Below are 72,089 nucleotides of genomic sequence, written 5' to 3'. Positions count from 1 at the left end.
CAAATATGGATTTCTAAATGCGGTCTATAAAGAGAGTGACAATTATAATTCTCTATCATCGCTTGTTGAATTTTTTTAGGTGTCTATTGAATTATTTTGTTTTGGCAGGAAAAGCATTGAATTTTATTTTTTCTGGGTTTGATTGTGTAACAGTTTTTTACCATCAAAGTTTCATATCACACTACATGATCAATCATCAGATGAAAAGAGAGTCAAGGAAAACAAATAACAAAATTTTGAATTAATGTATTTTCTATATGCATTTACTATCATTCTTTGCATAATGACAGTTTCTTCCAACTGTCACAAGTTATAGCAGCTATATTTACATGATATGAAGATTCAAAATTGGTATATCAAGTTTTTTTATCACAATTTACCAACACCCATTCTTATATGTGACTCGTATCGAGTCAAGTAAAGAATCCCACAATTGTCTTGCTTAATTACATATATCAACATAAATAGAAGACTCAAAATCTTGGTTCAAGTAAAGGTTTTTTGGTTCAACGCCAAGCAAAAATTTTGTACACAAGATCAAAATCTTGATAAAAGAAATGATTTAGTTTTTAGGTCAATACCAAGCAAGACAGTGATTTGATCTATGAGACCCTAATGAGGGATTATTTCTATGCATTTACCTTGCATATTTTTTGTGATGAGCAAACATTCCTTGCCCCTACCAATATTAAGTATGTGTTCCTCTATGGAGTGCTAAGAGTCAGCATTAAGCCCATTCAGGTTGTATCTACTACCTGATCCCTGATGCTCATTTGGGTATACTTATTAAATCATCTAAATATAATTTTTAATGATAGTGTTCAAGTTTGTAGCTTCAATAGAGATTTTTTTTTTAGATTTTATGAACTAGAAATATGTTTGTTATGACCGTTATCGTCATCTTCAACTGAAAGAGATATTTGTGATTATAATAACTTAATATTATGTAAAAAGATGTGTCATACATCATGTGAAGAGGCGTGCGAAGAGGAAATGAGAAGTGTTTAATATGTAGAAATATGAAGGGTGTAATTTTTGGGACTTAAAGACCTTCGTGTGTAAGATGAAGAGACTAATGCAATCTATTTATATGATTGCTTGGTATATTGTAAATCAATCAAGTGGAAAGCCTTGTACTTGAATATTTTTATTATCAATAAAGTGATCTTTTCTTGTGTGGTTGGGTTTTTCCCTTCATTTTAGAAGGGTTTTCGTACGATATTTGTGGTCCCTTGTATCTGTTTGGCTCCTTCTCGTTACTGTTATTCATTGATTTCTAGATTCAAAAGTTAACATGGTATTAGAGCCAGGTTGATAATAGTTTATAAGGAGATTATTTTATCTGTGTATTCAAGTGTTTTGAATACTTGTCTACATCAGTCATTTCTCATAATGGTTTTTGTGTGATTCTTCGTGTCGGCTTCTTTTTCTGAGATTCTAAATATTTCATGGAATTTTGTGGTTACAATTTTATGACTCGATCTGTTATGATGGGTTTAGGAAATGCGTCAATGATTCAAGTTAATGTTCATATTGTTTGATTTTAATACGTGCATTGAAACTTATTCAAAATCAAACTTTCGTATGCATTTGTCCACGGGATTTGGGATCAAGATATGCAATTGTTTTTGTTCTTCATGTTTGCAAAGCTTTTATGTCTCAACATCATGCGTATGTTTTTTGGCATGATGTTGGTCTTTTTCCTTTGTTCACATTTATGCCTCATATCGCTATTTTTTACTTTTCATGAAACAAAAATGGTGAGGTTTTTTGTGTTAGTTTCCAATGTTATTGGCATTGTAAGTTCTAGTGTTTTACCATTTTTTTTCTTAAAGAGGATCAAGCTGGAAGGTGTCGTGTCAATGCATTTGGACTAACATTTTATTACCTAAGAACTATGCATTCATGAATGGCGTCATTGCAAGTGTCAACTTGATCTACATTGCTAGTACTGAACTTCCAAGAGGACTTTCGATGGTTGGAGAGGGAGCTCTCATATATGTCAAGCTATCTACATGTTGCGGAAGACCTAAGTGTGATTAGTGCTCCTATTCAACTATGATTATCGAAAGTGAGCAATATATTAAGATGTAGAAGCCTTCACTGTTTTTGTTCTTCTAGCATTTCTCTCTATATCAGTTCCCTCCAGGAAAGATCTTTCACGAGAAATTTAATGCATTCATCTTGTAACCATCAAGAAGATGTTATGAATATAGTCATGTGTGGTAAGAGAGGTCATCATAATTATCATTGTGTGGCAGGTTCAGTGCATGTTTGAGATGCTATTCACATTTTGTATATGGCTTCATGTTCATCATGTCTCTCTCAGATTTTGATAGAAGCGTTGTGGATTTTGTTGAGTCATCTATTTGATAAGTTATGACTTATTATTGGCAACGTCGCATACAAAAGTTGTCACCATTTCTAGTATTTTCCACAAGATTTATGTTTCTTTTATAACGTCTCCTAGATGACACGATGTCGCTTCAAGAAGTGTTGGATTTGTCAGCTTATAAGTTTTCTCCAAGTCCATTTTGTTAGTAACAGTTGTCGTTTTGGTGTGAAGTGCAATCTTTGCAAGGGTGTGCAAATTATTTATATCTTATTACCAAAATTTATTTTTACTGTCGAGTTGCTTGCATTGTGCATCGTCGGACTAGGCAGCCTGTGTGTGACTCCTATGTAGACTCTATGTACTCCTCCTCCTTCATCTTCTAAGAGTGAACGACATGGCACCAATATGGTTACGGCGTGATTTCAAGCCATAATTTCCTAAGCTTCCTATCATTGTGACATTTATGAAGGGTAAAAGGTCTTTTACATTAGTTATCGACATACGTATGTGTTAATCGTGTTTGGAGATAACACTAGAAGTCCCTCTCAAAACATGGTTGGTGTTCATGGCTCAGCTCTTATTCAGAGATGTAAGAAATCATTCTATTATGTGGGGAGACATCATCAACTATCTTCTTTTGATATTCAAGAGGGAGTATTTATGGAAACCCTGCCAATGTTCATATATTACTAATATTTTAGTATGGCAGTTCTTTTGAGACTCTTAATGGGAACGAGTCTTAGTTGAGATTGCATTTCTTGCAAGTTATGAGTCATTAATATCTCCTCTCATGGTTGCAAGGTGCAAAAAAGAAGCATTGAGATTGAATATTGTCATGGTGATGCATATTCAAAGGGAGACTATTTGGCTTCAAAGGGAGATTACGTGACATAGGGAGATGTCCAAACCCTTTGCAAGTTTATGCAATAGTTAATCATCTTATTGTGGTGATTATAAGATATCCCTGCTGAGAGAGAGTCTCTAAGAAAAAACTTGGTTATGAATGCATTCTTCTCTGGGAGAAGTTCAAGGTTAAAACCCTTGTTCCACCCTCTGCAAGTAGGCATGGTGGAAATGCATTCTTCTCTAGGAGAAGTTTGAGGAGAGAGCCCTCATTCTGCCCTCATCGAGTAGTTACGATGGACCACCCTTTGCGAGTAGCATGGTAAAAGTCATGTGTGTGATTCTATTCTATGTGCTTATGAAGTAACTATTGTGGATTATATTATGTTGTGATAACATATGTGAATTTATCATCTTTGGTTGCAGCTATGTGTGCATGTCTAATTAAAGATCTCTCTCTTGCTAAGAGAGAGTGTTGAAGTTTGTAGTTGCGATAGAGATCTTTATCTCTGATTTAATGAGCTACAAATATGTTTGTAATGACCGTTATGGTCATCTTTAGCTGAAAGAGATATTTGTGATTACAATAACTTAATATTATGTAAAAGGACATGTGTCATACGTCATGTGAAGAGGCATGCGTATGGAAATATGAAGTGTTGAATATGTGGAAATATGAAGAGTCTAATTTTTGGGACTCAAAGACCACCTTGTGTAAGATGAAGAGACTAATGCAATCTATTTATATGATTGCTTGGTATATTGTAAATCAATCAAGTGGAGATGGATACATATTACAGAATAACCCATCAAACGATATTTTAATTCAGTTTTCATTCATGGAACAAGAGACTAGGCGATGGTTGGAGAAAGATGGAGGTGCCCTAGCTTGGTTGCAGGTTTGCATGGCAGGGTTCTGTGGAAGAGTTTCAGCAGCAAAGTAGTTTTTTGTTTATTGCAATGGCTTTTGTTTCTGTTTGGCATCTACGAGGACTGTTTCAGTTTGTTAGCAGTTGTTCTAGTTTTTGTTTGTTTTCCTGGCTTCAATCTTTGCATGGCAGAGATTTCTATGGCATCAATTGTGGATCTCTCTCGCATGCATGGACAAGGCTCATAATGGGTCCTCTTCTAGCATGCATGCACAGCAAGCAGATACATTTTATACGAGTGTTGGCCCTAATATGAAGGTGGCCAATGGATGTCTTCCTAGAACCCAAGATCGCCCTGTTTTGGTCATTCCTCCTGATTTGGTGGAAGAAGATGTCTCATATTGGAGTAGACATGCTCTAATCTATAAGTTTCTTGGTATTCATATTCCTTTGTCCACTCTTGAGGCTTGAATCTGGCATTCTTGGCAGATCGAAGGAGATATGGACATTATGCTTACGACAAATAGCTATTTTATGGTTATTTTCTCAAATATTGCAGATCGCAATAGAGTTTTTGAAGGTGGCTCATATTTTTATAATCAGGTTGGATTATTTATTAAACCATGGCATGCAGGTTTTACTTCAGTTGAAGAGATGCCTTCTTGAGTTCCTATTTGGGTTCGTCTACCTCATCTCCCCCTAGAGTTTTGGCGAGAAGACATTTTACATAAAATTGTTAGTCTCTTGGGAAAGCCTGCGACAGTTGCTACACAAACCCTTGATAAAAAGGTGATTTCTTTTGCCCGGATTTGTGTTGAGATAGATCTAAATAATCCCCTGCCCAATTCAATGAAAATTTGTTTGGGATATTCATCATGGATTCAACAATTAGATTATGAATCTCTACCTTTTCAATGTCGATTTTGTCATGAGTATGGCCATCTCCTACGACATGCCCTAAAGTTCGTAAGGAAGCTCATTCCCCCTCTTCAGCACCTCCTCTGGGTAAAAAGGACAAAGGGAAAGCTCCCATGATGGTTGAACCTCAGGGAAAGGACAAGGAAGGATTTGTACCTATTAAAACTAAGGCTAAAGGACGAGGTCGGAAGAGGCCATTCAAGGATAGACAGACAAATGGAAGCTTTAACAAGTTTGAGGTGCTGGAGAATTTAGCTTTGGAAGAAGGGGTCCCACATGTGGTCACTTCTAATAGTGTTGGGGTCAGTATGGAGGTTGTACCAACTCTTGAACTAGAACCAGTTCAAGCTATTAAGGGACAACAAGTGGCTCAGGTGACTTTAAATAATTCCATAGAGGATAACAATTATTTTGGCAGATTTAGCTAGAGAAGTTTTAGTTTCATCTCAAAATAAGGGTTCATCTCATAGATTCGGAGTGCAACAATGACCCCTTAAGAAAAGTCCTACTGATAGCTCCTTAAAAGGGTGGAAGAAAGACCTTGAAAAGATAAAAATGATTGGAGATCTATTGGTGGAATCTGGGTTTGTTAAACCTATTGATGCTCACTTTTCTCAAACCCCTCAATGATCATTCTCTCTTGGAATGTAAGGGGTTTGAATAGCACCTGTCGTCAAAAAGATATTCATGATTTGATTGCAATTCATTCTTTGAATGTCTTTTGTGTTCAAGAGACTAAGGTTTCTGTTGAGGTTATGCATCAAGATGCTCCACGCATTTGGTATGCTGGTCACTGTCAAATTATTGGTTCACAAGGGAGTTGTAGAGGTTTGGCTCTGTTTTGGGACCCTTGAAAGATTGCTCCCCTTTGGTGGATTTCTAGTCATTACTCAATCTCTATGGTGGCTATTGCCTTGGACTGGTCAGACTATTCTTGTGACAAATGTTTATACCCCTACTGACATTCATGGGAAGATTCATCTCTGGGATCACATTAGGCATGTGCATTTTTGTGCTCCTTATTTTCCTTGGATTTTAGGAGGCGATTTTAATTCTATTTTAAGTCTTGAGGAGAAAAGAGGAGGTTGGCCTAGGCTTGGCCCTACTTCTGATCTTTTTCAAGCCTAGGTGGATGTTCTTTCTGTTATTGATGTTAAGCCTTCAAATGGAGTTTTCACTTGGAAGAATAGACGGAGTGGTCAAGAAGCTATCTTAGAACGTTTGGATAGGTTTCTTGTTTCATGTTATTGGGTTGGCAATGGCCTAATTACGAGTTCTGAAATTCTTGATTGGAGAGGTTCTAATCATTGGTTGATTAAGTTCTCTTCTTCTCTTGTTGCACTCCCTAAGAACCCTTCTTTTAGATTCCAGCTTATGTGGCTCTGAGACTCGTCCCTTTATGATTTGGTGGCTAAGTGGTGGAGAGAGGGTGGCCCAGCTTATGGCACGGTTATGTTTGTCATTGAGCAAAAACTTAAATATGTCAAATATCATCTTAAGAGATGGAATACTTCTTTCTTGAGGAACCTTCAATCTAAAAAGAGGAATGCTCTAGATCATCTTGCAGTGGTTACTCGCCAAATTAGGGACCTTGGGCTTATAGAGGCTCTTGGCATGGCTGAATCCCAGGCTATGCAGGATGTGGAAGAATGGGAACTTCGGGAAGAGATTTATTGGAAACAAAAGGCTCACATTGATTGGCTACAGGAAGGGGATAGAAATACTTTTTTTTTTTCATCATTATGTCCAAGCTCGTCGTAATAAAGGGTATATTTCTTCTCTTGTTACTACTGAAGGACTTAAGATTTCTTCTCAATCTGCTATGACCAAGGAAGCCCTTCAATTTTATTCCAACCTTTTTATTGAGGATTCTCAACCTGTAGCTGAGGAGAACTTAATTCTTTCATGCATTCCTTCTCTTATCGCTAATGCTATGAATGTTTCTCTTCGTCCAATTTTGATATCTAAACTTGAAGAGGTTGTGTTTGGGATGAATAAAGGTAAAGCTCCACGCCCAGATGGCTTCCCTATGGAATTCTTTCAAGAATTTTGAGAAATTATTAATATGGATCTCTTGGAGACGGTTCAAGAATCACTGCAAAATAAGAAAATGCTTCGTGCATTGAACCATACTTTACTGACTCTTATCCCTAAGAAAGAAGGTGCTGACAATCTTTACTCCTTTCGTCCCATTGCTCTTTGTAATGTTGTGTACAAAATTATCACCAAATTGATTGCTGACAGACTCAAGATATGCCTTCCAGTTGTGATTTCAAAGGAACAAGGCAATTTTGTGGCTGGTAAGCAAATTCTTAATGGAATTGTTATTGCTTTTGAAGTTATTCATTCTATGCATACATCAAAAGAACAAGCTATGTTCATTAAGTTGGATATGGCTAAGGCTTATGACATAGTGAAATGGAGTTTTCTCCAAAAGATCCTTTTGGCCTTTGGTTTCTGCCAACAGTGGATGAACTGGATTATGAGTTGTGTTACTTCAACTTATTTTTTTGTTTTGGTGAATGGTGTTCCTTCAGAACCCTTTGGTGCCTCTAGAGGACTTCGCCAAAGGGATCCTATTTCACCTTATCTCTATCATTCTAGCTGAGGGTTTGGACCACTTTCTTAACCTTCATGCTCACCAGGGTTTGATTCATGGGTGGAAATGGGGTGTTGGCTTGCCTCGTATTTTGCATCTTCAATTTGTGGATGATACTTCATTTATGGGATTGGCCCATCTTCAAGGAGCTACTTCTTTTAAACATGCTTTGGATGTGTATCTTGCAACTTCGGGACAGAACGTTAATAAGAACAAATCCTCCATTTTTTTCTTCAATACTCCCTAGGCTATTCAGAGGCATATTGTTGCTATTTTGAAGTTTCAGATTGGGTCTCTTCCCTTTGTTTATTTGGGTATTCCTCTTACTATTGGTAGACATCATAGATCTTCCTAGCAAGTTTTGTTTGATAAACTACGGCAAAAGGTTAATCATTGGACTCATCGATGGCTATCAATTGTTGCTCACCTAACTATTAAAATCGATTATTCAAGCCCTTCCTATTTACAAGTGTTTTGTTCAGGCTACTCCTGTGTATTTTTTTCAAGAATTTGATGCTCTGTTCCGTCAATTCCTTTGTAGTGGGAACCTTTCAACTTCTAAATGGAGTCCGGTTAAATGGGAAACAAATTAGACCTCAAGAGGGTGGCCTTGGCTTACGATCAGCTATTTTAAATGGACAAGTTCTCGCTACAAAACTTTAGTGTTGGTGTACTAACCAACATCAACTTTGGGCTTGTATTCTCACCCATAAGTATTTTCCAAATATTGATGTGGTTGAAGTTCACCACTTTCCTCTAGAAGGGAGAGGACCATGATTTGGAATACGCTAAAGTTTGGAGCTCAATTGGTTAAAGATGGTCTCTTTTGGATTTGTCATTCGGGATCACAAGCTTTATTTTGGCTTCACTCTTGGGATGGACACCCTCCTATTCTTACCACTCATCCTCAACTACATGCCCTCTATCTAAATTTTAGTGCTGCTAGTTGGGACACTCTTGATTTTTATGAGATAGGGTGTGTTAGAGGTTTGGCTCCTTCCTTCCATTGGAAACACCCTTCTGAATGGCCTCCAGGAGGATCTGAGGAGGATAGGAAAGGGTTGTTTCAGATTTTGCAATCTCGTGAGTGTACTACTTTGGTGGGTAATGATGCTCTTGCTTGGGACAGTGAAGATTTGTCTGGAAAATTTTCAGTGTCTACAGGATATGTTGAGCTTCTTCGGCAGACATTGGGAGACATTTAGATGCCTTGGTGGAAGCAAGTCTAGTACAAGTTTTCTTGGCTCAAATGTAATTTTTTTATGTGGTTGGTGGTCCATAGCCGATGTCTTACGTGGGATAATTTATGCAAGCGTGGCTTCCAAGGACCCTCAATGTGTGTTCTATGCCGAAATAATGAAGAAAATATCTCTCATCTCTTTTTCCAATGCTCTTTCACTAGATATATTTGGCACTCTTAGTGGAATGTGTGGAACCAATCCTATTGACATGTTTCCTCACTGGCAAAATTCTTTGCTCGCTAAGGTAAGGCTCCTGTCAAGACTTCATTCCTTCAAGTTGTCTGGACTCTTGGACCCTCCTTTATTATTTGGCATATCTGGTTGGAAAGGAACCGTCGTATCTTTAAGGATGAGTTTTTAGATGTTCCTCACTTATTGTGGAAAATTATCCATTCTTTGGGGGAAATTGTTTCTGCAAAATGTGACACTTCTAATGCCATAGAACCAGGGGAGGATATTTTCAATAATCGTCTGAAATTCCCCCCACATGGAAAACTGCTAAGAAAGATGTGTAGACATCCCTTGTGAAAGATAAATAGGGTGGAGAAGTGGAGTGCCCCTCCGTAGTGTATTCTTAAAATCAACACGGATGGGTTTTCCAAGGGAAATCCAAGCCTTGCTGGCATTGGTGGTGTTGGTAGAAATAGTAAGGGGGATGTCTAGTTTGTGTTTTCTATTTATAAAGGTCATCACACTAACAACCTGATGGAGGCCATAGCTATTTTGTATGCTGTGAAGAATGCTTCCGACCTTGGTTGGAGAAGGCTTATCTGTGAATCTGACTCACAAGTAGTGATACGTCTTTTGAATCAGCAACATTCTGAAGTTGTTAGTTGGAAGTTAGCTTTGATTGCAGACCAGATTCATAATTTGTGTACTTCTTTGGAGTCTGTTACTTTCGCTCATATTCCTAGGAAATGGAATAGTGTTGATGATCGTTTGGCGAAGTGGACTTCTGACCATATGTGTAATTGGAACATTGTTGATAAGACTCAACTTCCGATGGGCTTGTCCCATCAACTTGATCACTTGGTTGATCTTGACAGGGCTGTCTGATGCCCTTTCTCTGTTTGTTCTTGTTTCTCTTTCAGCTTGAATAAATTTTTACCCCTCCTTTATTTCAAATCAATCAAGTAGAAAGCCCTGTACTCGAATATTTTTATTATCAATAAAGTGATCTTTTCTTGTATGGCTGGGTTTTTCCCTTCGTTTTAGAAGGGTTTTCTCAGGATATTTCTGTGTCTCTTGTATCTGTTTGGCTCCTCTTTACTGTTATTCATTGATTTCTGGATTCAAAACTTTACCGATAGTAAGTCACTTCGAAAGCTGTGATGTGCACAGTACATACACTAACAATCCAAATGCATGCCTTCAATATGGAAAGTAAATTTCAAAACAAGAAAAACAAGAAATGAATACTAACATAATGTATAGAACAGATTCCAATGTTTCAATGACATTCTATAAATAATATGGCCTGCCTGTCTAGCCCAGAGACAGGCACTATATTTCCTACACCCATTGGATTGAATGTGACCTTATGCAACTTCAGATGGGAAACTATAGTAAATAAAAACACCTGAAGACTATCTTGGCTCCGAACACTTATGCAATTGTAATTGGACTTCTGTGTTAACCATAAAGATATGCAACTCGACTACTGCATACACCATGAATAATTCAACAGGAGTTTTTCCATATAAAAATATCTGATGAGGTCAAAATTTCCAACAATATGATGGTAAATACATCTGCATTGCTGCACCATATGCATGTACAAGCATTTTAACAAAACAAAATTAATAGAGGACTCTAAATACGAACTGTCACAATTTTAATCTCAAGAAAAACTGAACAGTAAATCAGGTAATAAAACATTTACCATAAATGGTGAAGTTAGGTTTCTACCAACCAGGGCTTTTTCATGATAATGTTGTCTTTGTTTCTGACTAGAACAATTTCAAACCTGGCCAACTGTCTTTTTAAGTAGTAAATCACTGTGTATAACAGATCACTATTGAATTTCAGCCCATATTTAAAGATTATGTTCAATGCCTTTGAAATGTAACTGATATAAGATTTGGAACAAATACACATTTTAATCTGAAATTCTGCTACATTCTTATTACAGTGCATAGGCACACATCTGCACAGGGAGTCAAGGGTGAAGAACACCCATACAGCTTGTGCAAAAAAAAATAGCAATATTGCAGATAATTATATCAGTCAAGACTCAAAAACTTCTTAAAGGATTGCAATGTCGGCATCTCTGTTTACAAAATCTCTTAGATTAGCATTCAGAATGCCCAAACAACTTCTGATCAAGCCAATCACCCTCTTCATAGCATGTGCACTCCAAAGAAGCATGTCATTCAGTAGCTAAAATCATAGAAGAAAGATAGGAGTAACCAACTTAGTTGACCCTGAATATACACACTGCACAAAATATTCTACAACCAGAATAACCTAAAGATAATTCTGGAAAACAAAAAACAGAGTGAAAGCAACATCAGGAAAAAGTGCCAGCAACACTCCAATATTTCCAAAAACAACCTAGCAACAGGAAATGGGATTATAATTTATTTTCGCTGAACAGAAGAGGAAAAGTGGAAAGCTGACACCAGGCTATTGGAATATTATGTAGATTGAGCAAAAAAAAATTAAGCAAGCAATCTCCAAACATCACATAATGGAAAAAATAATCACCAAACACCATATAATGGAAAAAACAATAACCAACCTCTCAGTGTCATAAAAAAACTTGAAAGTACCTCTCAACAATGGCAAAAAAAGAGGTTCAAAAGACTCGGCTTGCAATTAATTTGCAAAGAAATAACCCACAACAACTACATCCAGTCAGAAACGACAGGAAAATGAACCTGAAACAGGCACTTACGCCATAAATTCTAATGTTTAGTTGCCAACCTCTGTAGATTATAATGTTTAGTTGCCAACCTTTGTAGATTATAATACAGAAAATATAATGATTTGCATTCTAGTGAGCTGTAAGTCTAGTTGAAGAGGTTGGTGTTTAACCAGTCCCTGCAGAAAACAAGCAGCAGCAGCCAAAAACAATTAGACCACAAATATGATGCCCAAAAAAGAGAACAAGTAAAAAGACTAATTATTGTACTCGCAACTCACAGGAGATTGAACAAAATCCACACTGATGCATAATAACTTATCTTTCTATTTCCATCAGGATATAAAATTACTTAAGAGTTTCTGTCTGTGAAATCTAGCATATTTCTTATAATGATTTTGTTACATATCTCCTTACTTGCTAATGTCATCCAAATGTTCATCAAAGTCCACCACACGTTCCTCCCTTCTCTCGCTCATGTAGTCCCAAAGAACAGTGTTAGCAGCAGGTTCTTTCAGCATCAATTGAATACCCAGGCTGCTACTTGATCCAGCTTGTCGCCAAACTTTTGACACATCCTTCGTGTAAAGCTGCATCAGTGACATAAATTTTTTAACAGTTTATAACTTTCTTATTCATGAATACAAAATGAGATAAAACCAAAACCAAAGAATAGATTAAGCCAAAATTGTTTTATCTTTCATCATAGAGATCTTTGCAAGGTCTCTGCCTTCCTCTTAAAATCTCTTCCCGCCCTCCTCTCCCCCCGTCCCCCCACAAAACAAGAGCCCAGATTTGTTACATTCTCAGGCAAGGTTTGGATCTCTAGCCTGATCAGACCTTTTGTTTCTAACTTACCAGGTTCACTCCTGCAAGGTGGAAAATTGAGATTTGGTTCGCTGCAATATTGGTTTTGGTTCAAATTCACTCAAAATATCCAGAGGGACTCTGGTGGACTTTTGGATGAATTTTGCAGACTCTTGAATTGAACATAGGAACCTGGAACGGATTTTGGGCAAATTCGCCAAACATTCATTGACTTTTCAAAATCAAATCTTGCCAAATTAGGCCTATTCGACCCTCCAACCCTGAAAGTTGTTGGTGTAAATAAGTAATTACCTATTACACTTAAGTTTACTTTGGTCAATGCATTATTTTATTATTTCTTAGTTGAGACACTTAGGAGTTTGCGTACTCATATGAGTTGTCATGTTGACAACACTGGAGTAAGCAACTCTAATTCAGCACATGGTGTCTACAACACTAGAGTTTGCATAATTAACTGAGTTATCATATTCACAACACAATTATTTGCACTCTTATTTTAGCACATGGTGTCTACAACATAATTTTACGTGCTACACCTTTGTAGGCTTATCCTCTCATCATTGCACTAACTCATGTGCTTAATGGAGGATAATCCACTCCTGGTGGACATGTGCCTTGTTGTAAGACTTATCAGTGTGTTGACTCCTAGTCAGTTTAGAGGCCTTTATATTCAAGCACTCCTAGTGTACTTGTATATCAATTGAATATCATATTGTTATTCTGATCATACTTTGTTGGTCTATTTTGTGCTTGTGCTTGAGTTCCTTGATCTTGGGTAATTTTTCCCTAAGACAACTTCTTACATGGTATTAAAGCTGAGGGAAATTCTCTTCACATAGCCATTGAATACCATCTTCTTGCTTCACCTCTTGGAGGACCTAGACTCAGATCTACAATATCACAGTCATTGGGAGCGTCTAAAGCCAAAGCGGACCTAGCCATTGCGTCCAAAACGTCAATTCGGTGATATTTGACTATAAATTCGCCTACCCTAGGCCATAGTCGAAGTTGAGGCAAAAAAAATTTGCAAACCGGCACCCGAAGCCCCAATTTGCAAATTTGGTATGATCAGTTTTAGATCTATTTATTTTTATTTACAGATCTAAATTATTTCTCTGCTATTTCCGTCTACATTTTTTGGAGCAATTTTTCGAAATTTATTTTAGGCCATCAGGCTTGCAGAGAAAAAAAATTTACAGGAACCGAGCGGTGAAATCTCGGCCCCCACAGAATATTCCTTTTTAACCAAGCGGTTTCAACTACTATTTCCAGCACTACATGTTACAAAACCAGCATCTACAAATTCTAGCAATCACATAACACTACTAGCCAAACACATCCAATGACTTCTTTTTGTTTACATACCGGCAACCTATTGTTTTTAAACAAAACTTTGCATAGTCTCCACGGCAATGTGGGATTATTAACCCACACCACCGGGAACGAAAGTCTCACCATCCATTCAAAGTTGGTCACTAGCGGCTCCTACCTTCCGGCCTCCGGTAAAACCTATGGCGATAGCACCAGCCGCTCACCTCGCCAACACCGTCCCATAATCTCGGTGCAATGCACATCAACATTCTCCGGCACTCTGTCAGCTTTTTTCAATGCTTCTGCCTAGTTCACCGCACGCCATGCCCTATCAACATCCATGCAGCACAGGCTGCCAACTCAACGTCTCTGCCACGCAACCCACCACGTCCGCAGCAGATCCTTGGACACACGGCACTCCCAAAAAACCCACCCACATGGACCCTGTATAGACGTCCAGTCAGCGAGACAAACTTGCCACACAAGAAGTCGTACAACACGTGTCGCCCAGCCACCCGCCAAGTCAGCCGACACATCAAGTGCCACGCTAGACAATCGTATCCCACGTCAGCAAGATCTAAACGATCTGTACAGTACAGCCTTGCCACGTCACCCCTTTTTTGCTGACGTCGACATTTCACTATGTTAAAATTGACGGCCGTTTGATTGTCATTCGCAGCCCAGAATACACTGTCGGAAATTTTTTTGAAAGTGCTTAATTTTTCGTCTACTTTCCAGATCTGCAATCAAATTATAGAGTTGTGTGGACAAAAATATCACTTTCAGAATTAGGTCATTTTCTACATTGTATTGCTCTGATTACTCTTCAAAATTGTTGTACATCTAAGCTACAGTGCTTAGTACCAGATTTGAACCTCAAAAAGCAGTTGTAAACAGCAAAATCAAAAGTCCACTTTGTACATTTTGACAAGTGGCCTATTGTAAACGCATTACATATAAAGTGCCAAAAGCATCTTTTTTGAGGAGGGTCTTTTGATTGAGTGAATAGAGGGGGTGTCTCTTGTGTTTTTGTGTCTCTCTTTCTAGCTTGTGCTTTTTTTTAATTTTCTGCATCATGGGTTCACCTAAAACTCCACTTCTAACTTCACACAATTATACTACATGGAAAGATATTGTATGGAGTAGGTTAATGGAAAAAGATTTAAATTTATATGTTGATGGTACAATTGTAAAACCCACTGATGCTACAGCACTAGTTGATTGGCAAATTAAAGACAATCAAGCTTTAGGAATTATTAGGAGTTGTGTTCATAGAGATCTCTTCTTCCACATTTCCAGCTTTAAAGAAGCCAAGGCTGCTTGCGACAAACTTGAAGGGTTGTATAGTAAGGTGGATGAGGAAAAGGGGTACCAAATTGAGGATGATCTACTTCTCTTGGATCCTAAGAATTTTGACACAGTTCAAGATTATATCAACAAAGCCAATGAATTGAGAGCACTACTTAAAGATTGTGGTAATCTCATGAAGGATGATCGATTGATTCATCACATTTTGAAGAGGCTACCTTCAGAGTATGCATCTTTTGTTTCGAGTTACAACACTCACAGGTTGACCATGGGAAGTGCTTTCACAATGCCTACATTTGATGCATTTGCAGAAATGTTGATGTTGGAACAATCCAAGCTGATAGATTTGGGAATTCTCAAATCATCAAAGACCAAGGCATTGGTGGCTACCAATGAGAACCAATCAAATCAAAGTGGCAAAAATTCCACCAACAGCAAGAAAAACCAGTGGAAGCAAAAATCACAATCAGAGACGCAACAATCTACCTCCTCACAGCAAGGCAATTCTTCTTCCAACAAGAAGGGAAATAATGACAAGGACAAACTATTTTGTGCATATTGCAAGAAACCGAATCATGATGAGCATCATTGCAAAACTAAGAGAATCGATGAGTTGGAAAACTTACTAAGGAAGAACAAAATCAATGTGCCAAATGCTTCCAAGGATTCAACTCCACCCACTTCAAAGGGAAAAGGGCAAGCACTTATGGCAGGTTCAAGTTCTTCAAGGGAATGGATTCTTGACTCAGGTGCCTCATATCACATGGGTTCTTCAAAAGGAGACTTTTCTTCATTGAAGCAGTCTAAGGTACAACACATCTTTGTAGGAGATGATACAAAAATGGAAGTTGAAAGGAAAAGACAAGTGGAGATGGAAAATGGGGAGTTCAAAGAAGTTCTCTATGTTCCTAACCGTAGCTCTAATCTCTTTTTAATCTACCAAATCACTCACTATGGAGATGGCAATAAAGTTGAGTTCCTTCCTGATTCAGTAATGGTGTGCAATCTTAAAGATGATTCATTGGTTGCAGTGGGTAAAGTCAATCATCACAAAAGGCTTTATTCCTTTTCCCACTTTGTGCCTAAGTCTCCTTCACATGCCTTGTTGACTCAATCTCATTCACAAAGAAAATTATGGCATGAGTGGTATGGTCATCTTGCCTTCTGCTATCTTCATCAACTTTGCTCAAACAATATTGTCAAAGCTCTACCTACAATCAACTTTTCTAAGGGTGAGTGTTCAACTTGTTCAATGGATATGCATCTAGAAGAGAAGTATGATAAAGGAAAGTCTTGCAGAGCATCAGTTGCTCTTGAGTTGGTTCACACAGTACCAACAGGTCCTTTTGCAATAACATCAGTTAGCAAGGGTCGCTACATCCTCACTTTCATTGATGACTTTTCACGCTACACATGGGTCTACTTTCTTGATCACAAGAATGAAGTGTTTGATAAGTTTCTAACCTTCAAGAGTCTTGTTGAAAAGCAATCAAGGAAAGCCATCAAGGTTCTTCGCATGGACAATGAAAGCAAATATGTGAACTCAAGACTTAGAGACTTCTGTAAGCTTGAGGGTATTGATCTTCAAAACCCCGTAGCATTCAGTCCGCAAAAGACAAGTGTTGTAGAAATGAGGATTAGAACTCTAAGTCTATGGCAAGTTGCATGATTCAAGCTAAGTCTCTTGATCCATCACTTGAAGTCGAAGCTATAAGCAGTGCCAATCAAATACTTAATAGATCTCCTCATAATGCCTTAGATGGAAAGACTCCTTTTGAGGCATGGTGCGGCAGAAAATTAGTTGCGAGACACTTCAGAGTCTTTGTATATAATCTTAAAAATGAATCTTATCATCAGATCAACATATACAATTCATGGGGATAAAACTATTGCATTGTTCTTGTTGAAATATATGAAGGTAAGAGTTTTGTGGGTCTCAAGTCATGTTGTGCAAATTATGTATGATCATTATGACACCAAATCTGCCACGTAATGAAAATATTTAAATAAGGACCAAATAGCATGCAAGGGATGCCAAAAATGAATAAAAAACCTAAGTTGCCAGTTTGGATTCAGTTTCGAAATTCGTTCAATTTTTTGGGGGTTGAGTTCGGATTTAATTTGGGCTTGTCCTTATATATATATATATATATGCGCATCCAAATTCAAACTTTTACATCAAATGTGTATGTTGCCTGTGGAGGAGGAGGGCATTTGATGATGGTCACATATTTTTGTTGGACTAATTGCCAACGTTCCCCTTCGGGATTGGTGACATGGCTAAACTGCATCTTGTGTTTTATAAGTCCGGTGGTTGTATCACCACATTGACAAGTCGATATTTTGGTGCAACGACAATCCTAGCTTGTAACAAGTGGTATCAAAGCTTGGTCATAGGTTCAAATCTCCTCAGATAATGTGGGGGGGTGGGATTGTTAGACTAACTGCCAACGTTTCCCTCCAGGATTCATGACATGGCTTAACCACCTCCTATGTTCTATTAGTCTAGTGGTTGTATCAGGGATTGACATGTTAATCTTTTTGTGCAATGGCAACCCTAGCTTGTAACAATTTCTTTAGTGAAACCTTGACATGCCATGAGTTTTAAGAATGAGTTACAAAAATTATGTAAAGAATGACCTCGAAAAACTAGATGGTTTCCATCATTAAAATCAAGAATAACTGCAAGCCTCAACCTAAGTCCTATTTGATAAAATATGAGTGACTGATGAGGATAGATAATAAAATGCTTGAAAGAAAGAGAGGTACTATAGTTACAACAGATTGTCAAAAGAACTAAAAAAGAGACCCATGCTAGAATGACAATATCAATTAATTCAAAATTAGTATAGATATTCTGATTCATGTATGCCAAGATACATAAGTATTAAGGCACATATATTAAATTTGTTGCAAAGGTTAGAGAGTCACCTTGAAATTGACCTAACCAACTACGTTGAGGTTGCTTGCTTCTAAGGATGTGGGTGTGATTCTCATATTGTCAATACTCATTCAAATACCTAACGATGGTGCAATCCAAACAAATATTTCCAATTGAAGTTAGATGCTTGAAAGTAGGCCCAGACTAACCTTACATTGAAATAGACTATGGTCGACAAATATCAAAAGGTATAGACACTAGTAGTTGTTGTGTGTTGTTGCTAAAGCTCTATATGGTCTTGGGGCAAAAACCTCAAGATTTATCCTCTGTTGTGTTATTGCTGAACTCTATATTGAGTTCTGTGTGATCTAAAAGCTTAAATTACTAGTGTACTATCCCCCATCTGAAATAAGGATTTTGATGAATAAATAAATTTTGTTATTTCAATGTATTGTATATTAATACCTAATTAAATAAAGGATTTCTCAATATTTTAATATATATAAATAAGCAAGCAAATGGATTCCATTATTAAATTAATTAATTAATACAATAATTATTAATGGCAAACAAATAGATTATACTGACTATTTAACAAATATAATCAATCAGCAATCCAGGATTAATACATTGATGTTCCATAAGCTGCATATAAATTAACTATAGTTCTACAACTCCCTAAATTAACACGGACAGCTCAGCGTATTCAGACCCTTCTGTCTGACGTGGCAGGGAGTCAATAACCATCAGTTGCAATTAACAACTGGACAACACCAAATGACATGGCATGTCCGGACAAGCTAAAATGGTGGCTCAAATAGGACACAACCCCTACTGACACATTGTTCAGAATAGTATTTAAAACATAATGAATGATATCAGAACGCGTCGAAGGAAATAGATACTATCATAAATAAATATATAAGAAAAGAGCACACAACTTATACAGACAGGTACTCGCAAAGGTAATACAGAGCTGCCAAGTAGAAATAAATAGATACAGTCACTGCACCTGTTATACTTAGGTATGGATCACCATCACAAGCAGAAATAAACAAAAGCAAAAAGGAAGTTTGTAATACTGTGGCATAGACAGTTTATACCGCCAATAACTGGCAGACAGCGTACAAGCCATACGGATATCAATAAACAAGCATCTGCATCTGATATAACCAAACGGATACATAAATACATATACAACAGCACAGTAGATATTCTGTTAACAAAGTAGATATACCTTCCATATCATCTATTAACAATTTATTTCAATAGCACCATGCTCAGACCATTATAATTCTGAACTAGAAGAAATGAATAGGGATACGGTATGGGAAAGGCCTGTTTAAATCCAGCCAATAGGTTATTCCGAGATGCGTAAGGATAAGCATTCCCAAAGAATGCCTTGAGAAAATGTCCAAGATGGCTTAAAGGCTTGGATCCCCAAAAACCTTGAGGAAGACTGTTGAGTTTGGTCTCAATGCTACCTATATCAGAACATTCCTTGTAAATCAGAATTATAATCGAAATAGCATGAATTTCCTAACTTACAAATAGTCTAATAGATTATTCTCAATTGGATTATGCATTAAGTTTAAATGATATACAATTATAATATATTTATTTATATATAAAAAGATGACTCACAAAGGGTCGATACAAGTGGGTATCAAAGCTATGATTTTGCCATCTTTTAGGAAAAAGTGAACTGATCAATATGTTTATTCAAAGGAAAGAAATATATGAATGAGTTGATAACATTCAAAGATTTGGAAGAGCATGTAGATTTCAAACAATCATCGTCAATTCATTGAAGTCATTCATCAAAATAGAGCATTGAATCAACTATCTAATGTGATAATAATACATTCAAAGAACTCATCCAATGAGGCTCAATAATACATTTGGGCGACTCGTAGGAAATCACAAATTGCTCCAACCTAAACATTATGAAATCTATCCATCGACCTACAATTTGTCATTATATATCAATCAATCTTCCAATATTAAATGGGAATCAATCCTGCTTGCATTTAACACATCAAGTTGAATCACTTGTAACATTCAGTGCACGCAATCAATCTTCAACTCTTGCTCAAACTTGGAGATGGAAAAAAGCGGTGTAATTAGAATTAAGGATTTGTTGAGATCTAACAAATCAAATGAAAACTGTACGTTTCTTGAGGACAAGCAAATTTAGGAGGGGTCGACTATGATATTAATATCTAATTAAATAAAGGAATTCTCATTATTTTAATATATATAAATATATAAGCAAATGGATTCCATTAATAAATAAATTAATACAATAATTATTAATGGCAAACAAAAAAATTATATTAACTATTAAAAAAATATTATCAATCAGCAATCCAGGATTAATACGTGGATTGTCCATAAGCTCCAGATATATTAACGATAGTTCTACAGCTCCCTTAATTAACACGGACAAATCGGGGTATTCAGACCCTTCTGACATGGCAGGGAGAACCAACAGTAACAATTAACCAGAACATCAAATGACATGGCATGTCCCAACAAGCTAAAACAGCATCTCAAGTAGGACATAACCCCTCCCAATGCATCGGTCAGAATGGTATATAAAACATAAAGAATGATATCAGGATACATCAAAGAAAATAGATAATAACATTCACAACGTTGACTACCATCATAAATAAAGATATAAGAAAATAGAAAACGGCTTATACAGCCAGATACTGGCAACGATAATACAGAGCTTCTGAATTGAAATAAATAGATACAGTTACTGCACCTGTTATTATCAGGTATTGATCATCATCACATGCAGAAATAAACAGAAGCAAAAAGGAAGTTTTGTAATACTGTGGCATAGACAGCTGATACCACTGATAACTGGCAGACAGCGTACAAGCAATAAGGATATCAATAAACAAGCATCTGTGTCTGATATAACCAAATGGATAAATAAATATATTTACAACAGCACAGTACATATTCTGTTAACAAATTAGATTTATGTTTCATTGAGGTAAGTACCTTACATATCATCTATATACTATTTATTTCAATAGCACCATCCTCAGACCATTATAATTCTGTACTAGAAGAAATGAATAGGGATATGGTGCAGAGAAGGCCTGTTTAAATCCAGCCAACAGGTTATTCCGAGATGGGTAAGGATCAGTGTTCCCAAAGAATGCCTTGAGGACATGTCTCAAAGCGGCCTACTGTATCTCAACATTCCTTCTAAATCAGAATTATAACCAAAATAGCATGAATTTATTTATACATAGAAAGACGACTCGCAAATGGTCATTACATATTGTAAAGAAATTCTATATCAGTTTCAATTACAAATATATTTCTTAATTTGCAGTAACTCGGTAAAATTTGTTATTGATGCTTTGAATCTGCGTAAGCATTGACTCAATATTGTGTAATCAGTCTTTTATATTGAGATTTAACAATCCAGCTAAACAAAGTTTAGACATACAGAAGTTGAGCTCTTTACAGGCCATATCTGAGTGAATCCAAACAGCTTCCCAACTTCCATATCTCCCTTCTTTTGATTCCTTTTAAAATTATCTCTTTCTATCTCATACAACCTCTCATTCTTCCGTTCTACTACTCTCTTGCCAGCATTTTAAACCATTGCTTTCCAGCACTTTGAAGTTTGAACAATTGTAAAGTGTCCATGTGAAGACTTCAACCATTCTATTATCTTGCCTCCAAGATCCTTACCAAGTTTGGTCTAGCTGCTTGTGGATGTTGAAAAACAAAATAGGGGGTTGACCATTCATGGCAAACTCTTTTGCAGCCCAACGATTTCTCTCTTTCTCAGCTACAGGTATTTAAATCAGCCCAATCACATGGAGGTTTCATTTTGTTTTTTCCTCTTCCTCTTCATTTCATTATTTAATTTGCTCTAATTAGTTCAACTTCATTTCTGTATCATTTGGTTTCCTCTACTTTGCTGCTTTGGTCATCCATTGCTTTTGTTGTGCAGGTAGGTTCAAGATCTGATGCAGACTTTGGATTTTGCAACTCTTTTGAATGACAGTGGCACACTTGGACAACACACAACGCATGGAAGTTTGTGCATCACAATAGCTCCTTAGGCAATGAGCTTCAACTTTTAATGCCAGGTTCTTTATTTCTGCTAGTTTGGTTTATGTATCCAGTTTGTTGATTCTGTAATCCACATTCATGAAAACTAGCATTTTATTTTCTAGCTCAATTTATATATATTTATTTAACAGTAGCTAGAAATTTTGCATAACAGGATGTCTTTTCTTCATTTCTTTCCGTCTCTTTATTTTTCACAAGAAGATAAGAGATTAGTGATAATATCAAAGAAATAGGACACAAGTGTGAAAGGCAATCCTCTTGTTGGGTGATGCGACGGGCTCCCCTGCCCACAGGTGGTTAATTATGTGGTGTTCCATGTTCACTAACAGTCATGGCTTTTGGTGCAACGGCAAATGGGCCCTACAATTGGTATCAAAGCCCGGTTTTGGCCTGGTCATGGGTTCAAATCTCCTCGGTGCCTTCTCGACCTGCGTAAGCACCTGGTATGCGTGTCGAGGGGGAGATTGTTGGGTGATGCGACGCGCTCCCCTGCCCACAAGTGGTTAATTATGTGGTGTTCCATGTTCACTAACAGTCATGGCTTTTGGTGCAACGGCAAATGGGCCCTACACCTCCTCCAGGCAATTTACCATTTATGAGCTAAAACCTAAGTTACCAGATTCTATCCAGCAACCCTCAAAGTCTGGTCCAATTCTGTACAAAGTCTGGCCCTTGTCAAATTCTCACTAAATTCGCCTGCAGAGCTACGAATTTGCTGCAAATTCTGTCAGAGGAACCCAGGCAGAATTTGCTAGCAGCCGAACCTGGGCCGAATTTGGTCTCAAAACATTTTTTTAGACTTTTTCAAAGTGTTTCTTATGAGGAAATCAAATTGACAATAGGTGACATCCAAATTGACGATGATAGAGGAATTTCTTTTAAAAATATATGATATCTTTGAATCCAGAGCTTAAAATTTAAATCTAAACTTTTGATCTAACATGGTTAGAAATCCTCAAACCAATACAAAATAAAAATTCAGATAACTGCAATTGTCTTTTGACAATTCCTTTCATTCTCAAACTGTCCCCTTGATATGGAAATATGTTGCATGCATGTGACCAAGCAAGTGTATCATGTTCTATGTATTGCTAAATGATGCAATTAATATCCTATTGAACCATAACATAGATATGGTGGTGTATTTTGCTATGTTGCTTTACCATTAGGATAGTGATGTATGGATTTATTTGTTGTTGCATATATATACACCCACATATATATTTTATAAAAACATATGTTTTTGTACAGATGAACCCAAAATGAGTACGAACCCAACCCCAAAAAAATTTGGACAAATTTCGAACCCACATCTCTACCGAAATACAAACCGGCAACTTACGCTAAAACATAAATAAATGTTGCAATTATGATAAACTTTATGTTGTGTCCCAAAAAAAACAACTATACGCCTGTTAAATGGGCAGGGGACTAAAACAAAATTCAAAGCATGTATTATCTCCAAACTTAAAAAAGTTGGACCTGCTCTTATCATTAATAGAGAATTGTCTTTCTATAAGAAGGAAAAAGTTTGGAGTTTCACCCCACAGCGTGACGGTTATGTCACAAGCCTCAGTTGATTGAGGTCTTGCATTCAAAACTTCTCGCTTGCAGTTTCAAATGTCCGTCCCAAGTGAGAGTTGCTCCTGCCTGGCGTGTTTCACGAGGTGACCATTGACTGGTCTGTCAGCTGCTCCGGCCCTGCCCCCCACTGCTGACCGTTGCCAGCCTGTTCCGCCATTCGTGCCACTTTCTCTGTTCTGCACACATTCACACATTGCTGAGGTGGGTTCTGTTGTTGTTAGCGTTGGGAGATATAAGGTGATGGCAGTTAATTGCCTTGGAGGGATAAGGAGATGCTATGGAGAGATAAGGACTGGAGGGATAAGGCGGAAGGAGCTATGGAGTGATAAGGGATCGTTGACTGACTACAGGACTTGTCTCGGTATGTTGTGATGTGTTGTGTGGTATATAGTAGTATTGCGGTATCGAGGCATTAATGTCTCAATGGATTATAGAAATGTAATGTTCTACCAAGGGGGTGGGGTCCCCCAGATGCTTCAATCAATAATAATGTTACCAATCAAAAAAAAAAGGAAAAAGCTTGTTTTAAGTTTTAGAGATTAGATGTTTCTGTTTTATAGCTTAAAACAACTGCCTCTGAAATATCTTGCGACTCTCGTACCATGATTTTGCAGGTTTCTTCAAAAGCAGGGATCAAGAAATGATGTGCTCATATAACACATTTGCGACAAATTAAATTCCTCTATAATTCTGTACCTAGAAAGTATGATGGGAAGATGTTCAACCTCCTCTTCTTGAAAGTTGGTCCAATGCTTCATGTACACAGAAAATTCTATAGCTTTTGAATCTACATTTCCCCAGAGAGACATCCCCAGGTTTTTTTTAGCCATCCTGTCATGTTCCCTATTTTCCTCAAATAGTATTTCATAATAAATATAATAAAAGTAAATGAATCAATTTAATAATAAATTATAATATAATTTATTATTAAATAATACAAGATGATATAATATAATATTATAAATAAATAATCAAATATATATCTTATTAATCAAAGAATATAATCAATATAATCTAATATGAATATAGCAATAAAATATACTTAATCAATCTTAGTCAATCTTATGTAATTAGATATATTATTATAGTTAGATAATTATAAAACTAATATTAAATTATTGCTCCCATCAGCCATGTCTCTTGGGATAATAATACAGACCGAGTATATAAGGAAAAATAAAGGAAGATACTTAGGACACAGAGAGAAATAGAATCAGGGGAGACTAATATCCACCTCAGACAAGAATATTGGCCTTGGCATAAGTTACTCCGAACTAATAGATAGGAGGAGAAGACTTGGAGAAGTAACGTGGGAACAGAAAATTCAAGCATACAGGGAATGAACATGAACAATGGGAGAGGGAAAAATGACAGACGGCGGACGGACTCAGCATAGAAGTAATCACCAGAAATCTGGGGGGACACATGGAAGAAACAAATTCCATGACGGCAATAATCATAGACAGACATACATAAAAGAGGGAAAGCGAAGTCGTTGCCTTAGTAAATAGGACATCGAAGATGGAGGATGCAGACTCAGAATGAAGGATAATAGTTAAGAAGCGACTGAAATATGAAATGAAGGTAGCAGTGAAAAGAACGAATACAATGAACTGCAACTAGATACACAATCAGCAATGAACCCTCCATGTCAGTGGTCATTAAATATAGAAGCGATCATTATTGTGGGATTAGTAGAAGTGGAGCAATCCCATGCATATGACGCGGTAATAAACTAAACAATCCTCATCCACAGAAAAGCGTTGATTTCTGATGGACGACTACAGTGAGTTCAGAATTCGTCGTAATGCTTGGGTCTGGCACCAAGACTGTGAGGAACGTCGAGCATAAGAGGGATAGACATTGACAAAAAATAGATATCAGCGATGGTAGTGACTTGATCATTTGGAGAGCCCAAACATATTGGGTTAATATGAAAAGTGGCTACCTCTATTCTGACAACTATTATCTTCATCAATAGGAAAACATGGGAGAGATTTAAGAGCCAAACATCATAGTAAGTGTGGAGGAAATAAAGAAAGGTTGAAGATAGGGAATCTATTAGTACTTAATTGATATAAGCATGGTTGACTTAATGCAACAATGGCAACTTTCTTTGGATGGCAAGAATATGCTATGTTGACTCTCTTCAGACACAAGATCAAGAACAGATGTACAAGTTTGACAAATTGTGATCTGTATACTAGTTTGTAACTTGGTTATATATGGAGGACCTACACGCAGAGTCAAGGAAGCCACAAGTTAAGACATGCACATCATACACTACTAGTAAAGACATCTATCGCAGTCATGAAGAGTCATGGCCAATTTATTGAGAGTTTATTGCTCTCAGAGAGAAAATATATCTAAGACTTTAAGTGATCACTGATAAGAACGATCAATATACCAAAAAGTATGTGAAGAATCAATCAAGACAGATAATGTAACATTCATTAACACCATGTAAAAATATAGTAACAGAGGAACCCTTGCCCATAGATTTCACTCTTTGTCCCAATCCAGAGGAGGAGATTCACATGTAGGATATGGACTTGCATAACAGATTTATAATGAAACCAAACAGGAACTGAAATCCGTACATTACAGAAAAGATGGATATATATATATATATATATATTAAGACTGCTATATATAAAGATTCTCGTAATTGAGTAGGATAGCTGTGGGATAGCAATTAAAGATGACCGGTCAAGGAAGTGAACATAAGGAGTCTAAGACCATATTGTAGTGTCATGTCAAAATTGAGAAATCTATCAATATCATCTTGCATACTCAAATATCAAATATTATTATTCATTACAAGAATGGTGAAGTCTTTGAATAGTAGTGCTGTTGATATATAATGAAGATGAAGGGGAAGTTCTACAAATACTTAAAAGGTATCATACTGTAAGTAAAGTCATTGACTGGAAAGGAGTATTTTATAATCAATTTGAGGAATCAGTCCCAAATCCCATAGGCCTGGCCAAGGGAATATTACAGCATGATACCCTTTTCCCAGGGGCAAGGGATGCTTAGAGGCTTCGACTCTGAAATTTAGAGGCATTTTGACTTTGACTCTCAATATAAATAAAAAATTTGGCATAAGAATTCTGCTGCTACTTATAGTAAGGTTCTGTATTTATAGTATAAAAGTGCATGTTTTATCCATGTTTTCATATGAATATTTTGAATTTCCTTAAATATTTTAATTTTAACTATTTTTATATAACCATCCCCTTTATCGTCCCCTAGCCATCCCCAAAATTGGTAGAAAAAAATTGCCTTGGAAAATTGTTAAATATATGGTAGCATCGGTCAGAATTCAAGGATTGATCTGATAAATCTGTATACATATGTGCATGTTTGTCTACTAATTCATCATATGAAATGGTATACATGCATACACATATATACATAATCAGAACTGTTGTTACCATCAGCAAAATAGCTCTTGACATTGACCAAATTATCATCATAAAACTAAGTATAAATTCTGAAGCATTCACTCTCTTGGATCATGTTTGATTAAGAAAACAAATTGTGGTATTTATTGTTTATTCCAGATCGAAATTTGCAGATGATTAGTTCAACCTGATCACACCCAATTAAAATCGGGTTCCTTAATAAATGCTCTTTAAAATATCTAATTGTCTCTTCATGAAGACGTATATGGTGAATAGACTTGACCATCTATGATTGTGTCCCTTGGAGCAAATATAAGATAAGGATCCAAACAAGAGATATGAGCATTGAAATCAATAAATGTTTTGCCTCTTGGGGATCGAATACCTCTAGTATAGATTCAGACCTCTGAATTTATAATCAATATTTTTCAATACTGATTGAGCATTTTAACATGGTATCAGAGCCATGGTCAGATCAAGCAATTGGGTGCTCTCTATGAAGGGTCATGGTTGGATCTTCTCTCATTGGAAGCAGATCTATCGTGCTGCCAGATCGAGGTTACACCTGCTCACTGTTTTGGGCTTATTGAATTGCATCTAGAGGCTTGAACTTGATTAAAATGTTAAGCAATAAATTTCTTTATTTCCCTTCACGTGGACTTGGAATTTGGCATTGAAATAGCCATAATATAATCGGCAGTAGCTTCTCTCAGCTATATCTACGATGAATATATTAAGCAAATAAAATGGAAAATTGACTGGTTAGACTTCTATGTATTGTGTTTCACTAGACTTGTAGGCAGATCACAGAGAATATTCTGGGAATATACCACTATGTGTGAAGACCCCCAGTAGTCAGATCTCAACAGCAACTGTGATCTTAATCTACCCACATCGAGTCAAGTAAGTGGGATAAAGCACAACTATAAATTCTACGATTCTGGGAAAACCTTGTCGCTATAAATTCTCATCAGCAGAATTCTGTTGAGATCACAGAGAATTTATAGCTGGATGAAGCACATCTTAATCTGCCCATGTCTTCTAGCACCATGAAGCATAACTATCGAGTGCAGGTGTGGCCCCTGCTATTAGCAGAGGACAAGCAAGACAATGTCTACAAGAAATACCATTCAGGCTTCTTCTGTGTCTAGTCACAATAGCGATGATATGGGCTGCCAAAAAAGTTTACATGTATTGGAGGGACTTTAGGTGTTGGCGTTAACTAAGCTATTCAGTCAGGTGACAGATGCCCTGTCAAGCCTTCAGTTATGCTCTGGCTCTATCGTCCCATTTGGTCAGAAAATATCTGCTCCTGGGTCTGTGTGAGAGCATATGCATGGTATTGGGTGATGTGTGAGAGCATAAATAGTTGTTGGATCTTCAGCACTAGATTTGTGTGTAGGCTTCCTCAAAGAACCATCGTCCTTTAAGGCATCAAGTCATCCAAACATTAGCTTACACTGCTTACAGAATTTCTATCATGGACTCTCTATATTGGTGTGACTACTTGATGATTAAGAGATCATCATGAAAACTATTTGTTCCTTCGACAATATTCTTCTAACATTCTACCGTATATAGATTTTGTCTGTAGCAAGATAATATAATATGGGTTAAAAATTGATTCAAGTAACAAAGGCATGTGAGAATGCTAGCATGAATAAACCGCCATTAACATTGCATTTTAGAAGGCAGTTGGTGGATTGTGTCTGCTCTTTGTGTTTGGGGCTGCAAATATTTTGAGCGAAGTCTGTGTGTGTTGATTTTTTGTTTGAAGCGCATTAGACCCTCCTTCATCTGCCAGGGTCAGTGATGGTTATCATGTAATGTCAAGATTATTGTCCTGGATCTGATAGTCTCTCAGCATTTGACAGTACAAATATTATTTAAAGAGTTGGAAGGTAACTCTCAATCTGTGGTGGTCTCTAGAACAACGTAATTTGCATTGCATCAAGGCTTGTTGTGGATCAAATTGTAGCTGGTGAATTTTATTGATGTTGCAGTTCCTTCAGTCACAAACTTTTGGGAAGGAAGAAAGAAGCAAATCGCATCAGGAAGGATGTTAATGGGCATCTTGAGATAAGGACGATTCTTTGCAAAGAAGAAAAATTAGAACATAAAGAAGTTTTCCATAATGATATGATGCAAAAATTTTAAATGATATAAGAGTGGGAATTTCGCAGTGTGGGGGGGAAATAACCAATGCTTAATTCCCATTGTTTGACAAATGTTTATATGGAGGTATTTTTAATAATTTGATGCATATGGACCTTCATTGGAGCAACTTGTATAGAGGATATTGATGTGCAGATAAGTATTTATTATCCTTATATATTATATTTATTTACTTATTGTAGTCTCTTTCTTTTGTATTTCTATATGTACTATAAAGAGCTATTTGCCTTGATCTTTTTTCTCTGTCTTCAAGGATTTTCTTACTGAAAAAGAAGAATGGTGCATTAGGTATGCTATCGAGGCATTGTAGAGGACTCAATCTTAGGACTGTAGCTCCAAGGTGCTTTTTGGATCTTAATCATACATTGATCATACTAGAAGATGTGAGTCTATTGTAGAAATTTATTATTCTGTGACAAGAGAGAGTAACTAGAGGATCTAATTCAATTGATCTTTGAGGATAGATGGATACTTAAATGCTTACAGTCATGGGGCTAAGATGATGCTTGAAACATCTTCAAAGAAGAGGAAAATAGCATTACATTAGAAGCAACCTTGGATGAGGAGATCAAGAAGTTGACAAATGTACTTGGAGCTTCAAAAGGAAGCCAAATTAGCATGAATGCCTGATGCAGCCAAATCTGAGGATAAATCCACAATTTATTACATTCACTCAGGTTACTATGGGATCAGACAAGTACATGTGTATTTTGTGAAATTGCTCTTATTAAAATAATAAATCACGTAACAAATGATGAGTCCCTTGTAACAAGATATTTTCCATGATTGGAGTATATGAATAGGACATGCCTCCGTGACAGAGGGAGCAACCTAAGGATCTACATTTGTTGACATCCAATGATATTGATTCAGAGGGAGTAGACCATGTCGCAATGGTCTCTCTAACTTTTAGTTGAGGACATTATTACTAAAGAACATACGGTTGATATTCTCACCAAGTCTCGTACCAAAACAAAGTTTGTGCATTTGGACTTGTGAAGAATGAAGCCATTGTTGAGAGGGAGACTTAGCCTCTGTGATTTCTTGAAAAATACCTTATTGGATTCTTCTCTGTAAGAGAGAAGCTTAATGTGGAACCCGTGTTCCACATCTCTAGGAGTAGTTGTGATGAATCCAACCTTTGATATGGTTCATGTGGATGTCATGTGTGTGACGCCATGACAACACCACGTGAGAGAATTCGTGGTGACTCTATGTAAACTCCTTTGTCATATGTGTGACTCTATGACTTTATGGGCCCCCTGTGTACATTACTGAAAGGTGATGATCTTTATCATAATGTACACTTGTATTCAACATTGTAATGTGACAACTTTACAATGTTCACTATCATGACAAATACCATTCTGACTTGATATTCATGGAAATGTCTTAATAATATCCCTTGGACTTATTGATAGATATAATGCTGACTTGATATCAGTTGGGTATCAATATGTTCTTAATGAGATAATCATGGTAGATATTATGTGACGTAATATCTGTGGACATGCCATGATATGTTATGGTAGCCATCATGCGATGTGATGTTAGTGCACATAGCATAACTAGGATACACAAATGTCATGTGACTTGATATTTTGTATACTCCTTGATATCATATTGTAGGTGATGTCTAAACCAGTTTATACTTGGTCATCTTCCCTAGCCAAGAGGCAGCGTTAAAGATATGGTAGCGTCAGTCAGAATTCAAGGACTGATCTGATAAATCTGTATACATATGTGCATGTTTGCATACTAGTTCACCATATGAACTGGTATACATAATCAGAACTGTTATTACTATTAGTGAAATAGCTCTTGAAATTGACCAAATTATCATCATCAAACTAAGTATAAATTTGGAAGCATTCATTCTCTTTGATCATGTTCAATTAAGCAAACAAATCGTGGTTATGATTGTTTATTCCAGATTGAAGTTTGCAGATGATTAGTTTAACTTAATCACACCCGATTAGGATCAGGTTACTTAATAAATGCTCTTTAATATCTAATTGTGTCTCTTCATGAAGAGACATATGGTGAATAGACTCGACCGTCTATAATTGTGTCCCTTGGAGCAAATATAAGATAAGGATCAAAACAAGAGATATGAGAATTGAAATCAATAAATGTTCTGCCTCTTGGGGATCGAATGACTCTAGTACTGATTGAGTATTTTAACAAAACTCATCCCGCCATCCCCTGTCATCCTCATCTTGGCAACTTGGGGTATCCTTATTTAAAATATATTATCAAGTACATCACCATGTCAAAGATCCTATTTCAAGAATTGTGCAGAAAACAAAACAAAAAGTCAACAATGAATTGTTGTATTTTATCAGTTTGTTGAGGAAGTCTTTTATTTATTGCTCGAATATGCAGGAGATAGAATTTTTAGATTTTCAGGTTTCAATAAAAAAATGAGGCACTTTGTTATGTATGTGCAATGAAATATGTTTTGCTTGCAGAGGCAATTTTATTTTATTGAAGATTCAAAAGAAATCATTCATCTGCTCTTTCATTATTACTATTTGGGATTTCAAAAGAACCAACCTGAACAACTGGTTTCTTGCTCCCACCTTTGTGCAGTTCTTCTAAGAGTTTGTTGTCCAGCTGCAAAAGAATGTGTAACAGGATATATGTAAATAAAATCCAAATTAAAAAAAAATTATGCTTTTTCTTTGCACAATTAAAAGAAGCAACATGAAACTGAATCTACTAAGTGATAAGAATTTCAGTACTTTCACCTACCAAAAGTATGGCAGTTTGAGGGAAATAGCGACTGATATGATCACCAATTTTCTTGGCTAAAGAGCTGAGCTCATGATCCTCGTACCTTTCATTTGCATGGTAGTAACCCACTATACAGAGCCCATCTCCTTTAGAAGTAAAGTACTCCTCCGCCTATCAGAAAAAGGAAGCTCCCATTAATTGGGTTGGATTGGTAAATGTCAATTTCAAACTCTTAAATGTTCAAGATAAAACTCACTTCCATTATTTACACAAATTTTAATTTTGTGGATATGTCTGTATACATTTTTTTATTTATGTTGGAACTTCTAAGAATTTTCCCTAAATAGTTTATTGAATAAATGCAAGACGTTAGACGACCATGATTTCAAGCAAATATAGGGAACTCTTCAAGACAGTATATCTCTTCTAAACAATGATCTAGAAAATTTATGTGCTTGTTGTCTCTTATAAGATAAAGAGAAAGAACATAACTGACAACATAAAGTAGCAAATGTATAGATTGTTGAACAATTGAAATTTGAGAGATTTTAGTAAGATTTGTTTTCATGTGTAACAGATCTTAGGTGTATGTTTGGTGGTTACACAAGGCATCTTATTAAACTGCTAATATTTTTCAAGTTGCATGGATAGGGATGTGGATAGAAATACGGGTACAGTATCAGATACTGATTCAGCCATTTTTTAAGACCCCCCAATATGGATACACTTGGATATGACATTCATAAAAAAATACACATATTTAACACGAATTTCAAGTTATTACAGGATATTTACATTACTTTAAAAGCAATATAGAGATATAATTGCTACATACATAATTATAAGTTGATTTAATATTTTCAATATTCAAAAAACAGTAGTGTTGTTTACAAAGATAACCCCCCAAAATGGGTAGCTGAGATAGAAAAAAAAATCATTTGTCTTCATCATTTGGTGTAGGTTGTTTATACCAACTATAAAAATTGCATGACTGAAGTTTGCTTTAAATTAAGGAAGATTTATGTCAGTTTTTTTAAAAATCAAATCACATAGTATTTCGCAGAGTCAGAAAACTAAGGATTTTTGGGCACGCATGGGTTAGGTAGGGAATATGAGGTGTATCCATGCTATATCATATTTTTATATGTATACGATACAGATACAGATACTAGGATACGTGCCCCCGAGGAGAGTAGAGGAGTTTCTGGCTACTCTGGTATTTTTAGTTTGTGAATTCCCCTTGTGGGATGACATTTTGCTTAGATGGTATGATTAAGAGGTATCTTTTCTGTATTCCTCTGAGACTCACACCATGTCTTGTCCATTGCTGTAAATGATATCACATGCCATGCCTATTCCATTGGATGTGATATTTTACCCCACTTTAAAAAGGTCCCTGTAAGGAAGCTAAGGTAGTGGGACAACTTCAATAGCCTTGAGAGAAGGGTTATGTAAAAACTTTCTCAAATCTTTACAACAGTTATAGAAATAAACATAAATTACATGCAAACCACAACACAAAGATCTACAAGGAGAAAACCCTTTTGGTGTTAAAACCCGACACTCCAAAATCTGCCAAATATATCATTCAAAAATCATTAACAAATTACAATATACTTGCAGAAGAAGTTGCTCATGGGATTATCACCATGTTTAGACCTTTTTACATCATCGCCACATTGCAAATGGGGACCCCTTTTTCCACTTGTAGTTGTTAGTTTCCAGGAATTGAGGTGACAATTCAGAGCTTTGAAAGATTGACTAGTTGAGAAATCAAGTTGTCAAATTGCAAATGCAAATTAGAATGTTCAGATTTGGATTTTGTTGGACCAAGTTGTAATGGGTTGGGGGTAAAAATTGTAAGTGTGTTGAAATTTTAGCTGGTCAAATAGTCCAAATTATATTGTAAAGGCATATTTTATGCATAAAGACTTAAAATTCCTTATAAAAATTCAGATTTATGGTTGCAATCAGCTAAACGAAATTTACGGTTATATCAATTACATTCATGTGAATTTTAATGTTCCCAAGGTGAACTCAGCCTGAAAGCGATCTCAGTCCGAAGGAAAACTTGATCCAAAGGGAAACTCAATCTGAAGGGGGAAATTGAACCGAAGGGAAACTCGGTCCGAAGGGAAACTCGATCCGAAGGGGACCTTGATCCGAAGGCAAATGCTCTGATACCACTGTAATGTTCCGTTCTAGAGTTTCCTTATGAAGTCTCATAGTATGCTTTAGGTAGTCTTGTCATGTGCTTCAGGTAGTCTGGTGGTGTGCTCCAAGTAGTAACCCTTAGTGCTTCGGGTGGCCAGTTCTTCAGGTTAGTGCTTCAAGTAGTTCTCCCTCAGTGCTTCGGGTGGCCAATGCTTTAGGTAATTCTCCCTCAGTGCTTTGGGTGGCCAGTGCTTCAGGTAGTTCTCCCTTAGTTCTTTGGGTGGCCAATGCTTCAGGTAGTTCTCCCTCAGTGCTTCGGGTGGCCAGTGCTTCAGGTAGTTCTCCCTCAATGCTTTGGGTGGTCAGTGCTTTAGGTAGTTCTCCCTCAGTGCTTTGGGTGGCCAATGCTTCAAGGCAGTGCTTCAGGTAGTTCTCCCTCAGTGCTTCGAGTGGCTAGTGCTTTAGGTAGTACAGTATTATCTTGATGGTCGTACGGTATAGTGTATGGCCGTACAATGTAGGCATGAAGGTTGTACAGTGTTCTCTTGAAGGTCGTACAATAGTGTAAGTGACCGTACAGTGGATGCCTGAAGGCTGTACAGTTCTCCCTTGGAGGTCATATGGTATGTGGTGGCCATACGATGGAATGCCACTATGGTCGTACGGGATGGAGGTGCAACAGTCGTACAGTCTCAGGAGAAGACAAGTCGTACGGTATGATAGCAATAGTACAACTACGGAGTTGTCCAAGTTGTACAGTTATAGTCGTGATGTGGGGGATGGATGGTGTATGGATAGAGGAGGAATGCTGAGTTATGTAACCATAAATTTATAGATCCAAATTCATCAACAAACTAAACAAGAATGGAGATTGAACACAAATATCCTTCAAATAATAATTGTAATAAGATGGTGCTCTGATTTGCCAAATCCAAGTGAAGTATTACATGTAACGGAATAGGGTGAGGGTTGAATCCCATAGAAACCGAACAAGCCAAGTAGGGAAGATCACTTCCGAAATGGCGAACAATAGAGAATCCCAATGGGAGTTCGTAGTACAAAATAAATAATCACAATGCATACCTACGACTACCTACAAGCCGTGCTTAAATACCCGTCAGGAAAACCTTTCCGAGGGTGTACAAAGATAGCCGACGGCAACACTTACCAATGAAAACAAAAATAAAAAAATAGGTCTGAGATATATTAAATCAATCGGAACCCCACAAATACAAATAATAACTTGGGCCCCATATCAATTAATTGATGTAACTAATTAAAGGTTCTTTTATTATATTATTTAAATTCTAGGGCCAGTTAATTAACTAATTTAATTGAATTATTACATTCAAAGTTGGGGACATGACATGAATGTGATTTACAATTACAATCAGCTAACCGAAATTCCATAACTATCAATTAAAAACACTATCAATGAATTTACTATGGAAATTAAAATCTACATACCATGGAATTCGAAACTGAAATCAATCTAGGGATGCTTTTGCAAACACCCAGGTTAGTCTATAAATACCACTTAGGATCAAATGACGATTACCATTAATTGCCACTTATATCAATTAGGGCATCAAATACTACTGTATCATTTAGGGCGTTAGATACCATTGTATCAATTAGGGCATCAATTACCATTGGATCATTTAGGGCATCAGATACCACTATATCATTTAGGGCATTAGATACTACTGTATCACTTAGGGCATCAGATGCCATTGTATCATTTCTTTTCTTCCCATTGCTAACTATGGCAATAACATAAGATCAGAAGAGATGCTCATAATCCTTATTCATATAAATGAAAGACTAAAATAACAATCCTATAGATATATTCCATATTCAGTTGGAAGATCATCTGATCTAACTGGTTACCAATTACATTGACAAAAAAGATTGCTTACATCAAAGGGAATAACTGAATTCAACAATATAAATTAATCCATCATATCTTCTACTTGTATAAATATCATAAAATTAAAAATTCTTGTTACCAATAAATGTTTGAATGCTCAACTTATCTTTATCTTATGCACGTCCTGACATCTCGTGGAAAGGGGAAACATTGTCAGAGGCTTAACCTCCCAACCACACACCTTAAACTTATCCCCACACTTTCTTTAACTAAAAAGGCCCTCCCTACTCAGAATAGACACGAAACGCCATCTCAACCATTGAGCATCCTGGTATTTAATCACACCACTTGATTTGACAATAGGAGAAAACAATAAACATGATCATGTATGAACTATTAAATGATTCCTTTTAAAAATGATAGGCATTGTTATGTCACATTTGATTCTGTTTCAAGTTATTGCAGATTCCTTTCTCTCACCTCTTTACCCTTTTCCTTGACTATACAGTTGGGTGAGTCCCAAGTGTTTGGATCTCAAAGCAACCAGCTCTTACTGTTGATTCTCAACTATTTCATGAATAATATATATTCCAGCTTATCACACTCTGTGATTTGAAGAATGTGTTCTTTAAGACTTGCAAAAAATACCATTTGAATTCTAATCTCCAATGGCATAATAAATCATGATTTCGTAACATTGTTACTTAGCTTTTATTTGCCATAAGCAACTCTAACTTAGATAAAGGTCTAACCTATGATATTAAGCAAGATAATTTGCATCATGATATAAGTTGAAGCTTACTACTATATAAATCGGTATGCTGTAGCAACTGGTAAGAAATTATATTGCAATGTTTGGATTTATGGTTAACCACATAACCTAGTATAATCTAAGGGAAAGAATGGAGTCTTGTTGGATGCTCAACAACCCGCCTCAGAAAAGATCTTGAATGCCAATTTCTAGTATGAATGTTGCTCACGATTTCAGCAGAACTTCTGAATAACCAGGAATCGTGGATGGAAAACAATGCCATGGAAATTGGGTGCTAAAAAATGGAAGTCGAGTGCTTGAAAATATGGAAGTCTTCCACCTCTCTCGACTTCTTAATAAAAAGAGATAATATGTCTCTTTGGCTTCCAAGAAGCCATAACATAAAAAAAGTGTCTTAGCTCTTGGATGCCAAATAAATGTGCCAAGTGTTCAATCGGTTACAAGCAAGAAAAAGAATAAAACGATGGAAGAAGATTTGAAGGTTATAAATTGAAAATAATTATGATTTATATCTATCTACATGCATGTAGATATATTTGTGAGGTGGCATCATTTTACTATTAAAAAAAATATATTATGGTGTCACTTTATTCTTATATCTATGTGTACGTACATAGATATATATTATAATGATGTGAAGAAAAGATCAATCAAAAACCTTTGAGGTACGTATTATTTTTTAATTAAAATAATTAATGTTTTAAATGTTTATTTAATAGCTCATGCGGTTTCATCAATTGTATCCTAATGTTCAAGTCACTGGGTCCTCAACCATGGTGATTCACAATTCATATCCATTTGCCCAGTGATGGTGATGCTCCTATGCCCAATTTTTTCCTAACAATGCTTCTACCCCTTCGACGTGCTTCCTACAAGGAAATTCTCCGCAGTTAAATCATATTACCATAACAAGTTATTTTATCATAACGGCTAACCACCTTTTCAATTCCATGAATTCGTGATATATAATCAACTAGTATGTTATCTTCACATGAAATTATAACGACTAACAATCTTACCGTTTCGCAAGATTGTAACAATTTTAACTGTCAATTGACTTCATGTGAACCTCAACGGCTATATGAACATTTTAAATTAGGTCAAAAATTGGGATGTAACAATTGGGGGTGAAAATTGTAAGTGTGTTAAAATTTTAGTTGGTCAAATAGTCCAAATTATATTGTAAAGGCATATTTTATGCATAAAGACTTAAAATTCCTTATAAAAATTGATTTTCTATAACTTAAATTTGAAAAATCCTAATAAAAATCATTTTTTCTTTATAATAATGTGTAACATCCAGATGGAAAAAGAATGTCCCCACTTAAAATGATGAAAATCCAAATGGAAATAGAAATTCCCCACTTAAAATGATGAAAATCAGAATGGAAACAAAATTTCCCCACTTAAAATGATGAAAATCTGAATGGAGGTAGAATTTACCCACTTTAAAGAGATATTTGCAATGAAAAAACAAGTGTTGGAATAAAGTGAAGAGTCTAAATGCAGAGTGATTTTCCCCTTGGACTTGGGAAATTTTAAGGTAGTTTGTTTGTCTAGATGTGTATGCATTTTTTCCTTTGTCCCGATGAAGATGATTTTCCCCCTCTTGAACACTTGAAATTTTTTGAGCTCCAAAGTCAGGAAATCCAGATGGAGTATGAAATTCCCCTTTGTCCAGATGAACATAGAAATCCCCCAAATCTAGATGGAGGTCAATTTTCCCCTTGAACACAATCAAAGATGAGTGAAAAAAAATTAAGTATTTGACCAAGTTTATCCCTATGGGATCAAATTCACACTTGTGGGTAAATCAAGATAAATTGGCTAAGTATACAATTGGCAATTTATCCCTATGGAGATCGAATTTCCCTTCCTAGACAAATGAAAAGAAGCAAGGATGAATCCTAAGGAAGTTTATGTTTGTTACAACCCAAATTTTGACCTAATTAAAATAAGTTTATAGCCGTTACAATGATTAGTTAAATCTGTCAAATGTCATTGTAACATACAAATTTTCATAACCAATTTTTAATCTCTTAGTAACTGATTCCATTTCACATGACAATGATTCCTACCAACTAATTATAACTGAAAGAAACTCTTTCCAATCTAATTATCTTTCATATTCAGCTGATTTCATGAGTAACAAAAAGAAATATTTATGTATTGCTAACAATTTAACTATTTCTAACTGATAACATATTCATCTAAAAATAAAATAACAACTAATTATATCAACTAAAATGCTTATTCAACATAAACATGAATGTTTTTCTCCATCTAGATTTTAAAATATCTATTTCTTCTTCTAAGGGTTAAAAGTGAAAGAAACATATAGTATTAACAAAAGAATCTCTTTAACTCGTTGTCCAAACCTCGGAATTGGTGAGAGGAGAAGCATTGACATAGGCTTAACCTCCCAACCGCGGACCATTACTTATCTCCACTCATCTTAAATTAATAGAACGGCCCTCCCTACCTCGGGATCGGGCTTGGGATGTTCATAAGTCCAGCCATCTGAATAATCATGCAGTTTGAGTGTCCCAACAATTATTCTCCAAAATAACTAAAGTGTCTAGACAAACAACAAAGATCACATGTTCAGCACATCTGCCCGTTTCTACCCTGGCCAAGGATTTCAAGTTGGGTTGTAAACCCGATCTCCACCACTCGACTTGACAACATATTTCATAACTGAAACATGCATGAGCTATTATAGTTTTTGTTTATTATTTATTTATTTTGATTCCATTCTTGCTCATGCAGACTCTCTACACCTCCTCACCTTTTCAAGCTACCATGTCGGTGATTCCTAGGTGCTTGCAAGTTTATATCCACTATACTTTCTTTACACCTCTCCACCTATAATGGCATCATTGCCTGGTGAATTCCTCAGTGTTTGATATTAATTTCATCTCTGTATGGGTATACTGAATGAATTAAATTCAAAGCAAAATTAATTATTCATGGTTTTCCTTGAAATTCATATACATGGGTGATACACAATTATGATTAAAGAACATCAGTGATATATAAAGAGAGACTCTATGAATTAGAAATCTATTTTAAGTCTACCCGATTTGGTGTGTAATACACTGGCATCAGTATTTGGCTTTTATGCAAATCATGATACTCGACTGACATAGCAATATGGAATTACAACATGTTTGGTGGTATCAGCAGATGGTTTTCATGACTTTCGACTAGAATAAGAAAATAAGAACTTCCGAATGGCATTTATGAAAGGAAGTATGGACAAAACAAACAAGGTTGGGATCTTACGTGACCCACAATCGACTCTTTGCTTGTCGTGGCTAGAATATGATCTCCTCCCTTACGTGCTTTGAACCCACAGCTAAGGATGGCCGTAGAGGTGAGTTGGAAACAAAAACAAATGAATGAGGTTGGTGCCACACAAAATCTCTTCCTTTGTGTAAATGTATGTAGAGAGAAAGAAGCCACGAATGCAGAGAAGAAAATAGACTATATCAAGATACGATCGTGAGACTCCTTAAAAGGAAATAGCTTTGGCTCTACGGCTACCATCAGTTACAAGAAGTTGTTCGAATACCATTCAAATCGAATAAAAAGAAGACGAGGGAGGAAAAGAAAAATAAGAAGTTAAAGAGTTTTTATTATTATTATGCATCCTTATGTACGTTCATGTGCATGTATTGATAAAGTGGCATCATTAGACTATAACTTATAATTTATTGGTGTCACCTTATTTTTATATACATATGTTTGTATTTGAGAGTTTATAATAATGATTAAATAATAATTTCATTAAAGGTATGAATTATGTTTAATTTATATTATTTATTATATTGTTCTTTTAATAGCTCATGCGAATCCACAATGCAATATATTGTCAAATCCTAGTATCCTTGCCAGGGTAGTCTTAGGTCAAACCTGTCAATTATGATGACTGGATCATTTGACCATCCCCTTCCGATGATCCTGTTTAGCAATGTTTCCCCTCTCTTCAATCTTCTTCTTGCAATCACTCAAACAAACATTCTCGCCAAGACATTAATTCAAAACATATTAATTGTTAATTCAAAACCATTGCCAATCATCTAGTGACCGTTAGAGATATCATTGTCTATAATAACTAACTCATTTCACATGATCATGAAAATAACTCATTATCAGTTGATACAACATATATAATTCAACTAACTCACTTCACATGATTAGGAAAGAAATAAATTGATGCAAGGTCTATAATTAACTAACTCACTTCACATGACCAGGAAAGAAGTAAATTGATACAACGTCTATAATTAACTAACTCACTTCACATGATCAGGAAAGAAATTAATTTATACGTCTATAATTAACTCACTTCACATGAAAATAATTCGTTATACCAACCACTATGATGAATTTAAAATTTAGGGCAAAATTTTGGGATGTAACAGTCATGACCTTGTGAAAAAGGAGATTATGGTTAACCATTTATTTCATGTGAAATTGATTCGTTATAATCTTGTGAAATGGATATTAGATAACTGTTTATCATATATACTTAATTATTGTTAATGGTAGTTGTTACATTTATCAGTTCATATATATTTTGATGTTCGATTTGAATGACAAATATATAAGTTTAACATGAGGAGTCTTCCTCAAAGGGAGATGAAACCATCAGTACTTCAGGATTAACCAACCAAGATGAAGGACAAATATTGAAGGAAAGGGACAATGTGGTAGAGGTATCTCAAACAGCAAGTGAATCCAAATATTAAAGGCACGAGCTCACCACATCTACTCCCACTACAAATTCTTCATCAATAAGGGAAGTGGAAATGCAAAGTAAGCAACAAAGTTCAGAACAAGGTGGAGATACACAAATTTTACCCCTAGAGGAGCAAGGGGAAGCTTCATCTACACAATCAGTGCAGCAAGAAACAAAGCTATTGCCAGCATCTCCTACTGTGCAGTTGGTAGTTGATTTGAGAGCTCATATGAGACCGCCTGGTCTCAACACCCCGGAAATCAATGATGAGATTATTTCAGCATATGAAGGGGCTTAATGAGCATGAGCAACTTGATGATGGCAAGTGTTGATCCATAGTTCCTAGTTGGTTAAGGGATAGTGTGAAGAAGAAAAGAAGAGTGAGGAAGTACTCCCCGTGGATTACATTGATAAATTTTGAACTGGGTCGGCATGGAGAAAGAACACAAGCAAGCAAAGAAAATCCATAATATTACTAGAGAGGGATCTTGCACTTTGCATATAGTTGTCCCAATTCCTGACAAGACTTTAGATGAGATCACTCCAAATGATTACCATGTCACCACATTTAACATTGGGCCAACTACAAAGAAGCAAGAATTTCTGGAATTGAGTAGTACTACAAATGCCATTAAGAAAGGATGGATAAACTGGAAAAGAAGATGAGCTGAAATTGAAAAATGATGTTTAAGGATTACATAAACAAATACATGAATCCCTCGAGACATGAGAGTGTGAAATTTGTTCCATATATCCTTAATTCTTAGGATTCGCATGGTACTTGTGATGGAGTAAGAGACACTTACCGGGTAGGTAAAAGAATGTGGAAGTGGTATCAGGAAACAGGCAAAGGATTTTCTTACTAGGATGATTCACGCATATGAGAAGATCACAATATTAATGAATAAGTTTCAAATACTAGAAAAGACATGGAAAGAATTCCAACCAATTGAGGACAAGATGATTCCTCAAGGCATTGAAGAGTATCCCTGCATCGGTTCTAATTTTAGGAGTAATTGATAAAGGAGGAGCATATGACTTTGGTCATTGGTATCTTTCAAAGGTAATGAGGAAGTTTACATTTGAGCATGCACAAGCCAATAGCCCTATTATTGAGGGTCCTTTCCTAGAGATACAATCTAGAATCCTTATTGCAACTAAGGAATTGCTTGGTCTTGACATTGATGCTTCTAGTGAGTTGGATTTGGAGAAATTGAAAGAAAAGTTGGAATTAGTCTACTTCGGAAACATGGACTCTATTGAGAAGAGTCAATTGAGTAGATTTCTCTCCCTTATGATTTCCATAAGTGATCTACAGAGACGTACTTTAGATTAGGACAATATATTGGATACTTGTTTAAGGAAGTTGGAATTTATGGAGTTGCACCATAGCAGCCTTCCCAGCATTGTCATGGATGAACTTAGCGCAATTATGGTTAAGTTTATTAAATTTGCTAGAAGCGAGAAGGAAAAGAGGGTGCATCTCTTGGATGATGAGTTGTAGGATGACTAGGTGGCTTCCCTTTCTTTTGTTGGTCCTCAAGCAATCAAATTTTCTCATCGGCTCATTTTGTGGTGCTTCATTTTCATTGGCTATTTGCAGTTGCCCTACTTAGGATTGTAATAGATTAAGCAGCGCCATTAATTTTGTTAAACTTGGTTGCTCATTGTGTTTTAACATTTTCATACCATCGCCCCATCACAAATGGGGACCCCCTCTTTTGCTGGTAGGCTTAGGTGTTGCAAAATTTTGCTAATTCTGGGAAATGGAACAAAGTAGAAATTGGGCTAGGAAGAGCTAAAACTTGGCTACGTATTAAATTTGGAGCTGAGACTCGGCTTCGTTCCCATCATGTCTCATCTTAAAACTGAGACTTGTCTTTGTTCCTATCGTGTCTCATCTTGGAGCTGAGACTTGTCTTTATTCCCATCGTGTCTCACTTTGGAGCTGAGACTCACCTTTGTTCCCATCATGTCTCATCTCAAGGCTGAGCCTTCTCTCCGTACATCTGAATTTATGTCTCATCTTAAACCAAGTGTAGGAAGCTTTGTCTCATCTCAAACCTTGGAGTTACAAATTTAGAAAGATGAGCCTTACATTTTGAAATGGAGAGATGAAGCCTCGAAATTTGTTACAGCTGTGGAAGCATGCAGCCCCAAACACATGGCGTCAGGGCCTGGGCTTTAACTGCAGATATTAATTCAAACCATGTTGGGCCTTAATTAGGCCCTCAAGGTCATCATTTAAGTCATATAAGGGCCCAGATTTGAAAGGGCAGAGATATTACATGCATTGGCACCTTGAAACTCAATAATCTGATACAAATTCCAGTGCATTTGACTCCCTAAGGCATAGGTCGCACCCAGCAAGCTCAGGCAGATCTAATTTGGCGAATATATGAGTAAATGGCCTTGTAGGGCTCTCGAATCTGACTCTATACATTGTGATTTGTGTTGAGATTAAATATCAGACCTAAATAATAAAGAGCTGGGCTGAAATCCATTGCGTCTAGGCCCTGTTTCCGGAATCAAAGGCTACAGTCTAAAACTTGAAAGCCTAAATGATGTAGCGTGTGGCCTTATTGGCCTTTTATCTGCAAATTTCTAAGGAGGAATGGCCCTACTTTGTAACGTGTAACCTTAAACTTCGCAATTACAACACAGATCTGATATTAATTGCATGAATCGAACCTAAATTTGAATGACTCAAGTCCTATAGGGTGGTGTCAAGCATTGAAATTTAAAATCTGGACTATTATAAGTGATGTGTGGTCCATTGGACCCAATATCCAAGCACATAAGCCCAGTTAAGCCCTAAATCTGGGCACCAAACATAAATTAGGCCTGGCAATGTAAAATTGGGCTAAAATTAAAACAAATTATGCCCAGGTCTGGGTTCTAAACTCAAGGAAATAAGTCCCATAGTCTAGCGTGTGGCCTTGAGATTGTTAAGACAGGCTTAAACTGACTTAAGCCAGGCCCTAAATCTATAATGTGTGAACCCAAAAACTGATCTGACCCTAATCAGAGCCAAATGGGCCCCTTAAGCATGTGGCATGTGGCCTAACAAGGGCCTTGAAGAGTTCACCAAGCCCCCTTTTATGAAGCGTGTGGCCCATTCGGGCCCAATATCCAGGTGTGCAAACCTTAACATGGCCCCAATTCCCAATGTGTAGGCCAAATTTTATAAAGTATGGCCTTAATTTTGAACTCACATGCCTAAACGTGGGACCCTTGTTGCCAGACATGTGGCCATGTCTCCACAGCTATGCCCCAAATTTCATATTCAAAGGCCTAAATCTGATTGTAGGGCTTTGAATTTAAATGTAAACTCCTTATTTTCAAATGCCAAAACAATGCAACTCAATTCAAGCAGATTGCCGGGAGCAGAGCAGATGAAAGAGGGTGAAAATCTGAGGGAGTACCTTTGGTTAACATTTGATGCAAGCCTAAACAAGTTGAGGTCTGGAGATCTAGAGATTTTGCGAATACAAAATGAGAATGTGAATTCAACATTTGAGATAATCCTATATTTTGCAAGGTTCCAAACAGATTTGTTGCAAAATCAAGATGTATAATGGCCAAAATTAGGCTACAAGCTGTGTGTTTTGCAAAAGGAAGTGGAATTCTGATCTGTATTTATGGACTCAGCAAATCAGCAGTCAAGGTTAAAATTAATCAAAAGATCAGTTGCTTGATAAATTTCAAATCTTTGTAACTCATTAGTTCATTCCAGATCTTATATAATGAAATTTGATTTGCATCTGAATGTTGTTAGGATGTAAGGCAAGTCTGTCATGCAATTTGAGAAACAAGTATAAGCAAATGCATCTAAAAACAGGAGGGTTGAGGTGGGGCATCCTTCCTAGAGCAACCTCCCTCTATATGATAGTTCGAGATATATGGTGACGCTGCTGGAAGAGGGTGTAGCCCCTATCTATTCCATCTAGAGGCCCTACTATCCAGCTCCGCCTGTGCATGCAGAAGGAGGGTAAACTCAATGATCGACAACCGTGCAGGGGTGAGGTCTTCTAAGCTACGAGGTCTGTTGGTTCCCAAAACTGCAGATTGGAGATCCAAGAGCCTGCCACTTCTCCAATAGGATTTCTCAATCAGTTCTGGCCAATGAATGGGAATACTTCTCGATTCCCCTGCACTTTAGGCTCCACTACACCTAGGCGGGTAGACCTTCTCCTCGAACCTGATCACTTGATTCGGAGCTTTTCTAAAGCGAATTTAAGCTTTGGAGTTCTCCAGCTGGCAAGGTCCTTGAACTCGATCAAACTGAAACTGAATGTTGAATGTTTAATAAGGTTTTGTTAATAATAAATTTGATGCTTGTAGGAAGGAGGATATAGATTTTCTGACTTCAATAATAGAAAGACCAGTGCCTCTGCTCATCTGGGCAATAGAGTCGACTTCAATGAATTTTCATCTACAACTTCATAAAGTTCTTATGCACTTGAATGGCCAACAATTTAATAATCAAGATGCGACAGACCAAAATTACGCAATCTTAAATTAGTCCAGATTGAATTTTAACTCCTCTGGTAGAAAGACAAACGGGACACAGATACGGAAACAATTTAATATTTCACAATATCTGTGATGATCAAACTTAAAATACTAAATGACCATGTCCACTTATCCGACATTTAAATTGTATACAGAATTCCAAAAAATAATTATAAAGGACAAACCATCTATAGTTTAAATCTCCACACCGTAAAGAACATTTTATTTTATTATTAAAATAAAATAATAGAATTCATATTACAAAGCCATAATGTTGCTCCTTATCCCTCCATACAATAATAAATATAAAATACTTTCTCCTGAGAATATGAACACTCAAATGTTTTCTAATGTCCTATTCTAAAATGAAATAACTCTCTTTTATATCTTTATTTGACGAAGGAAATGACTTTTCAAGATGAACCGTCATGTCTCTTAAAATAAATTCTACTTTTAATTAACTAAATCCCTTTATTTTTGTTTATTGTTTTTCTTATCGGGGATGGTAATTAAAATACTTTCCTTCATAACATAATCTGAAGCGGGCCTTTGTCTTTTATCGTTCTTTACAATAATTAATCTATCATCGCCGGCACATAACACTAATTCCTTCTTATTAAGTTTATTGAACTCTGCCATAATATTTCTTTGCCCCTCGATAAATTATCAACCTCTGACGCCTCCTCAGTGTTCATCACATACGAAGAAGTGTTGCTGTGAATGAAAGGATGACTTTCGATCAGAACGTTAGACCTTCCTTCCTGCCATTATTGCCATCGCACGTCTCAGTCGTTGTTGACTTCGTGGCCTCCTATATATTTCCATTGCACAAACCTGCCTTCAAGTCATATCTGGTCGTTGTCGAGTAGGGGTAATAGTTTTGATTCATCGCAAAATCCTTCACAGCACATGGTGATTGATAATTGATCTACTTCTCATCACTCAGAACTTCAACAATAATGATGTTCGAGGGATCATAACGGTGGTTCTGATTCAAATTCTCGTAAAAATGTTTCTTGTTCCTGGTTGTCGCTTCAATAAAATGTCAACCCTTGCATATTGACGCCACTCTAGATGTTGACTAATTATGATTGAAATCTCTGAGAAATAAGGGCTTGTGTTGCGTGTGAACATGGCACTTGTAAATTGCCAATGATCCCATCAAGTTTAAATTCATTGCCATCACTTGGAACATGACTTGGATTGGTTGCATATAATAGTTTGAATGGACTCTGCAATATTAAAGTATAATTCCACCAGCATGCCACAACTCAATGCCAATTCTTCAGTAACAACAGGAGAATATACTGCGCTCAAGATATTATTGGCATCACTCATTTAATTCCCAACTCAATCAGCATTTGTTTTTATTGCTGGATGTTCAAAAGGCTTGAACGTAACTGAGGAGGATTTGCCTTGATAGTAACATAGATTAGTATAAAAAGAAAATCATCAACTCCACTGTACCATCTTGACAAAGCATCTATCAAGCTGATCATGTTCTAAATATGGTTGACGGATTCATTTGTTCTTATCAGGTATGCAACGCTGTGAATTTACATCAGATAATACAAATCAGTATTTGCTCTCTATTATTGCAGAGGTACAGACAAACATATGTCACTGTCTATGTGCCTTTAGTTTCTGCATTTTCTATGCATATGTTAACCTGGTTTGTAACATTCTTTTCATATTCAAATGTTCATGACAATGTATAGCGCTAATATGGGATGGCCTTTTGATTATTAATCTCTAATGTTATTACACAAATGGAGGCTAAAAATTAGAGCTCCATCAGGGTCAATGGAAGCTATCCGCCCAAGCATCAACTTCAACAACCAGAAGAGCAGCAAAGATTGCTGGTACAGAGAGAGAGGCTGCGAAGAGCCATCGATGAATCTCCCCTGCATTCATCTACACCACCCCTTCTTTCATATAATATAATAATTGGGACTGGAGTGACTAAATTGGAAGGAAGGAACTATTTGCTCTTTACCTTTATAATAGTAGGGGTAGGGCCACCCATTGCCCCATTTATTTGAAATAAAAGAATTGTAACAAAAAATTGAACCTTGCAAAATAGAAAAACTTATGATCACTGGATGAGAAAGTACAGGTATCATTCTCCCGAGAATAACATTTTCCTTCTCCCACCCCGATCTGCATTATATGGATTTCGGCAATAACTCGATCCGCTCGCTGCCTCAACAAGAGCACAGGAAGCAATTTATTCAGTAGAAATAGATTGCTTTAATTCCAATTGATGAGGAGTATTGGGGCAATTTTTTCAAGTCGTGTATCTTGAAATACCCATTGATTTTTTCTCAACACTGTCTTGGGTACAAATAGTACATTCTAAAGTAATCGTTATTCTTACATTTCCACCCTTGGCCATATAACTTACTTTTGGTATTGTATCTAGTTTCTTTGTATTGCACGAGAATAAGGATGCTCGAAGTCAAGGAGGAGCTGTCATTCATTGGGCCACATATTGAAGATCCAAGACTCCAACAATGCAAGTTGGACATAAAGATGCCAAGCAAAGATAGTGCTTTAAAGGCATGAGGGATATTACAACACCAAGGGCAGCTTGCAGGCACCAAGAAGTAATTGCAAAACATGCACCAGGCAAGCAAGAAGATCAGAATATTAGAGTGCAAGAAAGATCATGGAAAATTGGACCTCAATTCACAGAGATGGAGTCATGACCAAAGTTTCCCATCATGGAAGGTCAAAATTAAAAGAAAATGTTGCCAAAATCATCCAAGTATACATATTTGGGCAGCCAAGGGTCAAAATTCAACAAAATCAGAATTCTATGAGACTGCAGATTTCAAATCTGGGTGCAACCATCAGAAAAGATTAGACCTTCTAACTTGCATACCTGGGAATACTGATCCATATTTTGACATCATGCACGGATAGAGTTGACAGTGCATGGAAGAAGAACCAAATTAATCAAATATTGGGCAGCTAGCACTTCGAAAATCAGAGACTTACTATTACAGATTGCAAATGAGAGGTTCAAATGGAGTAGTGATACCATTAGAATCGGAAATCAAACTTAAAGACTTTCAAAGTTTAGCAGGGTGAGAATGATGGCAATCAGGGCTAAGGATGGAAAACGTTCAAAATCTAAGGCAAAAGGGGTGAAGAAATTTCAAGAGACAGAGCAATTAAAAGGATGAACAGTCAATGAAGGAGTAACAAATGATTTCTCATCAGCAAGTTAAAGGGTATCTATCAAGTTTTAAGGATACATTTGCTGAGGTGGTGGCCATATCCTCAATCCATAAAGGCATGACAAGTGTCACATGGAGACGATTTGCTAAGATAGTGTCCAGATTCGTTGATTGTGAAAGAGGATGAGGGTAAGGAGCACATTTCCCAAGCTGATGAGACAGTGTTGTCAACAATGGGCTCTCTTCTCATTGTCCATGTGTCATTGGTCCTTAATCCAGTTGTTATGGATTTGAATTTTCTTGTTGGCCCATGAAGGCAATGTAGTTTTCTAATTGGCCCACATGGTGGTGCTTAATTGTAATTAGGTGGACAATTTAATATTTGTAGGTATGGTTATGAAGCCTTAATTAGAGCTTGTGTGGATTGATCTTGACCTTTGATTTCAAATCAATCTTGGCCACTCATTGTACTGGGGACTACTATATAAGGCCATGGCCTCTTCATTTGTAACTAATTAATTTTAGACTAGAGTAGAAGAGTTATGCTGGGTAATTGTTGCCACTACCAAAATTGTTCTCTATTCATTGTTGGTCTTTCATGGTGGATATATATGACCAATTTGGAGTATTGTGTGGTTCTTTGCATCTCTCACTTAGATTAGTATTTTATTTCATGTTGAAGTAGTTAGTTGAATGAAAGAAATCATGGATGTTTACTTGATTGACTCAACAAATTCAGGTCACTAGCCTCTTGCTGACTGTAAGTGTGCCTTGTGTGGTAAGTCAATGATTGATTGCACTTAACTTCAATTGGTGTTGATTCTTTAGTTTGCATCCATTTGATGCGATTGGAGAGGAGATATCAATTTGAAAACCATTTGAGTGTTCCTTAGAAGCTTGAACTGGATGGGTGGAGTCGTTGATTAAGCTGCATCTAGTAGAGTCCAAGTTCATCCATGAATCCTAGCATTTATAGTTAGAAGTAGTAGTAGAAGTTAAGTTGAAGTGGAAATGGAAATTGGAAAAGCAAACTACATTTTCATTGCACATTTGTGAAGCTAAATCTTTGGGAGATCAAGCAGTGGATATCAATTGAATGAATAGCATAAGTGAGCGAGTATCCACAATTGAAGGAACCTTGAAGTCATTTCATGATCTTATGTTGCAAGCTTAGCATGAGAGATGACCTTATACCAAGAGAGGATTGAATTTGATGTTTTACTCTAAAGCATTGCGTATTTAATTCTGCTTGTTGCAGTAGAACAAAACTCAAATCAACACGTAATTGGAACTCCTATATAAACCCCACTCCTCTCATTTGTAATAGAGAATTGTTGCTGATGTACTGTCCAATTTGCTCTACTATTCATTTTTGTGTTTACATGGTGAATAATTGTGATATATTTGGAGTATTGCATAATGATTCACATTCCTCACTAAGAATAGATTGATTTCAAGGATTTAATTAGTCTTTTCTTTGAGTAATTTAGTTGGATAAGAGTAATTGTGAATGCATCCTTGCTTGGCTTGAACCAAACCACTAGCTGCTTACTGATTCAAAGTTTGCCTAGCGTGGTCGAATGACATTTATATGAACTTAACTTCAATCCATACTTGCTCGTTGATTTGAATCCATAGATGGGATTACTGAAATGGTATTGACTTGAACATCATTTGGACACACCTTAGAAGATTGCACTAGGTGAGGGGAGTCAGCGACAAGAATCCATCTAGTAGAGTCCATGGATATTTTCTCTTTCTTGCATCCTTAGGTAGAAGGAGAAGTAGAAATAGTCTAAATTTACAAGATTAAGTTAATTGCATTGCATAAGTTGGAAGCCAAAGTATAGTTTCATTACACAGTGTGAAGTCATATCATTCAAAGTCTCGTTGACAAAATCCTAGTAAACAACGTAAGTCCCTTTGTAATAACCAACATATCACATTATTATCACCGAGTGAGCATCCATCTTTAAAAAGGAACCTAAGAGTCACCATTATGATCATTCATTGCAGTCTTAGCATAAGTGGTATCTTGAATAGCATGAGTGGTGTCTGAATTCAAGAACAAGTTTAAGTTTTGTCCTAGAATACTAAGTATTTGATTTTGCAAGTTGTAGTGCAATGAAACTCACATCAACACAATGGAGATCCAAAGGCAACTCAATAGCTATCAAACTCTCAAGATACATCACAATACATAGTCGTAATCAATGCCCTCATAAAATAGGGTTGAGTTATAGGGCAAACAAGGTGCACAAAATATCCACTATTAGATCTATGACTTGTTAGCCCCATTTATAAATAGGTCAATTTTGAACTTTTATATCAAACACATCAATGATCTACTAATACTTGTATACAATAAGTCTGCTAATTGGTTATTTAACAACCAAATTGAGGTTACCAATTTCTCACATGCTATATCAAGGTTTACATCTTCGTTGACAACTTCAACAACAATCATAAGTTGGTCGTTATTTTCCAAATCATCTATGGAGAAGGCAAAATAAGTTATGGACAACTTATTTAATTTTATTAAAATACCAAGAAGTGTCAAGTTAACAAAAACTTTTCAAAGGAATGTTAAAGGATATCATTAAATTTAAGTTAATCAGCAAGTTGGCCGAGTTGGTAAAGAAGCCGACAGAAAATATGATGCATGGTTTCTAACTTCACTCTGTTGGTAACTTGTCAAAAAAATGCCAAAGTTGAGTTTGCAACTAAATTCAACATAATGAAGGAAAATCATGAAAGCTTTTGGTGTTTTTGCTAAGTTCTATAAGTGTATGAAGAAACCAAAAGCTAAAATGGAGGGTAGTTATTGTAACTACCATAAGAACTTATCACATGAAAGAAATGCCGTCTCGCAGCAAGCAATGACCACATGGAAAGAAAAAAATAGAGTTGACAAAAAGGCTTTATAAAATTTCAATCAAATGCAATGAGAAGGCACAAAGCCAAAGCTGACCTGCATCTCTCCTTCATAGTTGGCATGAATGCAAAATGGGGAAACATGGATAATAGAGCTGAATTTTGAACAGAATTGCCTGAAGAAGTGCCATCTCGAGGAAAGAAATGAAAAGATTGCAGAATGTGTGCTAATTGGTTTTGTGAAGCTCTAAAGATATTTGATTCAACGAAGTGCTCTCAAAAATACCCTAACACAATGCCCGTGGTTGATCTTCATGCTTGTGGTGACATTCTTGAGAACCATTGAAATCTTCTTATTAAAAAGTCAATGCAGATCTGTGGTAGTTGTGTAGATGTGTTTTCCCGGTGCGTGTAGATCACACATGGATATGGGATGAGTTGTCCATTGTTAAAGCTCTTGTACCAGGCAAATATACCATGCCCAAAATGAATACGGAAATAGCCAGTATGCAGCCATTGGAGTTCTGGAACAGGTTACAAACATATATTGAGGCATATATGAACCTTGTCACATGTGGTTATAGACATGCAATCACCATGATTGGTGTGATTGTAAATTGCAGAAGCATAGATATAATGCCTCCAAAGAGATGTTATTTCGCAGAGAGCAAAACTTCATGATATCCACGAAATGAATGGAAACTTTCAAACAAATGCAACAGGTTAGCAAAAACCCTCCCTGCCCGTGCCAGAATGAGAGTTTTGGAATCGGTTACGAAAATCCATCAAAGCATATTCATAGGGAGATTATTGGTCATAAATTATAGTTGGAAAGACTCTTGTAGCCATGCATGCAAACTGTGTATTCCTAGACAACACACCCAAATGATTTGACAGAGTCCCTCAAAAAGATGTCACCTCATGGATTGCAATGATTGAAAGTATTCCTAGACAACACACCCAAATGATTTGACAGAGTCCCTCAAAAAGATGTCACCTCATGGATTGCAATGATTGAAAGATTTTTGAAAAAGGATTTTTAAGTGTCTTAGAACATAAGAAGTTTTAATTGTATGATCAATGTCTGCTTCTTTTCTATATACATCTTTGTATATAACTGTATATAAAAGGCTTTCAAGCAAAGGTAGTTAATAAAAGTAAATTCAAAATCCAAAATCCAAAATATCTGCCTGTACCCCCCCATCAGCCATACTAAAATGAGAGCCTTGGAACAACACTAAACATCAATCAAGGCATAGAAGATATACGACATGTGTCAGGTGCTGCTATCACAACTGTCTCACCATACATATATGTGGAGTATGATAGCCAGTGACCAAACTTACAAGCTATTTGATGGACCGTCTCAAAGAAATATGGTTTTAGCTGCCTGTTATAATCATTGGATGTGCACAGAATGGATTTGCTAAAATGCATTTAGAATCATTAAGTTTAAACCCAATGTAATTGGCAGGCGTGGAGTCTAACGTCTAAAACCTTGCATTAGCATTCTCACTGGCCAAGCTGCACCGAGGCAGCCCATCAAAGGCATACTCAAACTATTATACAAATAAAGGACAAAAAATGGTATGTGCTTACAGCCATAAATGAGAGAGGCCTATGCAAATTCAGATAAATTGGTTTCTGCAACTAAAGGTAGCAGCATGTATTGAGCATAAATGGAGGGTCATTTGTTAATGTATAACTCACCCGTGGACATGTATGAAAATCACTATATTATAGCGGGAGTCCTTTTGTAAATGAGAAAGTGTAAGTCAAACTCAGATACTGTCTGCTGTTTATGAGAAAGAATATCCATCTCATGTTTCAAAATGGAAAGCTCAGTTTGTTTGGTTCTTCCTAGTTCCTACTAATAAGGTTTAAAGGGATGAAAACCATGTAGATAATTAAGAAATATTTTCCCTTTAAGTATTACAAATATTATAAGTTGTGGTGGAAAGGAGACACTGTTAGCATCCAAAAGAGAGGATGCATTCTTTAATTCCTTATCAATCAAACAAAGACATTGGTGGGATCAGCATGGAATACAAACACAATTAAAATGAGAACTTTGATAGAGCACTTCCAATGAACCGTCTTCAAGAATGACATAAGCAGAGCCTTCTACTTAGAGGCTTGATGATCACGATACAAAAAGGAAATTTGGTATCATTTGGGACTCGCAAGTTTTCACAAAGATGCAATTGGAGCAAATTTATTCAAAGACAAAGGTGTTCATGGCTGCAAGAAGACAAATTGCCAATTCTATTGATACAGGAGCATCCTAGGCTTGCTTGCAATCCTGCATGTTTGGAGGGATTTTGGTTAAGTATTGAGGAGCATCGAGCTTGGATTTTGGTGGAGTTATGCTTTTAATGGTTAGGGATGTGTTGGAGACACATTCGGGAACCTTTCCTCATGATTGCATAGAGATTAGATAGATTGAATTGAAGTTTGAACCGTTTTTACCTTACTGCTGGAACTGTGTTTTCTAGTTTCTAGGTGCCTATTGCAGGCCGTGTAACTAATTTTGCTCAATGAATGAGAGGATGTGCATTTTAGGGATTGAAGAGGGCCTAGAGTACTTCCTTTTGTCAAAGGTGCAAGTTCTAATTCATTATAAATTGGGAGATATGGCAATTCTCCTGGAGTATCGATTTCTAGCAGTTTGTGGGACAGGTTTCTATGCATGACTTTCGGGATGGATGTGTAAATATTCTTAATGAATCAGCCTTTGCGCATTTCAGGGGTTGCAAAGGACCTAAAGTTCTACCTTCAGTTCGAAGCACGAGTTCTAATTCAATCGGGGCTAGGAGATATCGCAATTTTGCTCAGGTATCAACTTTTGGACATTAAATTTCTGTTGGAGGCCGACTTTTGGCATTTAATTTATGTATGGGTGTTTAATTTGTGTTATGAACGACTTGTGGCTTTGTTGGGTATAAGTAAGGCGTCTTGTGGAGTCTTTTAGTCATTTATTCATGGAATGATTCATCCAGAGGAGTGAGTGTGAGAGTAGCTGAAGGGTGAGTTTTCCTGAGTCTGTGGACAGAGCACCGAATGTGAGGCAGTTTACAACAGGATTGTGATGAAGTTGTGAGTGTGTGGATAGAGCGCCGAATGTGAGGCAGTTTACACTTGGATCTTGGATCAAGTTTGAGAAGGGCTAGTAGCTGCGGCTTGGAAAACAAGGAGATTGCTTGGTGGCCTTGCGAGCACAAGTTTAGATTTTCCTCGGAGGTTTCTACTAGAGTGTGGATCTAGACTAGCTAGGGTTTGGATTGGATATCGAGAGATCTTGCAGAATTGTTATTGTAATTGCTTTGTATTTGGCCGTAACCGAGAAGGCCTTACAGCCCGACACATTGCATGTAATCAGTTATATCTATGAATAAATTATTATGATTTGGTATCAGATCTTGCATTATTGCTTCTTGTTGTTGTGTTTCTGCTGTGTGGTTATTTGCTGGGGGCTAGGACATCTCCTTTGGGGATTCTCCTACCTTGCGTTGTATCATCTATTAAGCCAGTATCATGTTTTCATTTTGATATTATGGGAATGCTTCATATTGCACTTTTGTAAAAGTGATTTATATCACGTATTGTAACTAAAGTTAGCTTTTGGGCTTTATGTTTGCAAAAGTTAGCAAATGCTAACTTGTCTTCAAAAAATAAGTTATTAGAAGAAATCGCTCAGGTAGTTACTCGAAGTGGTCCTTTAGGTAGTTATCCTATGTGGTTTACCTAGGTACTTATGCTAAGTCTTTACGTAGGCGATTAATCCAAGTGGTTGCCTAGGCAGTTATGCTAAGTGGTTACAAGTTTGTTATCAATGAGAGTCTATAAATACAAACACATTTTAATGTAAGGGAGACTCTCACAAAAGGGATACTATGGAGAATTTCCCAAGAAACTTCTGGCTTTACACTATGTACACAAGAGTCTTTGAACTTGTATATTTTCAAAGAGATAATGAAGAATGCATTTAGTTGTATGTCTCAAATGTATTCATGAGCTGTTATTACTAATCTCTCATATGTTAAGTTAGTAAGATGTAATCCAATGGATTTATAATTTATGCAATTTATTGCAAAAAATGCACTCATTTCTTGGTATGTTGACTTAAATGTGTTGCCATAGTGTATCTTTTTGTATGTCAAGGTTTACTATGCTTCTTTTATCATCATTTTATTTTGTGCTAAATCCTCTTTCTAATTATTATCATTTGAGTCTCAACTAGTATTTGATGTCTACTATTGCGATTTATGCTATCCATTTTCTTTAATTCTGTCTTGTCTCCTTTTTGTACTTTGAGGTGAAAAGTGCATAAAAAACAACAAACACCCCCATCATACAAGGGAATTGCCTCCCTCAAACGGAGAGGAAGATTGCGGTTTGATCACGATCTAATTGCAATCCCTCCAACTGTTGGTGCAATTGTCAGTGCTCTTTGGGCAAACACAGTCAGTTACGAAGACAAATTCACAGTGACAAATTTGTTTACCAATGTGACCTAATGATAAACCACCAGAATTCACAGTGATAAATTAAAATTAAAAATTTGTTAAGAAAAGCTGCCCCCAGCCGGTCAAGGGCCTGGATCCCACAAGGGAAGTGCCCCCTTTTGCAACCCTCTGCACTCGCCTATCAACAGTAACCTTTATCAGCAGCACCTTTTTATCATAGATTAAGACACCATTTTCCGAACACTCCCTTCTCATTGAAAGCCTTAACATCCAATACGTCAAATACTTAATTAATTGATTTTATTGTTTGGACTTTGATGGTCTGTTTTATCCTTCGAAATCTTATCCAATTTTATGCTTATTTTCTGTTACCCTACCATAGAAGCTACTTTCAGTTTCTGGTGTGATTCGGACTCTAATCGATGAATAACTTTCCTGACAAGAGCTATTAAATATTTCACAGAAAAATATTTGCAGCCAGTTGTGGAAATGAAAAATGCTAAACAGCAAGACAATATCAAGTACCCAACTAACACACTGCTGGGTGTTTCTTTCATACCACTTTTCACCAATTGACTATTTTTTCACAGAATGTTCAAATTTGAATTCACCAAAACCTTCGTATCAATAGTATATTAAGTTATTACATTTATAAAATATGCATGTATCAATAATAAGTTATAACTATATTGTAACAACTAAATTTTGTGTTTTGCTATCAATAAATAATTTCCAGGCATTCCTTGCTTGGAAAAAAGTTTCCAAAGCTTAAGGCTTTTCATGGTAGACTCTGCCTCAAAATAAGTAGATCATGGCTTTCACCGGTGTGTAAAAGGTCTGAATCTAGGTACTGGAACACATCACAGACTCTGGAGGTAAACTAAAGCTCCTCAAATAAAAAATTGAGTGAAGAATAGTCACGTGATCACAAATACAACAGAGATGAGGAGGTTTTGACTAAGGAAGAAAAAAATTAACAAATTAAACTAACAATAAGACTAGTGTAGGACAATGACACATTAAAATTATGCCCAATTATAATACAATTTGCTAGGGTAGATGAATCTTGGAAGCTGAAAAGTAACTAGAACAAGATCTAAAACCCTAAAACAACCGAAACATATTATTAATAAATACTCTTACAAATCCCACAACCAAACATCACAATCTGTCTTTTGATTTCTAAAAATTTTAACATCCCTAAGGCTGAATGACGTGTAATACAAATCTAGCTGTGATTATATCTCTACAAGATTATTTTTGTGGACGTAGTTTTCCGTGAATTCCCTAAATCTGTTTAATTGTATTGATTCAAGATTTGATGCAATAGGTTATCAGCGCAACTGAAATCAGTGTTGATTCTATAAGAATTCGTGTCAAATTTTGATTTGTATAATCTTCACTGCCTATTAGACATATTTTCGGAGTGCAAATGAGATAACAAAAAAACGAAAAAGATTGTTGGTGTACCTTAAAGAGAAAAGTGTTGTGGGTATGCTTAAAAAGGGCACAAATATTTGTGGATTTACCTGAATGGTGGCAATCTCCAAAGTCGGTAAGAGTCCTAGATGTCCATGTGATAAAGGAACGGCATCTACGATCTCCACGGCTTCTGTTTTATCAGAAAGTCTTCCAATGAGAATGCCATTGACTGCAGAGGTCTTGTGCTTCAATGCATGCAGCACCAGCTTCACATAAGCTTTCTGGTTGATTTCATAACTGCTCTCAACCATTTTGATCTTCTTCGCCTGCCTTCTTCCGTGCCCCTTACAGTTCTGTTTTTTTTTTTTTAAACGAAATCAACTTTAGAGGGTCGATTTGAAGGCAATCTAGGCAATCTAAACTCTTACTAGATTTGGAAGTGTATGTTTGTCCTATTTTATTTATATTTATATTTAATCAAAATTGTATTGATTTGGATGTATAGATGTTGCAAATTTATGCGCCAGCGTTTTGTCAATTTGTGAAGTAATTCCAAAAACGTGCCATGATTCGATTGTAATTACACGATATAATTATTATTTTAAAAAATTATAATATTATGTTTAATATATCTTAATTAATTTTTTAAAACAATTTAGTTTTTATGCATTCATGTTAGTGCTAATATGATATTAACTTGACCAATCAAATCAAAAAATTTAAAAATCTATATGCAACTTATAATGTGTATACCTATTTTTCATTTTTCCTTATTTAATAAATAACATTTTGTGCTCATTCTATTGCTCTATACTATTTTTGGTAAGAAAAAAAATAAATTTTCCTTAACAAAAATTCACACATTTTTTCCAACAACAATGATGTCATGCATTAATAATAGCTTTTTTTTCACAATTGTGACAAATTGATTAAAGTTTCCAAAAATAATTATTTTATCTTCCACCTCACTACCTAAACATAAATGCATGTCTAATCAACAACAATAATAACTAAATCATTTTTCTTATCAAAGATTTTAAATATATCAATCTATTATTTTTAACATCTTGTAAGTTTAAGTTTATTTAAAATATTACTTAAAAACTAATTATCATATCATTTTAAAGTACATTTATTTAATTTTTTCTTCACAATAATTTAAAATCATTTTATTCTAATTTTAAAATTAATTTTGTATTCTACATTATAATTAAATTAATAAATAACAAAAATATAATTATTTGATAAATTTGTACTAAAAATATTTATAAATTTTGTTAAAAAAAATAAAATTAAATTTTTAATGTTTTGTATTTTCTATTTTAAATATATTTATTAGTTTTACATTGTCCCTTACTTTTGTCAATCGTAAAATGCTAATTTTTTTCAGACTATGTTTAACTAGCTATTTTTTCCAATCTTGTTTTAATTATTTTCTGGATTTTGAAATTTGTAAAACTAATATTGTTCTTCAAACTTACTAACTCTTTTGTTGGTTTGGATCAAGTAGTCAACAATTTTTTTTTTTTAAATTTAATATTTGAATTTATATTGGAAAAGGTAGAAATGAATACTTCATTGATTTAACTCAATTTTATAATTGGTATTTAAATATTTATTAAAATAACATAATCCTTAATCTTTTTATCTTTTTTTAATTCTCCTCCAACTATCTCTATTTAGTGTCCCTATAATAACATGTTGTTCTCTCTCTTTTAAATCTCTTCATATCCTTCATATCCTTTGTATCCTTCATTTCTATCTATAAATCTATATTATAATTATCTCTCTTTTCAATCTGTCTTCATATATATAAATCTCTATTTTCCTTCTTTTCTAACAATTATGACGAATATATCTCTTTTAACTCTCTCTTCATATATTTTACTCTCTAATTTCCTTCTTTTGTAACTATTGACAGGAACTTTGACGCAATGCATCTCTTGTTTGATATATGTAGTTTGAATGATGATTGTTTTTAATCTTAATAATTTAAAGAGAATAAATGAATTCTAACATTACACCTAATAATTTATTTTTAATTAATATTTTTTTAGAAATTATTATTCTTTAGATATTTAAATATGTATGAAGATAGTTTTTTTTTATTCTTTAAAAATATTGATTAAATTATATTAAATTAACATCATTACATCTCCAACAAGAGCCTACAACACAACGATAAATTATGAGTCTCTTATTTGGGAGGTCTTGGGTTCGAATCCAATTGACTTAAATAAATAAATAATAATCAATCAAGCACACATAATAATTAATATTGGCTTTGACCTCTTAATGTTCAAAAAAAACATCATTATAGCTCATTATTAAATTTTTATTATTATTAAATTTTTAATCTTAAACTATTACAATTTCTTGCAAATACAAGCCACTATGTAACATTTGTTTATATTGGTGTTAATGAATCACATTTTACATCTAAAATTAATCGGTCAAAATTTGATTGACCTTTTTCTTTATATTTATTATTCAAAAGGTATTTACATTTTAATATATAAATTATGTAGAATTCTTAGGTGATTAGGTTCTAAGTTAAGAATAATTAGTTGTATGTTCTATTATTTTATGAAATTAAATTTTCAATATATTTAATATGAAACTTAACTATCATTAGTATTAAACTTTAATTTTAATTAACTACATAACATAAAGACAAGTACTAAGCCACTATGTGACACTCAACAAATTACATATTTAATGTAAAGTTTCTTAATTCATGATTTGAATTGAGAATTTTTTTTATATGAGTGCTTAAAATAAGTTTATCTAGATTATGAAGTTGTGTATTTGTTTTATTAGGTAGGCTAAGTACTATTGTGACATTTTATGAATTATTGACATTAGGGAGTTAATAAATGACTTCTAATCTACCACTTATAGTTCATTTTATTTGAGTTTTTATATAGCTATTATATTTTTAAAAGCTATATGACAATTTTTTAACTTTTTATTTTTTACATATTAATTTTCTATATTTTAATTGGTTGAACAAATTGGGGTCTTACGAAATGTGGTGAGATATGATTTTTGTAAAATATAATTTTAAGCCTTATTGCCACTATTTTCTCCATTTATTTGTTTATACTTAATTTGAAACATATTTTTTAATTCTTCTAACAAATTATTTTACATGTCACTCTCTTATAATTCTATATAGTTTTCATATTAAAATACAACACACTTTTCTTTCTACATAATAAATATCTATGTTTAATATATAAAAATAATTGTACAATGTAAAAAAATCAATTAAATGGTGTTAGATTAGAAGAATCAAATGAAAATTCAATTATATATAACCATCATATATAAACTACTACTATTAATAACATTAACAAATTGAATAATAGAAAAGCAAATAAAAGATTGAAATGATTAACAACTATTTAATTTTAATTATAAAATTAATTGTAATTTATATTTAAATTGATAATTGTTAAAGTAATTATATAATCGCTATAATTTATTTGTTATATATAAATATTTAATAATGTAATAATGTGAATATTAAGATATTAAATAATTTTTAATAGTATTAATATTTAAGAGTGCCATTAAATTTTAAATGTTTTTAATGTTTTTAATTGAAAGAATTTGAATCTTAATTTTAAAAATATAATTAAAATTATTGTACACTTAGTAATATCTATACTTCAAAATCCAAGCTACTATTTTGAACTCACTAATTTGTATAGAAATCAATAACATATTACTTTTCAATCAGTCATATTATACCTATACTTTATCCAATATTAATTAAAATATATTAATTCAAAATTTTAATCAATTTTTTACATTTAAAAATGTAAGAACGTATAAATTATACAAGGTTAAATCTAGAACAAGGATTGGTTAAATAAATATTAAATTACACCAATGTCATAAATGAATTGAGTAAACTATTTTTTAATATATATTTTATCCATAATTATGTATATCCTAATAAAATATTGAAACTATTTTGTACCTAAGATACTTATTTTGTATTATGCCAAATTATGTATATTCAAATGTGTAAATTCTTATTTCTACTTTAACTAATATATATTTAATGTATTAAATTTTTTGTATATCATTCATAGATATAATATGAATTTACATTTTCTTTCCAATTTACTATAAAGACATAATATTTACTAAAAGTATTGAATTTATTGTTTGACTTCTAATTTTTAATTAGCATAAAAATTATAACATCAAGTACATGCTACTCCACACTAATTCTAATTTTCTAATTTCAATATAATATATATTTTTTGAATTTAAATCATAATTTCTAATTAGGATAAAAACTGCAAGGAAAGTACATACCACTACGTGCCACTTGTTAAGTTGTAAACTTAGTTAAATGTACCTTATCAAGTATTTCAGAAAATTGTGTACCTAGTGAGTTCTTAAAGTAATTAAATTTTACCATTTTTAAACTTATTTTTTAGAGTCACTTATAGCTACGTTCTTATCTATTTCATTTGTACAATTAATAACTATTTAACTCTATTCTCACATCTCCAAATGATTTATTTTGGACCTTTATTTTGATTCTTCATTTTTCCGATCCACAACACTTCAACAACTATACATATGGCAGGAATTTTGGCGCTCGTGCCCCTTGTTTAAAGTTTGATTTAGATAATGTATACAATTATCATAGTAGTACTGGGATGGGTGACCTTCCGGGAAGTCTTGATGCTTCACCCCTATGAGCATCACCTAGATCTAATGAGTGCTAAGTGTTCCATTTATTCTCATGAGAGATGGATTCATGTTGAATAGCTATTTATGAAACATGGGTCAATGACTTTGACTCAAAAATCACATAGTTAAATCAATATAGCAATGTCACAGTTTGACTTGTTGTGGAAATTATCTCCTACTTATCAATTGATGAGCTTAAGGGGCTTTCTAATGAATGGTTTGTAAGGCACAACACTTGGTGAAGGTTTTGCAAATGGGGTTGCAAGCTTTGGGTTTAACAATGGAGGAAACTCTGTAGTTAAGCACGTTCAAGCTGGAGTAGTATTGGGATGGGTGACCTCCTGGGAAGTCCCGATGCTTCATCCCTGTGAGCATCACATAGATCCAATGAGTGCTAAGTGTTCCATTTATTCTCATGAGAGATCGATGGATTCATGTTGAATCACTACTCGTGAAACATGGGTCAATGAGTTTGACTCAAAAATCACACGGTTAAATCCTGATAGCAATATCATAATTTGACTTCTTGTGGAAATTATCTCCTATTTATCAATTGATGAGGTTAAGGGGCTTTCTAATGGATGGTTCATAAGGCACAACACTTGATGAAGATTTTGCAAATGGGGTTGCAATCTTTGGGTTTAACAATGGAGGAAACTCTGTAGTTAAGCGCGCTCAGGCTGGAGTAGGATTAGGATGGGTGACCTCCCGAGAAGTCTTGGTGCTTCACCCCTATGAGCATCACCTAGATCTAATGAGTGTTAAGTGTTCCATTTATTCCCATGAGAGATGGATTCATGTTGAATCGCTACTCGTGAAACATGGATCAATGAGTTTGACTCAAAAATCACATAGTTAAATCTTGATAAAAATATCACAATTTGACTTTCTGTGGAAATTATCTCCTACTTATCAATTGATGAGCTTAAGGGGCTTTCTAATGAATGGTTTGTAAGGCACAACACTTGGTGAAGGTTTTTCAAATGGGGTTGCAAGCTTTGGGTTTAACAATGGAGGAAACTCTGTAGTTAAGCACGTTCAAGCTAGAGTAGTATTGGGATGGGTGACCTCCTGGGAAGTCCCGATGCTTCATCCCTGTGAGCATCACATAGATCCAATGAGTGCTAAGTGTTCCATTTATTCTCATGAGAGATCGATGGATTCATGTTGAATCACTACTCGTGAAACATGGGTCAATGAGTTTGACTCAAAAATCACACGGTTAAATCCTGATAGCAATATCATAATTTGACTTCTTGTGGAAATTATCTCCTATTTATCAATTGATGAGGTTAAGGGGCTTTCTAATGGCTGGTTCATAAGGCACAACACTTGATGAAGATTTTGCAAATGGGGTTGCAATCTTTGGGTTTAACAATGGAGGAAACTCTGTAGTTAAGCGCGCTCAAGCTGGAGTAGGATTAGGATGGGTGACCTCCCGAGAAGTCTTGGTGCTTCACCCCTATGAGCATCACCTAGATCTAATGAGTGTTAAGTGTTCCATTTATTCCCATGAGAGATGGATTCATGTTGAATCGCTACTCGTGAAACATGGATCAATGAGTTTGACTCAAAAATCACATAGTTAAATCTTGATAAAAATATCACAATTTGACTTTCTGTGGAAATTATCTCCTACTTATCAATTGATGAGCTTAAGGGGATTTCTAATGAATGGTTAATAAGGCACAACACTTGGTGAAGGTTTTGCAAATGGGGTTGCAATCTTTGGATTTAACAATGGAGGAAACTTCGTAGTTAAGCGCGCTTAGGTTGGAGTAGTACTGGGATAGGTGCCCTCCTGGGAAGTCCCAGTGCTTCACCCCTATGAGTATCACCTAGATCCAATGAGTTCTAAGTGTTCCATTTATTCTCATGAGATATGGATTCATGTTGAATCACCACTCATGAAACATGGGTCAATGAATTTGACTCAAAAATCACACAATTAAATCCTAATAGCAATATCACAATTTAACTTGCTGTGGAAATTATCTCCTACTTATCAATTGATGAGCTTAAGGGGCTTTCTAATGAATGGTTTATAAGACACAACACTTGGTAAAAGTTTTGCAAATGGGATTACAAGCTTTGGGTTTAACAATGGAGGAACCCCGTAGTTAAGTGTGCTTAGGTTGAAGTAGTACTAGGATGGGTGACCTCTTGGGAAGTCTTGGTGCTTCACCCTTGTGAGCATCACTTAGATCCATTGAGTGCTAAGTGTTCCATTTATTCTCATGAGAGATGGATTCATGTTGAATCGCTAACGTGGGTCAATGATTTTGACTCAAGAATCACATAGTTAAATTTTGATAGCAATATCACAATTTGACTTGCTATGGAAATTATCTCCTACTTATCAATTGATGAGCTTAAGGAGCTTTCTAATGAATGGTTCATAAGGCACAACACTTGGTGAAGGTTTTACAAATGGGGTTGTAAGCTTTGGGTTTAACAATGGAGGAAACTTCGTAGTTAAGCGCGCTCAGGCTAGAGTAGTACTAGGATGGGTGACCTCCTGGGAAGTCTCGGTGCTTCACCCCTGTAAGCATCACCTAGATCCAATGAGTGCTAAGTGTTCCATTTATTCTAATGGGATATGGATTCATGTTGAATCACTACTCATGAAACATGGGTCAATGAGTTTGACTCAAAGATCACACAGTTAAATCCTGATAGCAATATAACAATTTGACTTGCTGTGGAAATTATCTCCTACTTATCAATTGATGAGCTTAAGGGGCTTTCTAATGAATGGTTAATAAAGCACAACACTTGGTGAAGGTTTTGTAAATGGGGTTGCAAGCTTTGGGTTTAACAATGGAGGGAAATTCGTAGTTAAGCGTACTCAGGTTGGAGTAGTACTGGGATGGGTGACCTCCCAGGAAGTCTCGGTGCTTCACCCCTGTGAACATCACCTAGATCAAATGAGTGCTGAGTGTTCCATTTATTCTCATGAGAGATGGATTCATGTTGAATCACTACTCATGAAACATGGGTCAATGAGTTGGACTCAAAAATCACACAATTAAATCTTGATAGCAATATCACAATTTGACTTGCTGTGGATATTATCTCCTACTTATCAATTATCATAGTATATTACAATCTTAATTATAACTATCATGTTTTTAGGATTAGTTTAATTAATTATTGTAAAATAAAGATATAATTTTTTTATTGTACTAACATTATTAAATAATTATTTAATTCATAAATCTAAATTAAAATATTAAAATATTTAAAAGTAGAATTTTAAATAATATATTAAAATATTTATAATTGTTTAAGAGTTAGACGATAATATGTAATAATTTATAGGAAGAGCCTACAACACAACATTAAATTGTCCTCTTAACTCGGAGGGCTTGGGTTTAAATATATTATAATCATAATAATTAATCACAACAAGTAATAATAATTAACCTTGGCTTTGGCCTCTTATTGATAAAAAAAAAATTAAAAAATTAAAAAAAATTATGTATTTCTTTAAATAAGTTTAAAACTGTATGCTACACTTTGTTCTAAAAAGGCTCATTTAAATATTGATGAGGGATGTATATACTTGGATCGCACTAACATTGCATATATGTAGAAAAGTATTCCTAGCTCCTACTTAGTGGCTCGTGCTTGAGGGGGCCATAACCTCAAATAGATGAAACTTAGTTCAATTGATCAAGATCATCCACTTTGATTGAAAGAGATGTTGGAAATTACAAATAGCAGAGGTTTATATTGAAAACTATAATCTAGAGAGAATCTAATAACAATTGAACCATTAATCCTAAGATTGACCTAAATTTTATAGAAAATCTCAGAAGTAGCAATCGTTGATGTTATACATCCTACTGACACATATTCTTTTAGAAAAATGTGACTTATTTATACAACTAAAAAAATATTAACTAACTATCAACATTGAGTCTAAATAGGATTCAACCTCCTTGCTACTAATCACATTACTTCACAAGAATAAGATTGAGATTTGGTGAATAGCACTGGTATTCCCATAAAATCATCATTCATCCTATGCACTAGAGTAGCAAAGGAAATCTATTTTGGTTGGACTACTCTTGTCATTCACTATATCACTCCTTCCTCATTATTATGACAAAATAATTGTCTTGCAAATAAATATTAATGACTCCTTCCATGAGGTTACATGTTATTCAATCAAACAAGGAAAGAAGACATACATTCTATTGTCATCCAAAATATCATATAGTTGATATTAACCGTCACATTGCACTAAATCTATATGTCACATTTATACTATTATATTATATATTGAGTATCATTACAACTCTATCAACATGTGTTTATGCATGAAAGGTCTTGGTAAAGTTTGCTAAAACATCATCAAAGCTAACCTAGGATTATCAAAAAAGGCATATATTACTATCCCATTGCATCCCCCAACTCAAGGACCTATTTGTCCTCAAGCGGCTAGGACCTACTATTATAATAAAGCACATCTGACCTAAATTCTATGTGTTCAGTAATTCTTATACCTTTATTCATATCAAATCCTTTTTGGCCCTTAATTTGGTCCCATCTTACATGTTCCTTATGAAGACCTTCATGACTAGTCTGGTACTAGATACATAAGGAGTGATGGATGAAATTTGAGTATGTCTATTGCATTCTATGTGTAATGTGTCCTGATATACTTGGCCACTTTGTATTCCAATATTATACAGATGTAGCCAAAATGAAGTTCTTTTTTATTTAATGCATGGCCTAATTCTAACTATCTAATATCCCAACAAGCATTTATGATTTATTTGCCACTTATAGATAATTTTTTGATTCTCTAATCTTACAACCTACATTGGTGAATCTTATTACCAAATCCCACCCTATACAGCATGTCCACCAATTAAGCTACCATCCTCTTTGGCTTATTTGCTTCAACTAGGTACATAGAGGGTGACTTTTCTCTCTTTCCTTATAAGCCTGAGACAACATACCTTTTTTTAATATTTCTTAGGCTAGACATCAAATATCTACTATGCAAATCCCCAAAATAAAGAAGAGGACTCCAACTTGTGTTGCATGGTACAACTAAATTATGAAGATAAACTTCACACAATTGGCCATGCATCTCTTAAGGAACCTATAAAAATGGATGAGAAATTACCTTGGGGTAGTTAATGAAATTGGCAATTTACTCAATAATACTCATTTGAAAAAAAATATTTTTTCTTGTAAATAGAGTGAATGCACTCTAGTTGGTGCTCAATAACTATGAAGTTGATTAGTAAAGTCAATCATGTGTCTCATACTAACCATTTATCTTTTTATCTCTAGTTTTTTCTCCTTTATTTCTAAACTATGAGAAAGTTCTACCTATTCTTTTTATTTCAACCATGTATCTTTAGCGTGGTTGAACTTTATGTGTGGATGCCACAATGTTAGTCTCGTGATCAAAGTGGTAAGTATAGATCAAGAACTAGTATAGGAAGTTGTATTAGATGTATTCGTGGCATCTCCACTAGGTACATTTTTTCTTTAAATTTTCCTCTCTCTAGGTAGATTGTGCTTCCAATTACTTTACCTTTTCCTCTAGTTCATACTCTTTGACCTTAGAGGATTCCAATTTCTATTATAATGCCTTTGTTTTCTTCATTGTTACATGTAATTCATCCTCATCACTATCTTCTACTATTACATATTCAAAAGTAAATGTTATATGTGGTTATGTTTTAGAGGAGACAGTGTGATATAATCCTTTATTTGTATATTCTTAGTCTTTAGGACCTCAAACGATTCTTCCTCTAGCGGTTCCTTATGCCCAATATTTGATTCAAAGTCTTTACAATCTACTTCATCATCCCTCAGTCCCTCTTATTCATCTTTTTCAAATCCTTTATTCTTATCTAAATTCTTTTCATCCATTTTTTTCTCTATCCCTTAACCAACTTTATTGCTCCAAGTCTATGTTCTCATGGGAAAAATGTAGCCTAAACTCTTAGGAGCTTTTTTTTTTTTATGGAAATGATAAGAACACTTCTTAGGATTCTTTAGCTCTTTTTCATTTTTCTTTCCACATTTATGTTTGGAATTTGTAATTCCCTAGACTTATCTTCGTAGCCTTATCTCACCTACCTAGACTCAAGTTGTTTTTCCTCACTCCATTTCTTCTCACTAACCTTTTTCTTCTTCTTTCAAATGGGTGTTTTAGTCATTGAGGGTTTGTATTATTTTGTTTCTTCCTATAAGAGGAAAATAAAGATTTATGCTTATATAACTTTTGTAATGGGGTAAAAGGGAGACACCTCACTATAGATATAGGAAGAATACCATGATCCCTCCTCAAGGGAAACTCGATTGGTACAAACGGGAAGTACCAATGTGTGTTCTCCCTAGCTATAAGGATTCTTTGGGTTTTATTCCTCCTTTCTTTAGGAGAATGAATCATAATGTTGTGATGAAATAAAGTGCTATCAAGGTGATTATTTAATATTATTTATGAAAGAAAGAGGTATGACATTAAAAAGGGGAAAAGATGTTCACCAAGATACCAACCTGCAAATAGATTTCCAACTAAAGTAGAAATTGAAACCAATTGAGATTTGCAACCTACTTTCCAAAATTTGCAAACTCATAAAATATGGAGGTCTTAGGTAAAGAATGAATTCTAGGGTCAAGATCACATTGAGTTCAAGGGTGACTTGGGTTGAGATTGAGGTCAACCTCAACCTGCTATGCACGTAAATCTAAAATTTGAAAAGCCTATTAGAAATTGAAACCTTATATCCTCAAATTGTATCCAAAAACCTTTAAAATTGCACTTGCACATAAGAGAGGGGGGAATTCATTGCTGGGGAGGGGCTTGCCTCAATCGAGCATTAGTTAAGGAATCAACCTTGAATTGAAATACATAAAAATGAAGGAATACTAAAATGTAGTATAAGTTGATGAAACAATGAATAATATCATAGCAATATTAATGCAATTATGCTTAATATGTGATCAAGTATGTTAATGTAATAACCTTGACTCAACACACAAATCAAAAGGAAACAATGGAAGATAAAACTTCATATATATGGATGCTTTCAATTTTGTCTCAATGATGAGTGCTTGAATTCAAATGAAAGTAAATATCCTCCTTGATGGCCAAACTTGAATGTCTCTAATGAAGAAGGAAGATAGATCTAGGAGAAGAAATGCATGATGGAAATCTTGATTGCTTTCTCAAAAACTCCTTGGGTACACTTTTTGGATTGCATATAGAACTTGTGGATGATCAAATGACGTGAGCCAACCTCCTTTTGCACTAATTTCAAGATCAAAACTAAAAGGGTCAACTGCACATGGTAGGAAAAGAAAAATATTTTGTATCAGTACTAGAAACAAATAAAAAATTAACTCCTAGGTTGAGGTCGACCTCAACCTCAACCCCAAGGTGTTGACTTCTAGGCAAAGTTCTTAGATCCAAGAAATATTATAAGATCAAGGGAAATATGATGAGTTATAGCCAAAAAATATTTGGAAATGCATTTAAATCATGATTTTCATGATTGAAGGAATTAATGGGAAGCCATGCATAGAAATTGATGTTAACTTAGAGATTTGAGTTAGATTGGAAGAATGAAAAGGACCATGGTTTAAGTAATCAAGTTCAATAGGAGTTCCTAATGTATTGAACTATGCTAAGGAGGGCTAAAAGGTCTTACAAAGAAATTATACACTTTTTAAGGCATGACTTTGTAAGAGGGGAAGAAACATTTCACTCAAGTGAAGATTCAATGTGAGTTTTATTTGGAGCTATGGGTGCCTCCCTAGCAGTTGTGGGTGACAAGTGTTGAGGATTTTCCATATCATTATTGTGTTCTTACACTAATATTTCTTCTAATTCTTCCTCCAGTCTATTACGAATATGAGCAATCTCCTCATATATGAAAAACTCAAGGAAAATTAAATCATCATCTTTATCAATTTCCAGTTTATCATTTTGGTTTATATTTTTCTTTGTTTCTTTTTTCACTAGCTCCTCATTACCTTCTTTGACCATTACTCTCTCGTGGAAATATTTCTAGGTAGTCCATTTCATAAATCATCCCTCTTTTATAATTCCTCCTAGGAAACAATAATATATTGTAGTGAAAGACTCTTTTTAACCAATAATACTACCAAACAACAATATACATAAAAGATTACATGTTATTTTTCTTCTAAATTATAGACTGACACACTTGTTAATATTGTATGCAAATATTTTAGCATATTAAATAACCTATGATGCAAATGACTAGGCAATTTCAAATGAATAATGTATAACATATAATGACAAAAATAAAAAAAAGTACCTTATGAGAAACTACTCCCCTCCATATCAATGACATAGATAATCACTATTGGAACCACTAGTAGAATTTTAGCAAATAAATGACTACGTGACTAAAACTTTTAGTCACAAGGCTAAAAGTTTCAGTCATGTGACTAAAAATGATTAAACTCTAGTAATGATTTATAATTAATAAGTACACCTAACTAAATAAATGACTAATTTGGTCATAAGATAAAATCACAAGGTTAGACAAAGATAAGTGACTAAATAAATGACTAAACAATTGCACACTAATAATTAGTTGCCCAACCAAATGACTAAATGAATGATTGATGAACTTATTTTTATCATATTAATACATTCTAATGAATGCTACTTTTTTTTAAATATAATTTACAAGTATAAATGACTATTACAATTGATGATTAGTGGTGGTTGCCGAAGGTAGGGGACATGGGTTAGCAAATTGGTTTCATTCGATAGAGTGAGATGAAACCAGTGGCCCTTGTCTCCTATGAAAAAGCCAACTAAAAAACTAGACCATTAAAATGATTCAAGCTCTTACTAGGTGAGTATCAATGATTTTAATCATTTTCCCTCTAGATCTAGCCTAAACCTCATTATTAGTTAGATAACATGAAAAACCCTTTTTTATACCATAACAAGAAAGCAATACCCATATTCTTCTACCCTAGACAAATCATATTACCTAGCTCAAAAAGTGAATAGTTTTTTTGATATATCTCAGTGTGTTCTATGGAGACATATTACTATGATTGTGTAGAAGTTGCTTGGTTTACAAAAATCATGCTTCTAATTTCATTTTAGCTATATATCACTATAATTTGAACTAGAAGGAGGTGTAATAGTTTAGGTAGATAAAATATATATAATAAATATAGTATGTTATATAAAAAAACGTAAATATAAAATTGAAATTGTTCTTAACTTAAAGAGAATAAATTTGATATTTCTATAAGATTAAGGATAGAAATATAATTTACCCATTTTCATTTTAAATTCAACTCCTAGATTCACTAATTCCCACTATTTGTTTAGTGATTAGCCTA

The 72,089-nt window shown here is 35.2% G+C and overlaps 1 protein-coding gene across 1 annotated transcript; it reads right to left on the bottom strand.

The window, feature by feature from the left end:
* Positions 1 to 11,599: 11,599 nt before the first annotated feature.
* On the bottom strand, positions 11,600 to 58,485 carry LOC149531732 (ER membrane protein complex subunit 8/9 homolog). The gene is made up of 5 exons (XM_089807920.1): positions 58,115 to 58,485; positions 32,027 to 32,179; positions 31,829 to 31,888; positions 12,086 to 12,258; positions 11,600 to 11,847 (listed from the first exon to the last, which is right to left on the bottom strand). Exons 1-5 carry the CDS (start codon positions 58,316 to 58,318, stop codon positions 11,817 to 11,819), a joined length of 621 nt encoding a protein of 206 aa, XP_089664046.1. The 5' UTR covers positions 58,319 to 58,485; the 3' UTR covers positions 11,600 to 11,816.
* Positions 58,486 to 72,089: the final 13,604 nt, after the last annotated feature.

The sequence above is a fragment of the Cupressus sempervirens genome, chromosome 11 (assembly GCF_028749045.1).
Source record: "Cupressus sempervirens isolate cs-2001-9-10 chromosome 11, ASM2874904v1, whole genome shotgun sequence".
Taxonomy (NCBI): domain Eukaryota; kingdom Viridiplantae; phylum Streptophyta; class Pinopsida; order Cupressales; family Cupressaceae; genus Cupressus; species Cupressus sempervirens.
The sequence above is the reverse complement of the archived record's forward strand: the minus strand, read 5'-3'. Positions and strand labels throughout refer to the sequence as shown.

What these genes read in the sequence shown, in the direction of transcription:
- LOC149531732 (XM_089807920.1), bottom strand. Translation starts at nt 58,318, where the DNA reads ATGGTTGAGAGCAGTTATGAAATCAACCAGAAAGCTTATGTGAAGCTG. An exon ending in CTCAAACTGCCATACTTTTG is followed by an intron (nt 31,889 to 32,026) that starts GTAGGTGAAAGT and finishes ATTCTTTTGCAG; the next exon opens with CTGGACAACAAACTCTTAGA. An exon ending in CATTTGGATGACATTAGCAA is followed by an intron (nt 11,848 to 12,085) that starts GTAAGGAGATAT and finishes TGTTTTCTGCAG; the next exon opens with GGACTGGTTAAACACCAACC.